The 66307-nt window shown below is 39.6% G+C and overlaps 1 protein-coding gene across 1 annotated transcript; it reads left to right on the forward strand.

Annotated features, from left to right (window-relative positions):
* The first annotated feature begins 6358 nt into the window (after positions 1-6358).
* Positions 6359-29877, forward strand: LOC118855981 (butyrophilin-like protein 9). The gene is made up of 9 exons (XM_036766030.1): positions 6359-6472; positions 11839-12186; positions 13342-13623; positions 18815-18943; positions 20150-20170; positions 24820-24840; positions 25036-25062; positions 26470-26496; positions 28480-29877. Exons 1-9 carry the CDS (start codon positions 6379-6381, stop codon positions 29109-29111), a joined length of 1581 nt encoding a protein of 526 aa, XP_036621925.1. The 5' UTR covers positions 6359-6378; the 3' UTR covers positions 29112-29877.
* The last annotated feature ends 36430 nt before the right edge of the window (positions 29878-66307 follow it).

Consider the following 66307-nt stretch of genomic DNA (forward strand, 5'->3'; position numbering starts at 1 on the left):
TTAATAATTAAAATAAAAATTTTCATTACATTTTTATTCTTTCATTTATTTTAATGCTAAAAGGACATCTCAATCAATTAGCTCAGAGCCCCCATTAACAAGTTGGATAGACCACTTTTCTCATAAGTATTTATTCATCTTTCTCTCCATATCAAACCCATTATACTCCTAGGATAAGATAAAATAAAGAAGGTTACTAGTTGTACTATTTACCAACAACAGAACAAAAATAAAACAAAGGTAAAATGCACTAGGTGAAGGCTAAGGTCCCTTCTAACTTTGAAATTCTGTGTTTCTGCGAGCTTTCAGGTTTCATGCTTTCACTATCTAAAAAGAAGAGACCTTGAAAGGAGGCTAAGCTGGAGAAAGACTATAAAAACACTGACTATAAAAACACTATTATATCTATTTTCATTGACCTTCTGACCCTGTTATTATATCTATTTTTCATTGATCTTCTGACCCTGTATTTCTCCATATTACACCCCAATACTATGTTGCATTGTATCTTTCTCTTTAGCCTCCCCAGAATGTTGCTAAAGATTTCTTTCTGGAAATACATAACTGGTGAAGGAATCTGGAAGCAGATTATCGTTGTTCAATAGTTTCAGTGGTGTCTGACTCTTCATGAGAGTTAGATTTTTTTTTCTAAAAGCTATGATAATGATGGGGTCCAGGCCCTGGGAACCCCCTCGAACCCCACCCTGAATCTTCCCACTTGATCAGGCTTTTCATGCCCAAATAACCTAGCCCTCTGTGGTCTGACTACCTTCAGAGTCCAGCCACTTCCCACCCTTGATCCTATCAAAATATCTATGATCCTTAAACTAGCCTAGTCCTCCATTGTTTCTTATCTCCAAATAGTCTTGGGCTATTTCCCATCCTTAATTCCATTCCTGGAGTCTGACCTCTAGTCACTCCAGTCCCATCAAGATCGTCCTTAGACTTCTCCTCAAGTCCTTCCCCAGACCCCTCCTCTAGTCACCCCAGACTACTTGGACAACTCTAGATCCCTCCCACAGTCTTTCTGTATATAAGTCTCATCCTGCTTCCATGAAGATGTTCACATTCCCCAAGAGGCTACCCAGTGCACAGAATCTTTAATAAACTTTGGGGTTTTTTGACTCAGGAAGGGTTGAGTCAAATTCAATCAGGCAGGGCCGACATGTCAGTATTTTAGGGTCCCAAGCACCCCTAAAATACTTCAACAAAGACATTGAGATCATTCGTCTTTTTCAAGAATAAAGGTCAAAAAACAACAACTTCAAAGGGTTGTTTTGAGATTTCCAAATGAGATCATGTATCTCTCTAAAAGACTGAAACCTTTAAAAGCACTATATGGTTAAAGCTGACTGGCAAGCTACTAAAGCTTAAAACTGTGCTAAGAATGTGTGTGTGTGTGTGTGTGTGTGTGTGTGTGTGTGTGAGAGAGAGAGAGAGAGAGAGAGAGAGAGACAGAGACAGAGAGAGACAGAGAGAGACAGAGAGACAGAGAGAAAGAGACACATCCAGAGGAGAGACAGAGTAAGGCAGAGAGATTATACCCCTGGCCTCAACAACCTGTTCTTGTGTTTCGTGCTACAATCTTGTTTCTCATATAGACGCTAACTTGTGTAATCTTGAACAATTTATTTCACTTCTCTGGACCTCATTTACTTCATCTATAAAATGAGGGAGGTTGAACTAGATAATTTATGATCTTAACATTTCCAACTCTAACACGCCACAATTTTCTGTAGCCTTGGGGCTGTAGAGAAGTAGATAAGAGAAAACAAAGGGAGTTGTCCAAAGTTATCCAGCTGGTTCAGATCCAGACCTGGGATTAGAAGCCCAGGCCTCCTCAAAACATCTTCTCTCTTGGCAGAATCTGGGTTATCTCCCCAAAATCAATGTTTCACGTTAACACTTGCAGGAGGGGGCAGCTAGTTGGTGCAATGAGTAGAGCACCAGCCCTGGAGTCAGGAGGACCTGAGTTCAAATTAAGCCTCAGACACGTGACACACTTACTAGCTTTGTGACCCTGGGCAAGTCACTTAACTCCAATTGCCCTGCCTTCCCGCCTCCAAAACACAAACAAACAAAGACACTTGCAAGATTCTCTACATACTGTATTTCTCCTCCTCTTCCTGATGGGACCACATTTCACTATTTTGACACAAAGGCACCGAAAAGAGAGGAAGGTAAGTAAAAAAAGACAATTAAGAAATTGTGGTAAAATAGTTAGACCACCCTGAGTCCCAACGTTGTCATTTCTGATTTATGTAATGTCATGTACTGTGAAAAGTCATAGATATGATTTTTAGCAATCACTTGCTAACGTACCCCTCTGAGCTTCAGGGTCTTCAGCTGTTAAACGAAGGCAGTAATACTTACCCCATCTAGATCACTTATAATGAAAGCGCTCTGTAAACCATTGTCCCTGTCATTGTCATTGGCTCCGGATCTTTCCAGATCCTTCTCCTGAGTCACACACTGAGATTAACATACTTAATGACATCAAAGTAAGAAAAGAGGTCAACATACCAGACTCCTTACTGCTAAAAGCTCCCATCCAGTTCAAATTCTATGATCCTTTCAATCACTTCCTGAAGTCTTTTTTTAAATTGTTAGCAATTATTTAGTATTTTATTTTCCACAATTACATGCCAGTTTTTAACATTCACTTTTAAAACTCAGAGTTCCAAATTCTCTTCTCTTCTTCCCTCCTCATCCCCCCTCATTGAGAAGGCAAGCAATTTGATATAGGTTATACCTGTGTAGTCTTGCAAAACATTTCCTTAATAGTCATGTTGTAAAAGAAAACATAGGCAAAAAAACCTTAAGAAAAATAAAGAAAGTTTAAAAAGTGTGCTTCAATCTGTATTCAGACACTATCAGTTCTTTCTCTGGGGATGGAGAGCATTCTTCATCATAAGTCCTGCAGAGCTGTCTTGGATCGCTGTATTGCTGAGAATAGCTAAGTCATTCACAGCTGATCCTCTTACTATAATGCTGTTACTTTGTACACAGTACATTTCACTTTGCATCAGCCCATGCAAGTCTTTCCAGGTTTTCTGAGAGCATCCTGCTCATCATTTCTTATAGTGCCATAGTATTCCATCATGATCGCATACCACAACTTGTTCAGCCATTCCCTGGTTGTTGAGCATCCCCTCAATTTCCAATTCTCTGTCACCAGAAAAGAGCTGCTGCAAAGATTTTTGTATATGTAGTTCCTTTTCCTTTTTGTTTTTTATCTCTTTTGAGATACAGACCTAGTTAGTAGTATAGCTAGTTCAAAGGATATTCATAGTTTTATAGCCTTTTGCGCATAGTTCCAAATTGCTCTGCAGCATGGTTGAATCAGTTCACAACTCCACCAACTGTGAATTAATGTCTCATTTTCCCCACATTCCCTCCAACATTTGTCATTTACCTTTTCTGTCCTATTAGCCAATCTAATGGGTATGAGGTAGTACCTCAGAATTGTTTTAATTTGCGTTCCTCCAATCAATAGTGAGTTAGAGCATTTTTTCATATGCCTATAGATAGCTTTGATTGCTTCATCTGAAAGCTGTTCATATCTTTTGCTCATTTATCAATTGGGTAATGGCTCTTATTTTTATAAATTTGACTTAGTTTTCTATATGTTTGAGAAATGAGGTCTTTATCTGAGAAACTTGTTTCACATTTCTTTTTACAGTTACTAACTGTATTTCCCTCCATCCTATTAACCTCACTTTGTTTATTCTATTCTCTCTCTCCTTTCACCCTGTCTCTCCTGAAAAGTGTTTTGTTTCTGACTACCCCCTACCCCAAACTGCCCTGCCTTATATCACCCCCCTTTTCATGCCCCCCTCATACTTTTCCTATAGGGTAAGATAGATTTCTATACCCAGTTAAATGTGTATGTAATTTCCTCTTTGAGTCAATTCACCTCCTTTCCCTTCCCCTACACTATAAAAGCTTTTGCTTGCCTCTTTTATGTGAGATAACTTATCCCATTCTACCTCTCCCTTTCCCTTTCTCCCAGGTCATTTCTCTTTCTCACACCTTATTTTATTTTTTACATATCATCCCTTCATATTCAACTCATACCTGTGCTCTCTGTCTATACTCCTTCTAACTGCCCTAATAATAAGAAAGTTCTTATGAGTTACAAGTATCATTTTCCCACGTAAACGGTTTAAACCTTAAGTCTATTATGATTTCCCTTTCTTTTTTATGCTTCCCTTGAGTCTCATATTTGAAAGTAAAATTTTCTATTCAGCTTTGCATAAAAAATTCTCTATTTCACTGAATTTCCATTTTTCCCCGGGGGATTACTTACTGGGTGGGTGATTCTTGGTTGCAATCCTACCTCCTTTGACCTCCAGAAAAGCCCTCCAAACCTTTAACATAGAGGCTGCTAAATCTTGTGTTATCCTGACTGTGACTCCATGATACCTGAATTGCTTCTTTCTAGCTGCTTGCAATATATGCTTGTTGACCTGGAAGCTCTGGAATTTGGCTGCAATATTCCTGGGAGTTTTCATTTTGTCATTTCTTTCAGGGAGTGACTGGTGGATTCTTTCAATTTATATTTTACCCTCTTGTTCTGGAATATGAGGGTTGTTTTCCTTGATAATTTCTTGAAAAATGATGTCTAGTCTCTTTTTTTGATCATGGCTTTCAGTAAGTCCAGTCATTTTTAAAGGCTCTCTCCTGGGTCTATTTCCACATCAGTTGTTTTTCCAGTGAAATATTTCACTTTGTCTTCTATTTTTTCATTCTTTTTGTTTTGTTTTATTGTTTCTTGAGTTCTCAGAGTCCTTAGCTTCCATTTTCTCAATTCTAATTTCTAAGGGATTTTTATTTTCAGTGAGCTTTTATATTTCTTTTTCCATTTGGCCAATTCTACTTTTTAAGAAGATTTTTTCAAAAAGAATTCATTGTGTTCTTTTTGTGCATAGAACTGTGTTTAGCGATAGGAATATGAAGAGAAAAGTATGATAGCCCCTACTCTCAAGGAGATACCATTATAATAGGGAAATATAATACATATGGAATGCTTCTCTTGAAAAGATCACTGAAAAGCCCCTTGAGGTGCAGTGGGCAAGGCAGATGGTAATTCATCTTCTTTAGTATGCTTTCCATCAATAAAACCACATATATTTCTGATGCTGAATCATTTGATGATGCCAATGACTCAGATGGTGAGTACTTTGTTTTTCCAAGACTTCAATAGTTGTGGCTGCTGAAAAGGTGGGCCTACAATACCCACAGAGGTAGTAGCCAAGGATGCATGTCCATATGGGTTGCTTTCCTGGATAATAGCTGAGGGGGGCCAAATGATCAAGGTTCTCTGTTATTCTTAGTGCTCTTGCCTTACATGTGTTTCAGCACTGAGTGAAAAAGAGAAATAAATCTATAACTGGCAAAAGGCTTATTGATTATCTATGTATTTAAATTACTCCATTCAATAACGAACATTTATTAAATTAAATTATTGATGTCCCTCTGACCATAAAGTTTAGATCAGCTTATATAAAACATTGACAGCTCTTTTTTATATAAAATCCAATAATGGTAAAGTTCTAACTAATTTCTCTATTCCAGAGTATGTATGAAGAATATGTTAATTAAATAGTTTTTCTTTCTCTATCATAGGATGATAAGCTATAATATTGGAAAGAACCTTGGAGTTCATCCAGTCCAACCCCCATATTTTATAGATGAGGAAACTGAGGCTCAAGGTCACACGTAGCTTGGGCAGCAAAGTTGAGTAACGGTTTTCCATCACAGTGTCTACCCTATCTGTAGTTCCCTCTGTGGAAGTATTTCCATGGTACTGCCCAGATATAAGCACACCAGGAGAAAGTCGTTTCAAGAAACCTGCATTGTTGCACAGCTTTGTTTCGATGCTTTGTCTGATGTTCCAGGTTAAAGGGAAGTAGGCAAGAGGTTGGACTGAGGCAAGAACAGGGTTGGGGGAAGTGAAGTCTCAGGAATTTTCCCTTAATTTGGAGAAATTGACTAAATTTTGAAAGGGGGACACTCCAGCCAGCTCGCATTGTATTCTATTCTTGGCTGGAACAATGAGAGCTTCCTGTGGAAATTCTCAGTTCACCTTAATTCCAGGGCTGTGCATGTTGGTCATAACAATGACAATAACTCACATTTCTATAGTGCAGTAAGGTTTACAAAGCACTTTCCTGAGGGTAGCCTTGAACAACAAAGGCTGGGGGAATTGAGGAGCTATGGTCAACTGTCAGGGCCACAGATGCTAATAAGGAACTTCAGGCCAAACAAAGTTGAAGCACTGAGTTTAAAGAAATTCAGAGGGCAGATCTAAAAGGAAACACACATCCTTATTCTCCCCTTTCTATATTCCAGGTGTCCTATCACTTTTGACCTGAGATGGTGGATGTCCCAGATAACCCCTATTCATCCCAGAGTTCCTCTCTATCCAGCTGTCTCCTCCTCCTTCTCTATCTCATGGAGCTGAATGCCGGTAAGATTTGTTAGTGTCACAAAACAATCTAAATGCCCCTCTTTCACCATTTTGTCATAGTTTCACAATTCACTCTTCTTCCATTTGCCTGTCCAGCAGCCCAAAGTTAGGATGGTATTCTGAACTGAAATTTAAAGAATGCCTCATTCACTGTACAGAAGTGTGGGAATCAGCAAGTCTCACTCAGGACATTTATATCAGCATTACAATCTATGACCATCCTTAACTAGCCCATATTAGGCAAAGAGTTGGCTAAATCATACATTTGGTTGATGTATTGGTTAAATCACACATTTATTCTATAATCTGCCCTTTCCATCAGTGCGAACATGGTTAGAAAGACATAGACCATTGAATCTAGAGCTGGAACAGACCTCAGACATCATCTATTCCAGGGGACAACAAACTTTGGTCTGAGAGTCAAATCTGATCCCCAGGTTTTACAAATATTATTTCATTGGATTCTCAGAACGGTCCTGAAGGGAAGGTCCTGTTATTGTTTCTATTTTTTACGGATGAGGAAACTGAAGCAAAGTTTAAGTGACTAGGATGTGTAACAGGATATAATGCATTGAGAAGACTCTGAGTTGGTTCAGCTGAGTAAAGCAAATGTGTATAGAGTTCCTTGTGGCTGTTTTGTACTCAGCCACCAGCCTGTTTTTATACGCACAACCTAAAATGGTTTCTACATTAGAATAAATGGTTAGGGATGGGGAGGAAGGGAAATGGATAGAGCCCCAGGCCTGGAGGCAGAAGGACTAATCTTTCTGAGTTCAAATCTGCTCTCAGACACTTACTAGCTGTGTGACCCTAGGCAGGTCATATAGCCCTGTTGGCCTCAGTTTCCTCATCTGATCTTCCATTGAGAAGGAAATGGAAAATCATTCCAGTATTTTTGCCAAGAAAACCCCAAATAGGGTCATGAAGAGTTGGATATGATTGAAAAATGACTTAAAGACAACAACAAAAAACCTTTTTTTACACAAATGTAAGACAAAGATTTGGCCCCTGGTCCATAATTGGTCAACTCCTGGTCTAGTCCAACTTCCCTCATAAGGAAACTGAGGCCCAGAGATAGAAATGATCTGTCTAAAGACATAAAGGAAGGAAATAATGGAGCTGGGATTTGAACTGAGGTCTTTTAACTCCTAAAACTGGTGTTCTTTTTACCGTGCCACATGGTCCCATTGTTGCCCAACTTTCCCTGATCAACAAATTCACACTAAAATTTTAATGATAAACAATCACTAGATAATTCTCCACTAAATTATGAATGATTTTGATCCCAGCAACTCATGCTACATCAGTGTGAAAGTATCCATATGCATGAAATGATAAATCTTTTCAAATTATTGTGTGAGACAACTCAAGTAATATTCAGAGACTTCTCAAGGGAGAAACAAAAAGGAGTCTTTATTTAGGGAGAAAGGGCAGTCTCCAATCAATAGATAATCAGTAGGGAGAGTTGGTGCCCAGAGGGCAGAACCCAGCTCTATACCCTAATGCAAACAACCCCCACCCACCACTGACCTTTACTCTCATTGGTGAAGTTCAGGCTCACAATCTAAATGCGGAAATCTACCCCAGGTACAAGGAACAAGGAAATGCTAATTAAGCCGATACCAACTCTTAAAAACACTTTTATCCTTATTGGGGTGAGGCTGGTGCTGAGGTGGGTCAGGCTGCTCTAAGTTTCGGATTCCTACAGGTCAGGTGATTTTTAGTAATTTGAAACTTAGGCCTAGCTGTCAATTAAAAGCCCTGAGCCATACTGAAAAGTCCTCACTTTTATTTATCCCACTCAACTTGCAGAAAGGCCAAGATTTAGACTTTATGAGAGGTCTTCACCATCCCAGTCATTATCAAATTACACTACTTTTAGCAAGAGAAGTGACATTATAAAAGAGGTTAAAGTTTAAGGCTAGTACTCCTCAAGCTGTACCATGAAAACAACCTTCTCCTTTCTTCCCTCAATTAAACACCTAACTGTATATGGCATTGTGCTTGGAGTTATACAGAACAAATTGTCTGACGTAAGCTTCCTAGGTGCTCAGTTTATGAAAGAAACACCATGATACAGAGAGATATATGGGATAGTTACCAACTGTTAAATATATACCACCTGGGAACATGCCAGACAAGCTACTCCAAGTTCGACATACTCTGTGGGTCCATACCTACTTACAGCCCTAGTTCACAAGCCTCTGATGTGTTTACTTTTCGCCAGTTAGCCAGAGGACGCAACTAGTTCAAAAATGAAATAGCGTAGTAAGAAACTAGAAACAGAACACGTCCCCCATAATGGCCCTGATGAGGGTTTGGGGTGAGAGGTGCTCGACACCCCAAAGTACAGAAACACCGGGTCCTGCCGAAAGAATTCGACTCAAGCCTTCTCAGCCAAGGGAAAAGAAAGTTTATTAAGAGTTAGCCACATAGGCCTGCCCCCAGAGATCCCATCCCTTGCGACGCCTGTAAGGAAAGCGGGCCAGACCAATCTGAGCTAGATTGGATCTGACCACCTTCATGGAGGCAAGATGGAGATTATATACACAAAGGTTGTGGGAGGGATTGAGGGGTGGTCTGGGGTGGCCAGAGGAGGGGTCTAGGGAAGGACTTAAGGAGGAGTCTAAGGAGGAGCCTGAAAGGACTGGGATCAGATCAGACTCCCGGGTGGGGGAAATAGCTGAAGGCTATATGGAAATGACAACCCATAAAGGGCTGGGGTAGCGAGCTAGGGTATAGATATTTTGATCAGGTTTAAGGATGGGAAACAGGATGAAGGGCGGGAGGTCGTTGGGAAGACAAGATTAAGGGTAGGAAACAGCTGGACAATAGAGGACTGGGCAAGGTAGGCATTTGGGCTTAATGGTTATAGCCTCAGGCCAAGGCCAGGTAGAGTGGGAAGATTCAAGGAGAGTTCAAGGGTTCAAGGGGTTCCCAGAGACTGTGCCCTCATCAGCCCTACTGCGTTCTTTCACAGAAACATTTTAGGGGTTTCTCTTTCAATAAAACACTAAGGACTATCTGAGTCTCTGAGACTCCCTTATTTTTCTCAACTCAGAGAAATTATTTTTGGTCATGTAAGCAAATGAACAGAAGGAGAAAAGCAAAGGAAGAAACCACCTTAGGTGGTTCAAGGCATGGCTATCCACCTCAATCATATGTTCAAAATTCTTACTTTTTATGTATATAGGGTGATATGAGAAAGGAATAAGCAATTCTATCACCCACTATGTGCCAGCCACTATGCTCAGTGCTTTACAAATACCCTGACAGGTAGGTGCTATTCCTATTGTTGTACCAGAAGCGAGCGAGACGCACCACAGAGTATAAGTTTTAAGTGGAGAATTTATTAGCTGGCGGCCATCGGGGTACAGCACCACAAATCAATGGCAAATGTGTTGGGGTGATGGCTTGGCTTATATAGGATATGGGGGTACAGAGTGGGGGGAAAACAGGAACAAAGGTCCTGGCTGATCAAAAGATTCAGTCAGGTTATCGTACTAGCGGGATAATCTCATTTATATTCCTTGGTGGAGTCACGGAGTCCCAGGGATATCTTCCAGGAAGGGTCTGTCAAGTTATCTCTCAGTGGGATGGTCCTATCTATTGAGATTCCTTGGTGGAGTCATGGAGTCCCAGAGGGTTTGCTAAATGCCAAAGATATCTGAGTCCATTCTTTCTGGGGGGGCTTGTCAGTAGCTAGGGGTTACTCAGGGGTTCCTAATTTTCCTTGCATTACACTATCTCCATTTTACAATTGAGGAAACTGAGGTAATTGGAGGTTAAGTGACTTGCCCAGGGTCACATAGCTAGTATCTGAGATCAAATTTGAACTCAAATCTTCCTGTTTCCAGTTCTGGCACTCTACCTACAGCACCACCAGCTGCCTAATCACATGTCTCAAGCTAAGAGACCTCACCTAATCTCTCGTTTTACAGATAAAACAATTGGGGCTCACGAATTTGCCCAACATCGCAGGTTAGTGTCAAAAGTGGATTTGATCCTAGACTCTCCTAACCCAAAGCCAATGCTTTTTTCATTTTACCAGGAATAGAGGTATGTGGTTAGCAATAAATTTTGAGCCACATACAAATAAAAAGTACTAAACACACTATGAAAAAAATTAGTTATACTATTGAATTCTGGGGTTCTGTTGGTTTTGGACAAAGAGGAATTAAGGAAGGTCATCAAGTCTCTTCTAGTGGTTCTGGGAAGGTTTCTCGAAGGAATAGAATATCAGGAGATGCAACATCTATTGAAGATTCCCAGTATGTTGAGTGATGATCTAAGTAATATTGGAGAATAGTAGAGAAATAGGAGACATGATCTTTGTGCTCATGGAACCTATATCCTACAGCATTTGGGAGGAGCATGCAACTGCCCTGTTCCCCAAGCCCCATGCGAAAAAAATGTAAATTAATTTGCAGCCTAATTCTGGCCACTTTTGCTTGATATTGGAGTGAAATGAGACTCTTGTGACTCATCAACAGTTAACAAAAGAAGTTTTACAATCATAGCAGAAAAGGAAGAGAAAGGAAAAAGTAATTGTGTGTCAGGCACTGCACTAAACAGGTTTTACAAATATTATTTCATTGGATTCTCAGAACGGTCCTGAAGGGAAGGTCCTGTTATTGTTTCTGTTTTTTACGGATGAGGAAACTGAAGCAAAGTTTAAGTGACTAGGATGTGTAACAGGATATAATGCATTGAGAAGACTCTGAGTTGGTTCAGCTGAGTAAAGCAAATGTGTATAGAGTTCCTTGTGGCTGTTTTGTACTCAGCCACCAGGAAGTGATGTTAATAATCTGAGCCATTAATCCCTCAAACCAATCAAGTCTCAAAAATGGTTCCAATGCCTTTTAAGGAAAAGCTAGCCTAACTTGTAGGAGGGAGGTGGCTATCGCTCCCATTAGAGGATGTTAAGTGCCAAGAGAACACAAATTAAATGAGTGATTGGTACAATTCATAGTGATATCTTCTTAGAGGTGGGATTTTAGTTGGGGCTGGGGAATGTCAAAATCTGAAAGAAATAGGTTGGTGAAGAGATGGAGAGGAGCATATTCTAGGCAGAGGAATGACCTGTGGAAAAACATGGAGGCAAGAATAGGCACATTATGTTCCAGGGACAGGAAAAGCAGATTGGCCTGACTGGAGAATAGGGAGAGTCTATGGGCATCTTAACAGATGAATCAAAAGGTAAAAACCTGGCAGAAAATTCTTGAAGGCTAGACTAAAGTCTTTGGATTAGATATGGTGAGAAACAGGGACATCTTGTAAGTTCTTAGGTAGATACATGATAGAAATGATATTTGAAGTTTTTGGTTTTTTTTTTAAGTACTTGCACGATGGCTTCTTTATTGCAGACGACGGATTGGTGATTGGTCATAGGGAACCAATTCTGGCCGTGGTGGGGCAGGAGGTGGAGTTTCTCTGCTACCTACCTTCCAGACTGGATGCAGAAGACATGGAGATACGTTTTTTCCGGAACAAAGTCTCTGAAATTGTCTTTATCTACCAAGATAGGCAGGACCTATTCAATAGACAAATGGTAGAGTACCGGGACCGGGTGCAATTAATAAAGGATTACATCCAGGAAGGAATGGTGGCACTGCGCCTCCTCCACATTATCCCTGCTGATGAGGGTCAATATGGATGCCTCTTTCAATCTAAGAACTTCTCCAACAACGCTACCTGGAAGTTGGAAGTTGCAGGTAGGTGATTAATTTTCCTTGAAGAAGGGGACAGAATGAGAGAAATTGCTTTGAAACTCTTTTGAAAGAGAGCTAGGTTGAGCAAGAAGATATTTAGTGCCATTAAATACAAAAATAGGATTCTAAAGAAATATAAGACATATCTTAAGTCTTAGGAAGGTTATTGTTGAGGTCAGATTTGGGAGAGTGGTTCAAGTGTGAAAGAATTCACTTAGACCTTCTCTGTAGTCATTGGACCTCAAGAATGTTGGGGTGCTCCCCAGAGTGATGAGGAAGAGATATGTGGGTTCTAGTCTCCTGAAAAAATTCACTTGGATAGTCTCTAAGTTAAAGAAAGGCATTTATGTCACCCAATAATGCACACATGTGTGCGCACATGTGCACACACATACACACAGCATGAGATAAAACAATTACAAAATAAAATGGATAGAAAAAGTGAACAAATTAATGAAAAATCAATTATTAAGGGCTACTCTGTGCCAGACATTGTGCTAAGTGCTCAGGAAACAAATACAAACCAGAAAAAGAGTCCTTACTCTCGAGGAGCTTATGTTCTATCAAAGAGGAAAATATATAGGACAGACCTGGGCAACTTGCAACAGGCCACTTATGGCCCTTGGGCCGCTTTCAGCAAGCCAAGGGTTTTCCTCTACATACAAAGTATGTTTTCCTCTACATTTTTTGAAGGATGCCCGAAATCTTTTGGCTGCAAGTGGCCCCCAGTGCTTGAGTTGGGCAGGCCTCACATAGGGGCATGATGGCTAGGAGGAGTGTTTGGGACAGAGAAGTTAGAAGCATGGTGTTTGGAGTAATAGGGTATAGCTTTTCCAGGAATGCTAATGTTTTGATTCTGGTTCTCAGAGCTAGAGGTAGAAAGGACAGGGGGGAGGAGGAAAGCGTGCATGAACGATATAGAATGGCATGAAGATGACTGGGAAGTAGCTTGGTGAGTCTGGCTCTGGGCAAAATGAGGTACAAAATGCTTGCCAGTCAGAGTCCCAGGATATGAGCTCGAGGCCGGAGGGCAGCTTGAAAATGACCAGGGAGCAACATAGTAGATCTGGGCAAATGCACTTGATAAACTAGCGCAAATTGACTATGTGATTGTTGAGAAAGGAGACGATTTTGCTTGGTTTTCCTTTGTTCCCCCAGGGCTGGGCTCAGATCCACACATCTACTTTGAAGGTTTTGAAGAAGGAGGCATCCAGTTGAGATGCAGCTCCAAAGGCTGGTATCCCAGACCAAAGGCAATATGGAAAGATTATCAAGGGCAAGAACTGCCCTCCCTATCAGAAGCTATAACCCAGGATACTCAGCGAATGTTCCACTTGGAAATGTCTGTGGTGGTCAAAGAGGGGTACCATAGCAATGTGGTTTGTTCCATCCAGAACACCCTCTTAGTGGAGGAGAAAGAGTTTACAATTCATATAGCAGGTCAGTGGAAGGAATTATCATTTTCTTCTTAATGGTTCTCATTTAATTAACAATAATTTTTCTTTTTTCTTTATTTAGTATTTTAATTTTCCCCAGTTACATGTAAAACAATTTTTAACATTCCTTTTTAAAACTTTGAATTCTGAATTCTCTCCTTTCTTCTCTCCCCATGCCCCAACCCTGCCTGTTGAGAAGGCAAACAATTCAATATAGGTTATACATGTATAGTCATGCGAAACATATCCATAATAGCAATGTCATGAAAGAAAACATAGCCAAAAAAACCTTCAAGAAAAATAAGGAAAGTTTGAAAAAAGTGTGCTTCAATCTATATTCAGACACCATCAGTTCCTTCTCTGGGGATGGAGAGCATCCTTCATCCTCAGTCCTTCAGAACTGTCTTGGACCGTTGTATTGCTGAGAATAGCTAAGTCATTCACATCATCTCACAAATAAATATTGCTGTTACTTTATACACAGTACATTTCACTTTGCATCAGCCCATGCAAGTCTTTCCAGGTTTTTCTCAGAGCATCCTGCTCATCATTTCTTATAGTACAGTAGTATTTCTTCACAATCACATACCACAATTTGTTCAGCCATTCCCCAACTGATGGACATCCTCTCAAATTCTAATTATTTTTTTTTAAATTCTAATTCTTTACCCCCAGAAAAAAGCTGACATAAATATTTTCATACATATAGGGCCTTTTCTTTTTTGGTTTTTATCTCTTTTGGGATATAGACCTAGTAGTGGTATTGCTAGTTCAAAGGATATTCATAGTTTCATAGCCCTTTGGGCATAGTTCCAAATTGCTCTGCAGAATGGTTGAATCAGTTCACAGCTCCACCAACAGTACATTAATATCTCATTTTTCCCACATTCCCTCCAACATTTGTCATTTCCTTTTTCTGTCCTATTAGCTAATCTAATAGGTGTGAGGTAGTACCTCAGAATTGTTTTAATTTGCATTTCTCCAATCAATAGTGAGTTAGAGCATTTTTTTCATATGGCTATAGATAGCTTTGATTACTTCATCTGAAAACTGTTCATGTCTTTTGCTCATTTATCAATTGGGTAATGGCTCTTATTTTTATAAATTTGACTCAGTTCTCTACATGTGTGAGAATTGAGGCCTTTATCAGAGAAACTTACTTCAAAATTTTTTCACAGTTACTATTGCTAACTATATCTCCCTCCATCCTATTCCCCTCACTGTTTATTCTATTCTCTCTCTCCTTTCACCCTGTCTCTCCTCAAAAGTGTTTTGCTTCTGACTACCCTCTCCCTCAATCTGCTCTCCCTTCTATCACACACCCCTCCCCACTTATCACCTTCCCCTCCTACTTTCCTGTAGGGCAAGTAAGATAGATTTCTATACCCAATTGAGTGTGCATGTTATTCCCTCTTTGAGCCAATTCTGATGAGAGTACGGTTCACTCACTCCCTCTCACCTGCTCCTTCTTCCCCTCCATTGCAAAAGCTTTTTCTTCCCTCTTGTACGTGGGATAATTTACCCCATTCTACCTCTCCCTTTCTCTTTCTCCCAGTACATCCGTCTCTCATCCTTTAATTTTTTTAGATATCATCCTTTTACATTTAACTCACACCTTCCTTCTAATGCCTTAATAACGAGAAAGGTCTTATAAGTTACAAATATCATCTTTCCATGTAGGAATATAAACAGTTTAAACTTATTAATTCCCTTGTGATTTCCCTGTCCTGTTTACCTTTTTATGCTTCTCTTGAGTGTTGCATTTGAAATTCAAATTTTCTATTCATCTCTGGTCTTTTCATCAGGAATGCTTGAAATTCCTCTGTCTTATTGAATGGCCATTTTTTCCCCTGAAAAATTATACCCAGTTTTGCTGGGTAAGTGATTCATGTTTGTAATTCTAGCTCCTCCACCCTCCAAAACATCATGTTCCAAGCCCTCCAATCCCTTAAGGGAAAAGTTGCTAAATCTTGTGGTATTCTTATTGTGGCTCCATGGTACTTGAATTGTTTCTTTGTGGCTGCTTGCAATATTTTCTACTTGACCTGGGAACTCTGGAATTTGGCTGTAATATTGCTGGGAGTTTTCATTCTGGGATCTCTTTCAGGAGGTAATTGGTGGATTCTTTAAATTTCTATTTTACCCTCTGGTTCTAGAACACGCTTGCACAACATATGGCCTGTGGGCCACTTGTGGTCTCCCAAAGGATTTCAGGAAGCTGTCACTTGACCAGCGGCTACAAACCATCCTCAGTATGACTGACGATGGTTGTTTGCCATGGGTCATGTGGCAGTTGTTCAAAATCCTTTGGCAGGTCATATGTTGTGCAGGCTTGTCATAGAGTATCAGGGAAGTTTTACTTGATAATTTCTTGAAAGATGATGTCTGGACTCTTTTTTTGATCATGACTTTCAGATAGCCCAATAATTTGTAAATTATCTCTCCTGGATCTATTTTCCAGGTCAGTTGTTTTTCCAGAGAGATATTTCACATTGTCTTCTTTTTTTTCATTCTTTTGGTTTTGTTTTATTGTTTCTTGATTTCTCATAAAGTCATTAGTTTCCGTTTGCTCCATTCTAATTTTTAAGGACTTACTTTCTTCAATGAGCTTTTGGACCTCCTTTTCCATTTGGCCAATTCTGCTTTTTAATTTCATTGGCTTTTTGAACCTCTTTTACCATTTGGCCTATTTTTTGGCCTGTTTTTTAAGGTATTATTTTCTTCAGTGTTTTCTTGGGTCTCCTTTGCTAAGCTGTTGACTTGTCTTTCATTATATTTTCTTGCATCACTTTCATTTCTCTTCCCAATTTTTCCTCTACCTCTCTGACTTGATTTTCAAAATTCTTTTTGAGCTTTTCCATGGCCTGACACCAATTTATATTTCTCTTGGAGGCTTTGGATGTAGGAGCTTTGATTTTGTTGTCTTCTTCTGAGTGTGTGTTTTGATCTTCCTTGTCACCATAGTGACTTTCAATAGTCAAAGTTTTTTTTTTTTCCATTGTTTGTTCATTTTCCAAGCCTATTGGTGGAGTTTTATCTCTGTTAAAGTAGGGCTCTTCTTCCAGGGTGGAGAGTGCATTGTCCCAAGCTTTAGCGGTTTTGTGCAGCTGTTTTTAGAGACACTTCTAGGCTCCTATAAATTTTCAGTTCTTTCAAGATGGTGTGATCTAAGGATAAGTGTTTACTCCTCTCCTGGCCCATCCTCTGGTCTATGAGCAAACAGCAGCACTCTTTTCGGCCCTGGAACTGTGAGGAGAGTCCCTGCTCTACTGTAGCCACAAGCTCTGCTGTGCTTGTGCTCTGCTTAGCTCCGGGACTGCCACCCAGGACTGTGACTGGGATCTAAATATGGTGAAAGCAACAGAGTACTGTCTCAGTGCTAGCACAAAGACCCCTGTAATCTCCTTCTAACCAATTGTTTGACCACCTTACTGTCTGTAGGCTGAGACCTCTGGAAGCAGCTGCTGTCACTGCCACTGCTGATTCAGTGGCTCCCAAGGCCTGCTCCTAGTTTGCTGAGGACAGGGCTGTGGTGGCACAGCCTGCGCTGAACTGTGCTCCTCTCCCACCCTGATGCATCAGACCTTTCTTGACAACCTTTCAAGTTGTCTTGAGCTGGAAATTTGTTTCACTCCATCTTTTTGTGGGTCCTGCTGCTCTAGATTTTGCTTAGAGTCATTTTTTTAAACGTATTTGGAGGGTTTGGGGGAGAGTTCAGGCGAGTCCTTGCCTTTACTCCTCCATCTTGACTCTGCCTCCTTAATAATAATTTTCTTCTCAATTATCATCATACTAAAGCTTTTATAGAATTAAATGTGCCTAAAACAATGAGTAAGGGTGTTTGATCACACCTTGGGAGAACATTCCCATTTGGCTCTTCCCCTTGAGCACACTCAGTCTCTATGACCTAGGAATACCTACGTATAAGCTCTCAATTACATATGTACCACTTGGGGGAGCTCGTGAGCAAATTTAGACATAGAATTCCAGAATTGCTGTGGTAGCATCGCTCAGTCAATCAAACGAGTACCTGAAAGGTCTGCTGTGAGAATTCCCACTTCTGCCTTTCCCCTTGGAGGTTAGTTTTTTAAATGCTAGGGGAAAGCCCTAAACTTCTCATTGAAGTCATGGTGATAGTTATTGTCCCGCATCATGTTTCTTTCTGTACTCAGTGTCTCCTTTACTTAAGGAGAGCTTTTTTTTTTTTTGGTAAGGCTTGTGAAAGTTAACACCGTACTCTCTTTCTCCACTCCCCTTTAGCTCCAGCCCCCAAACGATCATTGCCTGGCAAAGCTTGTCTCTCATCTCTGATATAAGAGCAATTCCTACTCCTACCTAACCCTATCTATATCTGTACATTAAGGCATTCACATTAAATAGACTGAGTTTTTGGTTGGACAGAAAATTTTTAATCACTTTTATTGGCTTAGGGCAGAAAGAAATAGCTGAGGGAAAGGATAAAGCTTCTAAACCCCAAGCTACCTTTTCAACAGCATATTAGGGTTTAATAGTGGCACAGAATATAAGAGTGAGGGTGATTCAGGCAGTAAACAGAAAGGAGCTCCCCCTGCTCCATGGATAGGAGGGAGGGCAGGGAAAGGGAGGGAAAGAAAGACAGTATGGCTTGGGAGTTTATATAGAATGCCTGGTCGTGATAGTACCTACCACACCAGATCTCCCACTTTTTACTATGGTTTCTCTATTGCAATTCTCATCAAACAATCATGGGGGTAATTTGACCTGATTCCTCTTCTAGTCCAGCATGGCTTCTTCTGCAGCTATTTGTGATGGCCTCCTCACACGTTCCTTCTTGCCACAAGCCCCTTTAAATTTAAGTTTGGGAGCAGACACCTAAACTTGAGAATGCTGGATAACTTACCCCACAGTAGGTAGATTCCCTCCCCCGTGTCTTGAATCTCTCTCTCTCTGTCTCTGTGGGCAAAGCCAAAGGCAGGTTATATTCCTTAGTAGGGCCAGAAATTTTGCAACCCCTTGCAAAATCTGCTGAGGTATACTTTACATTTGCAAATACACACACATATACACAAATATACATACATACATAAAAATGTACATATATACATAAATTTATATCACAATCTTCAAAATAAACATCAACATTTAAGGGATCAAAGATGACAGTGATGTCAATCTTATCTTAGTAATGATGACAAATCCTTTGCTGCATATTGCAGATGTATTTTTCCCAAACAACTCTGCCTGGAGAGGAGCATTCACTGGAACCTTCATGGGGCTAGCTACCATCCTGGTGCTCTTCATGATTCTGGCATTCTATTTCTTCCAGAAGCAACGGAGATCCAAAGGTAAAATGGCAATCCTAGCTTTGGCCTCACTCATAAAAAAATAAAGTGATGTGTATCAGAAGTGCCTACAATGTGCTATACAAAGAGGACAACATATGAAAACAAAGTATAGACAGTATTAGGAAAATGAATTCTCCTCTTGAGAGAAGATTTGACCAGTGTGCTTTGAGAAAGGCTGTCTGGGCTACAGTAAACCTGCTACTTGAAGTCAGAAAGAAGACAGATTACTTTTGGATATTTCAGTGCAAAAATATGTTGCTAACAAAAAAAATTGATCAATGTATTCTAATAAAATTTGTTTCTTTTGTAATTCTATGTATTTCAATTTTATACATTTAAAAACATTATTCTGGGAAGGGGTCCATAGACTTCACCAGAGTGTCCCGAGGGGTCCGTGACACACACAAAAAAGTTAAGAACCCCTCCTTAAAAAAAGAGCCTGTGAAGATCCAGAATACCTCTTTATGAAATCCTCCCTTTCTTCTTCCTAGAAAAACTGAAGAAAAAATCAGAGAAGGAAAAAAGCGAAGGGAGGCAATAAGGTTTTGGATAGCATCCTCTTAAATGAGGAAAAGGGGTGTTAGGTATCATCTAGTTCAAACCTCTCATTTCACAGATGAGAAGATGAGGCCTAGAGCAAGTTCATGTTCATATAGATAATTAGTGACACTTGGTACTAGGAAGAGATGACTATTAAAGCTACATGAGTGCTATGGGCAAAGGGCAAGGGTCAAAAATGAATTCAGCAGGCAAAGGCTATTGGGACTAAATTTGTTATTTCCCCTTTCCTTCTATTACTACTCTCACTAGAGTGAGTCTAGGATTTCCCAAAAAAGTAATGGAACATTTGCCCAAGACCATGAGATACACACAAACATGCACACAGAGACACCTACATGCAATCGTATTAAGACTCTCATCGGATTAAAAATATTAAATCCAGTTTTCCAATATTTTGTTTAAATCTGTAATTTCCTTCTTGCTTATATTTCTGTTAATTTTATCAGTATTTGTTAGATTATATCACTCGACTGACCTCTAGTTTGTTTACTTTGGTTTTCATGATTCCAGTGTAAGACAGTGAGCCTCAGTGGTCTTAAGTACAAAAATACCTAGATGGTGGCTTGACGGTACTGGGATTTCCCAAGGCTACTGTAAGGAGGTTGTCCTATTTTGCTAAAACATTTTTTTTCTATTCCTTTTCAGGAAAATTCACAGCTGAGCTTGGTAAGTTCTTTGCTTGTTGGACAATAAGTCAGAGAGAAAAGAATGAAATGGTTTTAGGCCCACTACTTGAAAGAAACAGGATGGCATTTTACTTCATTCTCCTATAATCATCCTATCGTTTAAAACATCATTGATAAATCAATTAAATAACAGGGGCAGTCTTACCAACAGGTATGTATCGTTTGAGGGATTGTGAACTCTAGGAAGTCTGGTCTTTTCCAAAATATCTGTCATTTAGATCCTACTAGCAGCTCAAATTCCATCTTTAGAAATTAATTCTTTTGTGTTGCTGTAGTGAGCATAACTAAGACAACTTTTCCTCTATCACCTCAAAAAAGGAAATGAAAATGTACCAAACAAATAAAGGAACAATAACCAAAAAGAAGGTTGGAAAAAATCTCAGAGGAAAAACCTTGCAGGAAAAACAACAAAGAAATAACAGGAGAAATAACAGAGCAAGCAAAAAAAAGAGAGCTAGATGCAATGAATAAATACTGTGGACAAAAGAAATCAAGGAGAAACTTACAGAAGAACAAAACTGTAGCAACAAAAGCTATTCCCTCAGAAGAGAGGCTAGAGACCTATCACATGGACCTCCAGCATGGTTCAGAAACTTAGAGAAATAAAGGAAGACCTGGCATCTATATGAATAAAAATAAGATCTTTGAACAAAAAATACAAGTGGACAAACAAGAGAATTGACACATTAGGGAAAAAAACGGGGCAAATTTGTAATAAAATAGTAGACTCTGCAGAGTAAAATGAATCATGTGGAATATGAAAATGTAAGGACGGCAGAACAAATAAATCAAATAAAAATAGCAAAATTAGAAGGGGAGCTCAGAGCATGAAAAACCAAAGTAACAGAGCTGGAGGTCAGTCTAGTGATATAATCTAACAAATACTGATAAAAATAACAAAAAGATACATAAGAAGAAAATTAGAGATTTTTTTTTAAATCAGGAAAACTGAATTTGATATTTTTAATCCAGTAAGAGTCTTAGTATGTTTGTGTGTGTGTTTCTCAGTTATTTGGAATTTTTACAAAACTTAGGGCATAAAAGCTGATAACTAAATTCAGATCCGCAGAAAAGCTATGTTTATCTTTTAAAGATCATAATTCAATAAAAATATATTCAAAAAAGGAAAATATGGACAAAAACATAGGTGCAAATGAGGATTAAGATGAGATCGTAAATAAGGAGCAAATCAAGGAACAAACAATAGGAAACAATGAAATCTGTATTTAAAAAGAATACTAACAGTCTGATAACAAAAAATTTGTGGGTTGATACTATAATAATTCTAAAAGGACACTCCATATGCCTAAACACACACACACACACACACACACACACACACAGGCTCAACAAATTTAGCATGTAATTACTATTTCCAAAACAATCGTAAAAAAGAGATCTTGAAAATCAAAGGAGAAATAAACAGAATTGTAAATATTATCCAAGTGAGCAAAACAAAAGAGCTGTTAAAAGTGCAAAAGAGGGGCAGCTAGGTGGTTCAGTTCATAAAGCACCCACCCAGGGGTGTGAGGACTCCAATTCAAATCTGGCCTCAGATACTTACTAACTGTGTGACCCTGGGCATACTTAACCCCATTGCCTCCAGACACACGCAAATAAAAAGTTTTTTAAAAAAATACAGAATACCAAATTATCAAAACCAAAGAGAAGAGAAATTTTGCAACAAATAGAAAAGAAACAAAGACAATTATCAGAAACTACTGTGCCTGATTATTGCCAACAAAAGTAAAAACTTAAATGAAATTAATTTAAGCAAAAAAAAAAGATATTCAAATTTACCCAAAAAACCACCTAGTCTTAGAAAGAGAACATGGGCGAGTCATACGTGAATAATTTCCATAGAACAAACTCCAGAGCTAGTCAGATTTACAAAAGAATTCTACCAAACATTTAAAGAAAAATAATCTCTGTTTTCCAAATATGATTAAAGCTCTCCCCAAAACTTTTTTCTATAAAAGAGGTAGGTAGGTGGCTAGAATACTGGACCCAGCATCAGGAAAACCTAATTTCAAATATGGCATCAGACCAGGGGCAAGTCCCTTAACCCACCCTACACTCAAAGGAGATGGATATCTGTAGAGCAATTCGCAAACCTTAAAGAGCTATGTAAATGCTAGCTATTATTGTTATTATATCCAAAATTTTGATTCCCACATCAGAGAAGATAAAAAGAAAATTATAAAACAGAGAAAGAAAATTATAAGTTAATACTCTAATGCATATTTATACAAAAATATATACTGACAAATAAAATAAAATACTGATAAAAGGTATGGTATTACATTCAAAAAAATATTCATTATGACCAACCTGGATTTTTACCAGGAATGCAAGAAATGCCAAAATTCTGTTAGAAAAGCAGCTATTATAATAAATCATATTGATAACAAAATACATAATCATATCAATAAAGGAAGAAAAAAGTCTGACAGAATAAAACACATTTATATTTTAAATAAAAACCACTTTCCGTAATACATTTAAAAAGTATTTCTCTAAAATAGAAATTTAGCATTATTTATAAAGAAATACCAGAAAATTTCCCAATAAAATCAGCAGTGAAACAAGAAGTTAATCCTCACCACTATTTTTGGCATTGTTCTAGCGGGCATGGACATAGCAAAAAACCAAACAAAAAAGGAACTTGAGACTAAACATGAGCAAAGAGGTGGCCAATTTATCTTTCTTTGGAGCTGATGATGATCTCTTTTCAAAGTATGAGAGAGGCTGGAAGGTGCCTCAGAAACCATCAAATCCAAACCCCTTATATTACAATTGAGGCCAAAGGAGGTTAAGAAAGCAACCCAAAACAACACAGCTAGTAAATATCAGAGGTGGAATTTGAGTCCTGGTCCTCTGACCCCAGAGCCAGTGATCTCTCCACTGTACTACTTTAAATGAATTTCTAGTAATCAACTAAACATCTAATAACTAAGATATGAGTGAATTACCAGACATAGGAAAGTGCTTCAGAGCAGCCTTTGCAGGTGGGAGGTAAGAGGAATGAAGGGCATGGGAGAATATAGAAATAAGAAAGACTAATTTTGCCAGTTTAGAACAATAACATTTTAGAGCTGGAGAGAGCTTTAGGGATAATCTAATCCCTTCATTTTATAGATGAGGAAGCAAGTAGAGTGATTTACTAAAGGTCAGATATCTAGTTAGTGGCAGAGCTGGGACTACAGCTTCTGTGTTCTGAGCGCCAGGGTGCTCTTGACACTATATCACATTTCTTGTTACTGTGGCAATAGCGAGTGGAAAGTGGAGCCAGCTCTAACCACTCTCCAGCCGATCGATTGTTAAATTTTCAGTGCGAACATTTATATCTCAGAAATTGACAACCACTACAAATCAAGGCTCGATTTATTGTTTTGTTGATTTTGTAGACTTAACAAAGTGATGAAGAAAGTGTTAATAATGTAGACTAAGCTTAAAAGTGTATTGTACACAGTTTTATTTTGTTTTTGCATTTTTTGGAGACTGGGTTGTTAAATATTGACCAGTAGACCCCTTCCTGCAATTCCAAGTCCCAAACCAATTGTGAAGTTTTTCTTTAATTTTTCTTTAAGTTTTTCTTTCTTTGGTGACTTCTTCCTTTTCCTCCTTCTGAACATTTTTTTCCTTCTTCTAAGAACTTTCTTTCCAACAAGTGTTAAGTGATTATCAAAATTTCCAGGAAGTATATTTAACGTCACTAAGACCACAGTAGGGCATCTAGGTGGTGCGGTGCTGGGTCTGGAAGACCCAAATTCAAAGCTGGCCTTAGACTCTTACCAGCTGTGTGATCCTGGGCAAGTCACTTAACCTTATTTGCCTCAGTTTCCTCATCTATAAAATGATCTGGAGAAGGAAATAGCAAACTACTCCAGTATCTTTGCCAAGAAAACCCTTAATGAGGAGATGACTGAAAATGACTAAACAAAGACTATGGTGTAGATTCATTTTTAATGGGATACCCTTCTCTATCTGCAGAGTTCTAGGAATGAATATGTAATGATGGAACTAAGAACTCTTCAGCACCTAGGTCAGGGAACAATTTTTAGCAAGCTCCTTTCATTGTGGGTGATTAATTCTGGCCTTCAAGCCTTGTTTAGTTCTGAGTTTGCACAGGTCCTGGTCAGAGAAAAAACCGAATTGCTAGCAGCACTTTTAAAATGAGCCTGATCTTTGGGGAACGAAGGTGATGTGAAAACAAAATATATCAATAAAAATTTCAATCAAAAACTAAAGTAGAAAACAAAACGAAACCCGACCCCTTGGGAAAAGCATGAATGCTCTTGACCAGTGTTTGGCTAGTTGCTTTACTCTTCAATAGGACTACTGTTTCCAGGTTGGGACTCCTGAAAATGGACTACAGAACAATTTAGACTTTTTCCCCTTTTAGGAGGAGGAGTGGAGGAAGAAAAGTGGGGAGAAACAGCAGTGGACAGCAGAAAAAGGAGGAGAAGAGATGGGAAAGGATAGTGGGCAAGGACTAGCAGTGCTTTAAGATCTTGGAAACTCTTTTCCTTGGCTTCGCCTCCTAAGAACATGCCTTTCTGGCTTTGGAAAGGTCCTCTTGTCCTAAGTAGCTTGGTGAATTAATGCATTTCTTGCTTTATTTTACAGGTAAACTTCAGACAGAAATTGGTGAGTATTCCCTCTCAAAACTATTTCATGCATTTGAATATGCTTCATTGTGTTTGGGGGTCAGCCAGTTTACATGCCTGTTTACATCTCCCAACCAGGAAACATCTCTGAGTGTGAGCAAAAGGAGACTGCTAGTGTGCATGGAGTGGCAATGAGTATACTTTTATTCTTACTTCTTTCCTTTGTTGTTTTCAGACTGGAGAAGGGCAGAAGGACAGGCTGGTAAGTGAATGATTCTCTCTCTCTCTCTCTCTCTCTCTCTCTCTCTCTCTCTCTCTCTCTCTCTCTCTCCCCTTCCCTCCTACTCGCCCTTCCCCCTCTCTCCCACTCCCTCCCTTTTCCTCTCTCCCTCCCTCTCTCCCTCCCTTCCTTCTAAACTTGACTCCAAACACTCTTCCCATCCCAAGCTTTCTCTGGTTAATGCATCCTATGCTGATAACGTTTTTACTCTATAGGAGTGCCACATATGTTCTCTATGTGAATTGATAGGGTCATAGGCTTAGAATTTGAAGAGACTGTAAAGATCATTTCATCTAACCCCCTTATTTCACATATGAAGCAATTGAAGCCCAGAGAGATGAGGTGGTTATACTACTTTGAATTAATTTGAATGTATTGCTCTGTAAACATTCTCAAAATATTTTCATTTGTATGGTTTTGTGTTTGCAACTAAACCATAAGCTTATGGAAAGCAAATTTGTCTTCTTTTTTCTTTTGCATTTCCTTACAGTGTCTATATCAAGGTTCTGTAGTCAGTGGCTACTCCAATGTTTCTCATTTATTCAACAGGAAAAAAATTGTTAAGTGCCTGTTATGTGCCAAGTACTTTGTCTTATGCAAAGATCTATGACATGACTTACACCTTCAAAGAATTTATAGTTCAGCAGGGGAAGTAATATTCACTCAAAAACCCCTTCATGAGGCATTGCATAATAATTGATTTGGCATAGCACTGGAAGGATTCAAGATTTTATTGCTGTGGAAACTCTTTATACTATAAAGATAGCAAACCTCACTTCATAGTTTTTGTGAATTACTGTACCCCCCCCCCAAAAAAAATATTGATAATTGAAAGACCAGTTTATGATGAAACTGGCTGAATTTTTATAGACTTGACCTTACTCATCAGACCAAGTTTATATCTTTCCAGTTTGGTGGGATCTTCCAGAATTTGTACTTTTAATTAGCATAGTCTTTGAAAACCTAGAGTCATCTCAAAAATATGATGAGGCTTGGGACTAGAACTTTAATGTAGGATAAGTGCCAGTCTAAGTGTGAAGTGAGTACAAAGAAGGAAGGACAAACATTGAAGTGTTATATAAATGCAGGTGGTGGTGGTGGTGGTGGTGATGTAGGAGATGGTATTAGAGTAGGACCATTAGAATGGGAAGGTGGTGACTGGAGGTAGAGGCAGGGGTTGGGAGTAGAGCACATCCATGTAGAAGATCACCTAGCTACCAATTCACTAAATTTTCCCCTTCCTAGGGATGTTCCTCAAATCCATCATCTTTCCCTGCTCATGCCTCATTGGATAATTTATTTTGTTTGGAGCTCAAGCACTTGAGCCTTTTCATTCCTATTCTCACCAGGGTTACTAGCTAATATTTCTCTTTCTTTCTCTGTTTTCAGAGTGGAGAGCAGCCAGAAGATATGCAGGTAACCAGAGAAGATGGACCACATTTTTATTTAGTATCGTCTTGGTGCCTACTTCATGATATATTAGACAACATATGTATGGCACCTTGCAGACCTGTGCGTGTGTGTGTGCGCGCACGCACATGCACGTGCATGCATATACGTATATATATATATAAGCAATGATGATGATGCCTACTATAGTACTCCATCACAACAAGGTGCTTGATGAATGCTGCTTGCTGATTGGCTGACCAGGATTAATAATAATAGCTGTCATAATAGTCCATACCAATAGGTACCAGGCACCATGCTATACAATTATTATCTCATTTAATCCTCACAGCAACTCTATGAAGTAGGTCCTATTATTTATCCCTACTTTACAGATAAATAAACTGATGCAGGCAGAGGCAAAGTAATTTGCCCAGGGTTTTACAGCTAGTAAGAGTCTGAGGTCAGATTTGAGCCCAGGTCTACCTAACTCCAGGCCCTGTTCTCTATTCACTGTGCCATCTAGCTGCAGTTAGCATGAACTTAATCTCAACTAAACAACGAAAGAAATATGGTAGCCAGATCTGTGACCAAGTATAGGTATGCAAGTATGCACATGTGCATGTACTTAGAATTGGAATGTACCAGAGAAATGAATAATCCAGTTCAACCTATCCCTGAATAGGAATACCCTTTATAATTCCCTTACTATCGATCAATCAACATATATTAAGCACCTAACACGTGGGCATTCTGCCTCCACTTGAAGACATTCGTTGACAGGGAGTGTACCATCTGTGTAGTTAGGCCCTTCTGCTTTTGGATGGCACTCAGTTTTAGGAAGTTTTATTTTAGCTTTATATCAAGTCAAATAAAATTCTCTGCAACTTCCATCTGTTGCTTCTCATTCTGCCTCCCGGGCTTAAGTGGAACAATTCTATTTCCTATCCTTCATGACAGCCTTTCTTTCATATATTTGAAGATGCCCTTCATGCTCCTTAATCTTCTCTCCTTCAGGTTGAGTGTGTGTGAGTGTGTGTGTGTGTGTGTGTGTGTGTGTACATATATATATATGTTTGTGTGTGTTACACACATACACACACACACACACACACTCTATATCCATATTTATTCACACTCCACAGTGTGAATTTTCTACTATGGTCTCTCATCTCAGATCATTTTCTTAGTTCAGCTCTTTTTTTAAAAGCATAGAACTTTAGCTCTGTGGCATTGTTCCGGGGCAAAGAAGTGTAACTCATTTAAATTCACACAAGGTTTTAGTGTGTATCATCTTAGTCCAACACCATCTCTTGGTTCTTGAACACACAGGCCCTTGAAATAAAGAGAGAGTAGGAGTCCCTGTTTGCCACCTTCAAAGAATCAAAATCAAGTTACAAATGTACTCCCAGCTTTAGGAGTTAGGAAATGAACAGGTGCTATTTTCACACAAGGAGACATACCTAGGAGTTTTTGCTTCTGGGGCAAGGGGAGTTGGGTCCAATTAAAGTGGTGAGGGGTTTTGCTGTCAGGTAGAGGAAGTGCACTTCCTGACATCAAGAAAATCTCAGTCTACACAGCTGAATCTGTGGTTATTCCTGGGGTGAAGGTAGAGGGTGGATGTGGGAAACTTACTTGGGATATGGTTTTCAGGAAAGAAGCAGCACACCTTGGGATTAGTCTGCTTCTGAGGGCAGGGCTGGGCAAGGGGGGGATCTAGGAAAGGGAGAGCAAATACAGCCTCAGAAAGGGCAGTTGGCACTCTCTAAATTGCCTGCCTTGAGCAATGTTGCCTTGGCCCTACCCTAGTTATAATTTTGCCTACATGTTACAAACAAGGAGAAAATGAGGCCCAAAGAAGGAAATAAGTTTACCCAAGGTTGCACAGTGAAATGAAAGGAGAACCAGAAACAGTAATTTAGAAATGCTGATTTAGTGCTTTTTAAAAAGTACATGATTTAAAAGTCCCCGCATCCCTCTCACAGACCAACCCTATTCCTTTCTATGCAGTGAATATAACTCTGGATTTGGCTACTGCTCATCCCAACCTTAAAGTCTCCGAAGATGGCAAGAGTGTTATCTATTGTAATACAAAGCAAGACCTGCCAGATGACCCTAAGAGATTTGAAGACCAGCTTTGTGTCCTCGGTCAGGAGGGTTTCATCTCAGGGAAGCACTATTGGGAGGTAGAGGTCGGGGAGAAAAGTAGATGGTTCTTGGGTGTGTGTTATGACTCAGTGGAACGCAAAGAGGAGGTAGAGCTATGCCCCGGGACTGGTTACTGGGTGATAGGGCTGTGGAATGGCTGTGAGTATTTTATTTTCAATCCTTATAGAGTATCTCTATCATTGAGAGTGCCCCCCAGGAGGGTAGGGGTCTTCTTGAACTATGAAGCTGGGCAGGTTTCTTTCTTCAATGTGACTGACAACTCCCACATATTCACCTTCACTGACAAATTCTCTGGGACTCTGCGCCCCTATTTTAGGCCCCGATCTCATGACGGAGGAGAACAGGTTATTCCTTTGACCATCTGCCCATTGCCCGACATGGGTGATGGAGTAGCTGCCAAGGATGATGATGATGATTGTGACACCTGGTTACAACCCTATGATTTATCAGACAGCACTGCACTTGAGTGGTAAGGATCCTTAAGACCTAGGCAGGGTACTTTCCCAAAATGTGCTATCTAAGCTTTGGGAAAAATCTCCATTTTCTAAGTCTTCCAGAAAGCAATAAAGCTTATGTAAGCACATAAATACTAGATAGTCAATTCAGAGTTATCTATTATGGTGGGAGACAAGAAGAGCACATATTAACTGGAGGGCATTATTCACCTCAATTTAGCTACCCAAAGGGGTACCACCTTCTTCTAACTCTGCCCCGCCCAAATCTTTTTAAGTAGAGTTGCTCATGGATAATTAGAACTTCTTCTATATCCTTGCTCCCCACCCACTCCCAGACATGCCCACCCTCCGGTGGTAAGTCATCACTGTGTTAAAATATCAGGAAACAAAATGGAAAGAAAAGGGAGGGGTATGGATGTTCATGTAACAATCATCCTCTGATCGAGATGAAAAATAAATGATGTATTTCTTAAATATTCTTAATGAACCAAAAAGGAATTGATCATTCATAAGCAACTAACTATCCTATAGGAATGAAATGATTATTACTTACACAATATATTGTGGATTTATTTGTAAAAGAATGTCTATTGCTAAATGCTTGGCAGTACAAAAGCTAAAAATAAGTAAAGGTATTTTTAAAACAAATTGACTTTGGGATTTATTCAACTAGCTGTTCTCATGTTCTTAGTGATCTCATGTGGAACATTTAATCATGTTTTGCTGTTTACATTATAATCAGATGAAATGCTAATGTCTGAATTAGGCTGATGTTCATTAAATAAAAGACTGCCATGGAAGTCAGAAAATAAAATTTTATTCTCTAGAATAATTTGCCTTGGTGTCACTTTGCTATCTCTCCTCATTGAGTTTCCGTAATACCTTTGGCAAAACCAATGCAGAATTGTTCCTTCAAAGAACAGAAAACCATCTAGAGCTTGTAGACAGATGATTTTGCTCAGCTTTTAGAGGATTCATCCTTTCCTTGGGATGCACCTTTGTGTCTTAAACATAAACAAAAAATGCAGCTGTCATATAGAAGCCAAAATGTAAATTGAAATAATCTTTTTAAAAGTATCCATGGGTTTCTTCCCTGGGGATTAGCTTTAATACTGTAACATAAAGGATGTATTTCCTATAATTCCACCCCACCCCCCACATGCACACCTCTTCCCCTGCAATGAGGCAAATTAGGTTTATTCCTGTCCAAAACCAGGGAATGATTCAATTCAGTCCAACAACATAAAATATTTGTGTTTCTCTTACTTGGCACACATATCATTTGATTCTGGTTTCTTTTGAGACTAAGAGTTCTAAGTGCAGTAACACACAGCAAAGGTCATCAGGTGTAATATTGTTCAGCGCCCCCTTGAGGAATACTGGAGCTTTAGGGAAAATTGCAAGCAACTGGTGCTGGATACTAAGGACACGATGGGTGTTAAAAGGAATTTAGTTATCACAACCTGTCCTGCTGATAGGGAGCAAGGAAACTGGAAAAGAATTTAGCAGAAACCACTCTTTACTGTACCGGCTGGGTGCAGTGGTAGGTTTGACTTCAAAAATATTTAAAAAGTCTAGGGCCATTAGGTATTCCCACAAAAGGGTAATAGCATTCCATGTGCTGATGCATCCTAGGTTATTTTATCTGTAAAATGAGAATGGGAATGTAACACCTGCCTGGGTAGATTTTCTTTTCTTCTATGTTTTCCTACACTATTTCAATCATGTAAACCAAAGGGATAGAAAGTGTATGGCTGAATAGCTGAATGGAAAAATAATTAATTGAAGTCATTCAATGTGAAACTACAAATGAACATTTAAAACCAGAAAGTTGGTTATTATGGGAGACATGCCAGAACACCGTGGACAGGCAGAAACTTCAGATATACCTGAGATGCAGCATGGACAGTAAATGTTCAGTTTGGACTTACCCAATAGTTCTATGAACGCGTATAATGATGATGATTGTGAAGACCTGTGAGTTCATTGGTATAGTGAATTTCCAGTGAGTCAATGCAGGATGGCAACTACTCTGCAACTTAAGGTCTTAGTTAAGTAATTTGTTCAGGAACGCAGACAATACAAGTCAAAGGCAAGACTTGAACCCACATCTTCCTGCATCCAAGGTTGGCCTTCTACATGCTACATTGTACTGCCTTTGTGTATGGTTAGTCCGATCCCTTCATTTCAGAGATGAGGGACTTGAGAAGTTTAATGACTAGTTCAAAGTCACTTAGGAATATCAAGGGAGACTTCATGAAAGAAGTAGCTGCTAGGCTAGGCCTTAAAAGAAGAAAAGAATTTCAATGGTTGGGGATGAGGAAGTTACAGACGTGGAACCCTTTCCTAGAGAGATGAGAATAGTAACTTAAGAGAACATGGTGTAATCTAATGGGAAAACTTGAGGTAAAAGTGCTGTTACTTCTGTCCATTCCAGTGGATTTATGCCAAGAGGGCAGGCTAATCATGGGAAACATAAAAAATAAATAGAAATAAAAACCAATCATGAAAAACCTAAAACCGGGAGCAATATAAAAGACCTTTTTAGAAAGAGTTTCCATATTCTTCATCACCAAATCTTTAAAAGGAGCCCAGTTTCCTCCATTGTGAAATAAGGACTTTGGTATAGGTGATCTCTACATTTTTTTCCAAATCTAAAATTCAATGATTCAATGAAAAAGATTTTTCTCTGTTCTCCTCAGGACTGAAGGAAAGTATCCCCAGCCGCATTGTAAAGACCATCATGCAATCTAAGGCAGAGCCTTGGAGTTTTACACTGGATATGTAGGTTAGATTTCTTCTCTAGAAAAAAGCCAGGCATTTGTCTTTGTTTCTGTTTTTCTGTTGTATCTTAAACCTCCCTGGGAGGGTAAGGTTCTAATATCCTTTTACAGAAGACCTAAGATTCTTCAAAAAAAAAAAAAGTTTCATTGTGCCCTGAGATAAAAACAAAAGGAAAAGGCATGGTTCCTGCTTTCACAGTACTTGCCTAATGGAATAGATTAGGCAGATGTGCCAGAACTTAAAGGGATAGGTGCCCAGTTACAGCATCACTTGCTTCGAATTGGCGCTGAGGACAAATGGCTGGAATAGCAATGTGAGTGCAGTACCTGTGTAGGCTGCCTGGTGTCACTCTGAACTCTACCTCTTCCAGTGCATGAGTGAGACTAGGAGTCTGGGGATTACACATCCACAGTCCCTTTCTAGTCTCTCTGCAAGAGAACAGAGATCCCTTTCAGAGACTTCAGAATCTTACATAATCTAAGAGTATGATTTAATCCTAGAAAAAAATTCATAATCCTTCTGGATGCTTTGCCCCCCCCATCCCCCATTCCCACTCAACCTCTTCCCCAACTTCAATAACCTGGAAGGATCACTCACATATAAGAATTGAAACACCTCTATTGAATTAAATTGAAAGTGAGTACAACATTACATCCCAAGACACTTGAATGAGGCACAGCTGTTTACACTAGTCTGAACTTTTTAGTTTTTATGGGTCTCTTTTTGTGCTTTGTCTCTTGTTTTTTGAACTGATAGTGAACACCCAAGACTGTTATACCAAACAGCACCTTGGTGTAACAGCCACAAGAAGAAAGTGGCCATTGGCTCTCTGCTATACCATTCACCCTCTCACACTTGTGGTCAGTGAGAATTATCTGCCTTGAACTCTATAGGGATGCATTCCCTCCCTGATTCATGCACCAGGGAAAGGTGAAACCAGTACTAAGCGTTCTGAGGTTGAGTGTACAAAGACAGGATTTCAAAGGACAAATGGGCTAGGAAGGAAGGAAATTAGCATTTATTAAGTGCATACTGTGTGCCGGGCACTGCGGTAAGTGCTTTACAAACATTTCATTTGGTCCTCATTACAACACTCTAACATAGTTATTATCCTCATTCTACAGTCAAAGGAACTCAGGTAAACAGAGGTGAGGTGACTTGCTCAGAGTCACACAGCTAGTAAGTATCTGAGGCTGGATTTGAATTCAGGTCTTCCTGTATCCAGGTCCAGGGATCCTTCTGATGGGGTGCTTGTGCTTGGACCCTAATTCTAACATCACATTTCTCCTTAGCCTCTGCTTGGGTGCTTGTGCCTGGACCCCAGTTCCAAAATCACATCCAGTTCCAAAGTCACATCTCTCCTGAGTCTCAAAACACTTTCCCTAGCAGTTTCTCTCTAGCAAAACAGGACAGCATGCCCTAGCAAAACACTTATCTCTCTTCCTGATGCAGTGGACAGCTGCACCTATAGAATTTACTAGTTTGGACTCCCTGTGTGCATACTGAACTGGCCATGTACTGGGTCATAAAGATATTTACTATTCATTGACCTATCATGTGCATGCTACATATGTATACTCCTGTAAGTTCATTTTGTCTAACAAGACAATGATAGCAGCCTGGATGTTTCCAGTCAGCCCTGATCAGTAGTTGACTTAGTGATGTTTCAAGGCAAAAACCACACCCTCAGGTAGCCCCACCTTGGGCTATTTCCCAGTGAACTCTGGGTAAGATACCTGTGCAGTAGATACAAAAAGTCCATGTTCCTTTGAACTGACCACCCCTTAACCACTCCCTCATCCCACCCCAAAACACCTAATTGACATGTTTCACCCCCAAATCTCATATTCAAACTTTCCCTGTAGCCCTGTAAGGTTGCAGGTTCCCTAAGAACTCTTGCCCGCTGAAAAGCATAATAAATCTTTGCCACCTTGACTTGAAGAATGCTTGAGATTGTGAATTCATTCCAGACTGCCCTGACCCTCTCCAGCACTTGGGTCCTCGAGGGGTACCCCCCCAATGACCCTGTCTGGGAACTCCAGTCTTGGGGTTCCTGGACCTCATCTCCCTCAACCCTCAACATTTCCTTTGTGCCACCTAGCTGCCTTTGTAACCCAAATTCTATGAAAATGAACTAGAAAGTCTCTCCCCCGCCCAATTCAATAACATTCTCCAAGCAAAAGAGAGACATTCTCTACTTTTATACAATTTATTTTAATGCCTTTTTCAGTACTAATACATTTGGAAATAATAATTTAGTGATTTTTAATAATTTTTTCAGTATTAATTTATATCTAGATTTCCCCCCATACTTTGATATCTTTCTCTCCCCTATAGATCTTGTATATTTATCCCTCCACACACTAATAATGGTGTCTCTTTTAATTTTTTGAATCCTTATATAAGGAGGAGGAAGGGTTGCCCTGTACCCTAAGCATGCCCAGATAGCCCAATATAGAGATACTTTGCTTCCCTACGGTAAGCGAATGTCTCCTCCCTTGACTGTCTGTGTAGCTGAAACAAGATATGTCTTTAAAAACTGCTGAGCTAGGAGAGTCTCTCTCTTTCTTGCCCACTCTTTCCCTCTGTGTCCCAAGGATGAAGATCACAGTTCACCTGCAGCACTGGTACCATGATCTGAACTGATGAAAAAGGAAGGACTTCTTTCCCCTGCTCTCCCTCTCTTTTACCCCTACTCAGAGAAATGAGCCTGGGGATATTTGTTTCTATCTGGTGTCATTGTGTCATTTGTCCTTCTCAGCTTTCAGGTGCTAGTGATGATCCTCAAAGGAGGTCAAGCCATGGTGATCTTGGAGCTAGGATTCCAGGAAGGATAGTGAAGTCAGCCAACCCAGAAGGGAAGCCCTGAGAAGCCATGGATTTATCTAGTGGCCCAACCCCCTAGAGGTATCTTGAACTTGGAAATGGGACTATGGGAACTAGAATTGAGGGCAAATTAAAGAAGGATTCCTGTTGTGGAAGCACATTAAACAACTTTTTACATCTCTCTAAAAATATTTCAAGTTACTATTTTTTAGCCTAAAACCCTTTTCAGATCTTTCCGTTTAGAAAAGTGGGAAGAACCAAGGCTAAGGCCTTCCTTTGAAATGGAATAAGTGGTGACCAAACTTAACTCTTGCCTGAAAGGAATGGTTGCTTTCCTATACCCTGAAGTGAGTGTTGTCATGACCTACAGAGGGACAGAGTCTTCTCTTTTGAAATTCAAAGGTAAGATACTGATCACAGAAAGGTAACCATTACCAGAGTGGTAACCATTCTGGAATGTCGTTGCCAAGCTGTATTTCAACATATCTGAATATGTTGACTGATATAGTTTTTTCCTTGTTCAAGAGTAATATAAACATTATCCCACATTGTCTCTGGGCAAAGAGTCATATCAGAGGGCGTGGGGGACTCTGCCAGTTTGGACATCTCTCCCTCCAAGCTTTAAATGTCTTGGATATAGGTCAATGTTAAATTCAATAAAATTATTTCTGGCAGGTTTGAGTCTAATCGTAGAGTACATTATTAGCATTATTTTTTCCTTTGGCACGATAGATGGTGAAGTCTTCCAGATGTCACCATTTATAGATGACATTGTGCCAATTGCATCAAATCCCAGAAGACTGAGAGTTTGACCTAACCATCATATCAAAAAGGATAAAGTAGGTGAAGAAGTTCTGCTGCCCAGCTTACAACATGTATTTAGGTGGATAGCCTATAGAGAATGTCTATTAGAACATATATATCTGGAATGAAGATGGACCATGGACAGAGTTGAACTGGAGGAGGAAAGTAAGTTGGATTGATTTCAGGAAATTGCAAAGCTGCTTTAACAACTCCAATCTTCCTTTGTAAGCAAAGGACCACCTTTTTTAATTCCAATGTTCAACAAGTGCTGCTATATAGTAAGAAGCATGGAATACAACAGTTTCCAAATAATTAAAAATGAATATCACAGAAAGGGCAATGGAGAGATACAAGGTGAATATATGTGGGTTGCCAACAGTAACCGATGAGGAACTCTCAAGAAGAGGAGCAAACGAAATGATCAAGGAATTGTGTGGTAGAAAGAGAAAACAGGCAGGTCATGTCTGAAGGGGGATGAGAGGTAGACTGCCAGAGTGCCTCACTGACATTGTTTCAATGCCAGGAAAAATCAAGGAAGGCCTTCAGCAATTTTAGTGGACCCTCTGTGGTTGAAGTTATGAGACTATGGTTTTATAAATCACACAGGATGGCCACACATGGATGGGTTGTGAGCTGCATAATTGGAAAGAACTTCCAAGCCAATTAGATCATAGTTTTATTTGAATATTATAAAGCTTTTACTTTAACCAATGTTTGTGTAGATAGCAAGGTAAAGAATGTAGTTTTTTTCTTTTCCTTTACAGTATTTTATTTTATTTTTATTTTCAGTTCCAAATTTTCTCCCTCCCTTTACTCCTTCCCAAAGCCAGTGAGAAGGCAAGAAATATGATACCCATTCTACATAAGAAATCATGCAACATGTATTTCTACATTAGCCACATTTTCCTCCCCACCTCCAAAAAAAACCCCTAGAAAAATAAAGAAAAAATATGCTTTAATCTTCAATCTGACTAACTGAAGGTACACTCACCCTGTTTTAGACGAGGCAACTTTGGGTTCCATGCGTTCATTCCAAGTTTGGTATACCCTTTCAATTTCCTCAATAAGCAGTGTCAGTTGTCTGAATTTAGCAGACACCCTTAACAGCACCTACCTCCACTTTAAAAAACCAAACAAAATGTGTAATGGGTCCCTTTAGCTTATAGAAGGAAAAATGCCCTTTGTGAGACCGTAAAACCGGGAATGTAAGCATTTTAGGTTAGGCTCAAACCTAATGATAAACCTCATGATAATGTTGTAGAAGGGAGAGGTTGCAGAGGTAGGTCAAAATGTGTTCATAGGTTCAAAGCTGCAAAGAATCTTGAAGATTTACTTAGCCTTAACTTCATTTTACAGATGAGGAAACTGAGGCAAACAATTGGATATGAGAGTGCAGGGAGAGTTAGGGAATGCTACTAAGAAAAATATAAATGTATCCAAGCCAAAAATGGGAGCAGAAAAATAAAAATATTGGCTCCCTATTGTCGGATACTTTGGTGTGGAGGAAAAATAGAGAAAATATGAAAGGTTGAGAACACCTTTTATGAAATAATTGGTTAAAAATTATCTGTAAAATAAACAATCCCCTAGGCAAACACAGTATTTCTGATTGGAAGTCATGGTAGATTTGCATTGTTGTTAACCATGCTGTCAGTGTTTTTTATTAACCACTTGAGTTTTTTTTTTCTTGTTTCCTTCTTTTAAAATTTTTTAATTTATTTTATTCTGAATTTAAGAAATAAAATAAGCATTTCCATAACATAGTAGAATAAAAAAAGATGATTGCAATGAAACTGCAAATCTATTATGTACAACTAGCTATTCTTTTTAAACATACAATAAAGTTATGTAACTTTCTTTCCCCCCACTTTTTTTTCTACACCCAACCCCACACTAGAAATGGCTACCATTAGATGCACATATGCATATAGATGTAAAATCATTCTATACATATTCTATTTATCAGTTCTTTCTCTGGATGCAGATAGCATCTTCATAGGTCCTTTGTGGTTAGTTTGGGTATTAATAACACTCAAAATGACTTAGTAGCTCAAAGTCATTCTTAAAACAATATTGCTCTTACTGTATACAGTGTTCTCTTAGCTCCGCTTATTTCACTCGTCATTATTTCATGCAAGTGTATTGATGTTTTTCTAAGACCATCAACCTCATCATTTCTTATAGCACAGTAGTATTCCGCTACATACCTATACCACAACTTGTTCAGCCATTCCCCAATTGATGGGCATCCCTACAATCTCCAGTTCTTTTCTACCACAAAGACAGCTGCTATAAATATTTTAAAATATATAGTTTCGATTGGAGCCAAGATGGTGGCTGAAAAGCAGGGACTAGTGTGAACTCCCTGCCCAGTCCCTCCAAAAACCTATAAAAAATGGCTCTGAACCAATTCTAGAACTGCAGAACTCAGAAAATAGCAGAGAGAAGCAGGGCTCCAGCCCAGGACAGCCTGGATGGTCTCTGGGTGAGGTCTATCCTGCACGGAGCTGGGAGTGGAGCAGAGCAGAGCCCAGCATGGGAAGCACGGACCAACTAGACCAAGAGCCAGGCGGAGTGTGCCCTAGCACCCTGAATCAGTGAGCTGCAGCAGTTACCAGACTTCTCAACCCACAAACACCAAAGACAACAGAGAAGGTTAGCGGGAAAAGTGGCAGGAGTGGAAGGAGTTCCCAGTTCGGCTACTGTCCTGGGGGCAGTGGAGGTGGGGCAGCTACAGAACTACAGCTGCAGTTGCTTATGGCCCCAGGCCCACCTGGTGGGAGGAATTAAGTGGCAGATCAGAGCAGGAGTGCAGAGCCCAATAAAGATCTAAGTCCAGTCTGGGTTGGGGGTTCTTGGGGAAGGAGGAGTGCTGGTGTGGCAGAACTGGCACATCCCCCCAAGCTTGGAACATAGAACTCTTTAGTCTACAAGCAGTTATACCCCGATGAAAAACTCAAGGGTCAAGTTAGTTGGTTGGGAATATGGCCAGGCAGCGAAAATGCACCCAGATTCAGTCTCAGACTTTGGATTCTTTCTTTGGTGACAAAGAAGACCAAAACATACAGACAGAAGAAGTCAACAAAGTTAAAGAGCCTACATCAAAAGCCTCCAAGAAAAACATGAACTGGTCTCAGGCCATGGAAGAGGTTAAAAAGAATTTGGAAAAGCAAGTTAGAGAAGTAGAGGAAAAATTGGGAAGAGAAATGAGAAGGATGCGAGAAAACTATGAAAAACAAGTCAATGACTTGCTAAAGGAGACCTAAAAGAATGCTGAAAAATACACTGAAGAAAACAACACCTTAAAAAATAGACTAACTCAAATGGCAAAAGAGCTCCAAAAAGCCAATGAGGAGAAGAATGCCTTGAAAGGCAGAATTAGCCAAATGGAAAAGGAGGTCCAAAAGACCACTGAAGAAAATACTACCTTAAAAATTCGATTGGAGCAAGTGGAAGCTAGTGACTTGATGAGAAATCAAGATATTATCAAACAGAATCAAAGGAATGAAAAAATGGAAGACAATGTCAAATATCTCATTGGAAAAACCACTGACCTAGAAAATAGATCCAGGAGAGATAATTTAAAAATTATTGGACTACCTGAAAGCCATGATCAAAAAAAGAGCCTAGATATCATCTTTCAAGAAATTATCAAGGAGAACTGCCCTGATATTCTAGAGCCACAGGGCAAAATAGAAATTAAAAGAATCCACAGATCGCCTCCTCAAATAGATCCCCAAAAGAAATCTCCTAGGAATATTGTCACCAAATTCCAGAGCTCCCAGATCAAGGAGAAAATATTGCAAGCAGTCAGAAAGAAACATTTTGAGTATTGTGGAAACACAATCAGAATAATCCAAGATCTGGCAGCTTCTACATTAAGAGATTGAAGGGCTTGGAATACGATATTCTGGAGGTCAATGGAGCTAGGATTAAAACCAAGAATCACCTATCCAGCAAAACTGAGTATCACGCTCCAAGGCAAAATATGGATTTTCAATAAAATAGAGGACTTTCAAGCTTTCTCAGTGAAAAGACCAGAGCTGAATAGAAAATTTGACTTTCAAACACAAGAATCAAGAGAAGCATGAAAAGGTAATCAAGAAACGGAAATTGCAAGGGACTTACTAAAGTTGAACTGTTTTGTTTACATTCTTACATGGAAAGATGATGTGTATGATTCATGAGACCTCAGTATTAGGGTAGCTGAGGGGAAGATGCACATTATATATTTATATATACACACACACACACATATATATATGTTTGTGTATATATATGTGTATATATGTTTATGTATATATGTATATATGAGTGTGTATGTATGTATATATGTATGTGTGTGTCTATATATATAGAGAGAGAGAGATTGGGCACAGGGTAAGTTGAAGATGAAGGGATGACATCTAAAAGAAATAAAATCAAATTAAGGGATGAGAGAGGAATATATTGAGAGAGGGAGATAGGGAGAGATAGAATGGGGTAAATTATCTCGCATAAAAGTGGCAAGAAAAAGCAGATCTGTAGGAAGAGAAGAGAAGTCAGGTGAGGGGGAATGAGTGAATCTTGCTCTCATCAGATTTGACCTGAGGAGGGAATACCATACATACTCAATTGGGTAACTTACCCCACAGGAAAAAAGGAGGAAGAAGATAAAAAAAGGGATAGAGGGGCAGATGGGGGTGGAGGTAATCAAAAACAAACACTTTCGAAAGGGGACAGGGTCAAGGGAGAAAATTCAATAAAGGGGGATGGGTTAGGAAGGAGCAAAATATAGTGAGTCTTTCACAACATGAGTATTGTGGAAGGGTTATACATAATGATATGCATGCAGCCTATGTTGAATTGCTTGACTTCTTAGGGAGGGTGGGTGGGAAGGGAAGAGGGGAGAGAATTTGGAACTCAAAGTTTTCGAAACAGATGTTCAAAAACAAAAAAAAAAAGTTTTTGCATGCAACTAGAAAATAAGATACACAGGCAGTGGGGTGTAGAAATTTATCTTGCCCTATAAGAAAGAAAGGGAAAACGGGATGGGAGGGGAGTGGGGTGACAGAAGGGAGGGCTGACTGGGGAACAGGGCAACCAGAATATACGCCATCTTGGAGTGGGGGGGAGAGTAGTAATGGGGAGAAAATTTGTAATTCAAACTCTTGTGAAAATCAATGCTGAAAACTGAATATACTAAATTTAAAAAAATGTGAAAAAAAGAGTAGAGATGTTTGTCTTGATTGCAGAATATTACTAGGTTTCAAACAGAAATATCCATTCAAATGTATTATTTCATGTGGAGTGGGAGGGGGTTACTGTTGTAAGGGTCCATATTCAGGGAAGCAACTCTTATATTAGAATGAAAATAATTGACCATATCTTTGAAATTTGTCAGCTTCATAATTCAAAATAGTAATAGCATATGATGATTATTTTTATTGTTGCTATTTTATCATTGTTATCTCTTGATGTGATCAGATAGAAAAAGTCTGAAGACAGGTTGCTCTCTTGCTATTTAAAAAATAAATATGTTCTAATAACTATTACCCAGAAAAAATATACATATAGTTTCTTGTCCTTTTCTCCAATTATCTTTTGAAACAGACCTAGTAGTGGTATTGCTGGGTCAAAGGGCATAGGCAGTTCCATAACTTGGGCATAATTCCAGATTGCTCTCCAGAACAATTAGATCAGCTCATAGTGAATTAGTGTCCCAATTTTTCCACATCCCTTCCAATATTTGTCACTTTCTCCTTCAATCATTTTAGCCAATCTGATAGGTACAAAATGATATTCCAAGATTGTTAGATCAACTCTCATCATGTAGGCAGAGCAACTTATCACGGCTGCTGCAGGAAATGATTCTTACTTTGTAAAACCTTGTGGTGCATCTGAGATTGCCGTTGTATTCCAAGTCTTTTCAAGGAAATTTAAAGTTTAACACAAAATTAAACAAGACATGAGGAATGAGAATTATCCTTGAAAATAGAGGAAAGGTGAGGTCATTCTATATGAGCAGAACATTGTATAGATTGTCTAACTATATTGGCTGTTTTTCCTTTACTGTTTTTCATTGTTTTCAGCTCCAGGGGAGTGGGATTAGAGTACATCCAGAGTACATCCAGATATAACTGGGATATTTAAAAAGTTCCATAAAAACTTTTTCCCCCATAAAGGCATTTGCCAACAGATAAGCGGTCAAATAATACCAATAGGAGGTTTTTTTTAAAAAAGGAGCAAAATATCAACCACAAGATGAAAGAATGAGTAGAACGATGGAGAGATCACTGGTTGCAAAGTCCACTTAGATCACACTTCTGATACTGCCTATGTGACTTTAGGCAATTCACTAGATTTATGATCCTATAACACCAACAACATATGAAATGTAAGGTAAGACAATTCTAAGGTTTCATTTCATACCTATTAGACTGGCAAAGACAACGAAAGAGGGAAATAGTAAATGTTCAGGGGCTAATGGCGAGATGGAGACACCATACACTGTTGGAGTTGTAAATTGTTTCAACCAGTTTTGGAAAATAGCTTGGAACTATATTAGAAAAGTTATTAAATTGTTACTCTTTAATACAGTGATATCAGCACTGGGCATACATCCCAAAGAAATCAAAGACAGAGAGGAAGTACCTATATGTACAAAAATATTTATAGTGGCACTTTTTGTGGTAGAGCTAGAGAAGGAAATGGCCAATCACGCCAGTGTCTTTGCCAAGAAGACCCCAAATGGAGTCACAAAGAATCAGATACAACTGAAAACAGTTGAACAAACCTTGTTGTGGTGGTGGTGGTGATGGGGAGAGAGGAGGGTTGGGGAGAAACCATGGGAACCCCAGGTCTGTTTTGTTGCCTCTTTAGGAAAAATTAACCTAATTCATTGTGGGGTTGGGAGTGAGGAGTAGGGAAGAGAGGAAGCATGGGAAAATTAGTCCCATCACATATTACCCTATGGTTACAAAGTCCTAAGAACCTTCCACCATTTAATGCTTTCAGATTACTAGATAATCGTCTGGCATGGGCATCGCTAAAAGGAAAAAGAGAGAAAGGAGAAAAAAGTGAACAACCTCTTCTTCCCCTTTCCCTCTCCCTCCCCCAAAAAGGAATCACCATAATGAGAAAAGAAGTGGAAAAAAAATGTGAAGAAGAACAAAACCTAGAGATTCGAGATTTTTTTTTTAAAGTTGATATTGAGGCTCTCCTGGTAGTGCCACCTACTCAGTATTCCTTGTCCAAACCACCAAAACTTCCCAGATTCTGGGGATCCCATCAGAAGAATGATAACAAATCTTTGCCCCTTTAAAGGCCTCTGCTGAAATGTTTCCCTCCCATAGTTATTTAAGATCGGTTCACCTCTTCCATGTCACTAGAAAGCAAGGCCTCCCAACAGTTCCATTCCAAGATCCCTCTAAAACCATCTATAGGAAGGCGTTATCTAAATCATCTCATGGGAAAAGAGACTTGACAATTTACAGGGACATCTCTCTCACATTTAAGATTGAGCCAACCCAGGCACTTTGGGTGTTAGTGCCTTTCATGAACAGTCTTGGACTCTGCTAAAAATTCTCTAGTTCAAGTCCCAATACCCTCCCTCCTCTGCTATTGAAATAGTCTCCTAGCAATAATTACCTGGCTTCCACCTATGAGTACCTGGCTCCTGAGGAATGTTGTTTTCCCAACTTGCTGTGTTTCTGTCTATTTCTATGAATCTGGACTTCAATCAGCCATTGATCTAGCAACAAATGGGCATCCTGGCAAGTCCTCTAAGTAGGCTGAACTGTGGGTTACATAGTTAGCCTTGAGGGACGAGGCAAATAAAATTTTTATCTATACTGATCCTTGGGCACTGGCTATGGGTGTAGCAGAATGGTCTGAAGCCTAGAAAGAGTGTAACTGGACACTCAAGGACTTTCACCTTTGAGATTAAGATGAATGGAAATTGTGATGGATATTTCCTACTGCATATAGTTATTTGAGAGCATGGCAGTACCCATGAAAGATATCATACAACCTCAGCTAAAATCAATAAGCAATTTGATGCCCTTAGGAGAACAGCAGAAGTTGGGGAATTGATTCATCACCACTCTGGACATGGGAACTATGATGACATGTTGCAATGGGAGGAGACTATACGATTCACCCTAACAAAAGATGAGGCAGCTGCTTTTACTCAACTATGTTCATCATGTCACTTAGAACTCCCTCCTCTGAAAAATCAACATGGCTTGATCCTGCATGGTTCCCTCCTGCCTCCAACTAGAACATTGATTATATTGGCCCTTTGGAATCATTTCAAGGCAAGAGGCTTGCCTGTGCTGCAGTTGATACCTATTCTTCACTTTATAGCACTGTGGCACCAATCAAATCTGCCACTACAGTGGCAACCATCAAAGCTCTCATAGAACATTTCCTTACTGCATCATTGTCTTTGATCAGGGTCTCTGCCCCTCTTTACCTGAGAGGAAGTGTGAGATGGGGTCCACTAAGGTAGCATTTATACCCCATTCACAATTTTAGATTCTGTAATAAGACAGCAACAGAGTCTCATTGTCACTCCTATAGCCAATAGATGTTATTGATTTGAACAAGGTCACATAGGTAGCACATGTCTGAGGAAGGATTCGAGCTCAGGATTTCTTGACTCCGACTCTAACAGTGTCCACTCGTCCGCCTAATTGTCACTATCACTTTGGTCTGGATTATATGTCTGGTAGATAAGACATGTAAAATCTTGTCAATGGGCTAGCAAAGAAAAATTTCAACCAAAAAATTTTGAACTACAGCAACAATACCAACTATTTCCAATTAACCCCTTCGCTCAAGCAAATTATTATTCCAAGCACTAGGAGCAAGATAATGAAGAATTACTTTGGGCTCAAATGAGCTGTCTGAAGCTGAGGAAGAAGTAGGGTAAAGTTATAATTGTTCTACTGGAGGGGTAAAATGGCAACATACAGATATTGGCTGATGAAGTCAACCTCAGCCTAGATTTTCTTTTTCTAAATTGCCTGGCCATTTATAGTATGGCCTTGGATTGTACTTCTGAAAAATCCCCTTGCATAAGCTTCATGTACGCTCTAAAACAGAGTGTCAAAGTTTGTTTATTGCCCAAATTTTCCATTTAACTTTTTTTACTCTCCTGTACCATCGTCCTGGTACAGGCTGACATTCACTCAAGGAAAACTTTCTCAGGACTTCTATTTCTAGAAAATGTTCACATCAATGAGAAGGGAGAAGGGACTAATTTTAATCAAAAATATCCATTGATATAAGTTTAACAATTATAAAGATAAGATCATTTTAATAGGCTACAGCAGTTTGATTTGGATTTCTTGGAACGGCCTTCAAATTCATCATTTAAATTCAGCATAAACAGTCTCACATTTTGATTACACTCCAAATGTTCCTACTTCTTGAAGAACTTTACTGTTTTCAAACTATGAAAGAATTTAAATTTCCAATGCCTACTATACTATTTACCAAACTCAAATTAACCCTTTGAGAAACCAGAGTATATATATCTGCGTTCTTAACTGGAAGAGCATTCTATCTTCCAAACAAAAGTCTCTGCTGTTTAAAGATTTTGGCTTGTGTAATCATACCAAATATTATTCCAAAAATCAACATCACTTACATACTATAATTTCCAGTCACATGCAAAAAATATAACTCACGTTAAAGTTGTAAGCTTAAAATGTAAATATTCATTGCCTGTCAAATAACATTAATCCAGTTGAATGCATCTCTGAATCATCTACATGCAAAAACTATTTCATTCATCTAACGATTTTGGCATTCTGTATTAGTTAGATTCAGAAACCAGAATACAGTATTTATCACTGTTGCACAGCTACAAAAGGTGTAACACCAAGTTTTTATGTGAATAATGATTGTCCTCCATTAATTTATCAAGCCCAAAATAAATCCAAATTTCTAATTGCTCCATTGTAAAGGATGCTACATAATTCTAGCTACTTTTCAACATCACAAGAATACAAGAATCAGTGATGTTGAGCTTGGAAATATGGAGAAATCTTATAACAAACTTCCTGAGGATGAAACAAGCATTTCTACAAAAGGCATTCATGAATTTACAGGCTTGGTAATCTTGCTTTTTTCCTCTTATCTCAAAGAAGCCTAAAAACTTCTTTAAACTACATTCTACAGTCCTATCTGTAATGTAATGTCCTTCTCTACACTCACTTTCTCTCACTTCTCAATTCTTTGTCATCCTTTCAAGCAATTGTACCATCTGGTCAAATCCATTCAAGAAAATGTTCTCCAATTAAGTCCTTAAATACGTCTAACTTTTTAATTTTTTCTGTCTTTTTTTTTTTTAGTGTCATTATTTGACAGACATTCCCTGCATTATCCGAGTCTCAAATATTCATCTCAATGATTCTTTCCCAGGGAGAGGTTCATCCCCTACTGCAGACAATTTTAGCTAAAAAACAAAACAAAACAAAACAAAAACGCCTGCCTTAGACATAAAATACAAAATAATATGTGTAGGGATTCCTGAAGGGTGATTCTCCCTCATTTTAAAGAGTACCTAAATTCAGATTTCTGGGGTTATATTGGACTCTAGAATGTCCCCCAGGGTTGATGTATTTCCAATTGCTTTGCCCCATTATAATTCCACAGAGCTAAACCCAACACGAGTACCAAGCCCAACAGACATATCTGTAGCCCACCACACTGCACCAAATTATATATCCTTTAACATGGAAGAGTGATGCTTATTTTCCAGGTGTCAGCTGTGTTATCCATCTACTTGATTTTTCTTAACACACACAATTCCACAGAAGCCAATGTTTGTCCTTTTTTCTTAGTCTTTCAAATATTTTATTCTGTCCTAAATGTTCATCAGTTACTTATTTGGCTTCTGTTATCATTTGTTTGTTTTGCAATTTCATTTTTGTTAAATCTTCCTCCTTGTTCTACTTCATTTAGTCTGTTATTAGATGCTTCCCTTGATGTTTTCATTCCATGGATATTCTTTTGCAACTTCCATAATTTCATTATTCTTTTCTCTTTTAGGCAGGCAGAGGAAGCTAGGTGGCACAGTGCTGGACCTGAAGACAGGAAGATCTGAGTGAAAAACTGACATAGTCAGACACTAACTAGCTGTGGGACTTTGGACAAATCGCTTCACCTCTGTTTACCTCAGTTTCCCCAACTTAAAAATGAAGGAAATAATAGCATTTACCTGCTAGGGTTGTTGTAAAGATCAAATGTGATAATATTTGTAAAATGCTCAGCACAATGTCTGGAACATCATGGACACTAAATAAACGCTTATTTCCTTCCTTCTTTAAATTTGTTTATGTTTTATTTTTCTGAAAAAAAAACAGCAACAAAGTGAACATTTTAATATACATGAAAAATTGTGTATGAAATGGTGACTCACTACATGTGGCTTAATTTTTGTTTTTGCTTAAAATATGTTATTGTGTATGTCATGAAGCTTTGCCTTGTGAATGCCTGGATCGTCTAACAGAGGGGCACACAAATGGGACATGCCAAACACCTGCTTTGGGAGAAGATATTCTGCACTCCCCTACTATGTGGAAGAGAATAAATTTTTTCCATTGAGTGTGAAGTTGGAATAAGTTGTGTCTTTAAAGTTGCCAAACTGAGGCTCTCTCACTTTCTTTCTAGTTGTTTCCAAAGTGGGTTAGAGTTCCATTTCTCCATTTAAGGAGTACACCCAGGGCATTCGCCTCATCATTTCCCATCTGGCTGATCTTCCAGATTCCATGATCTCCAGAAACTCACCGTTCTGCAAGATGAAATCAACTCTGTAACTCCCACCTCATCAGGTCATTTCCTACCCTGCAGTAGGATTCGATTACTCCCCACCCTTACTCTTCCCTCCTTCCTCCCTTCCCCCTCCCCTTTCAGCTATTTGTTGTTTTCTTCCTTTCCAGAGGTTCCCAAAGTGGGTCATACTGACCCCTGGGAGGCACTGGAACAATGTGGGGGGAGGGGGGAGAGGTAGCCTTGGGTGCAATTAGGGGGCTTTGAAGAAAAACAAGGGGGCAGTGGAAGCATAAGGAAAGAAGAGAAGATGAGAACATTTTGAAAAACTGTTCGTACGTGTTTCATCTGTTGTGTAACAGAGCTAAAGTTGTAGTGATTACATTATTTTCCAAATAAGCACACAAAATGCAAGTTATAACAGATCAGTGGTTGAGTCCAAGACAGGTCTTTAACAAAATTGGCAAGTGAGCTTGTAGCCATTGTCAGGAAGACCAGCATGCACTGGGGCAAATATATGTGTGTGTAATGACTTGTTTACAACATGGTAATATACAGTTACATGATGCAATATTCCATCATCAAAGTTTTAGTGCAGGAAAAAACCCACAAATTTACAATAAATTATTAAATTTAAGATGCGTCATTTAAAAAAATTTTATGTTTTGAAATGATGCAAATTTTTTTTTAAATGTTAAAGGGTTAAAGAAAGTAGTTTTCAAGGGGGGGGCTGAATAATTTTTTTTTGAAAAGGGGGTAGTAGGCCAAATAAATTTGGGAACATCTGCTTTAGAATATTAGCTCCTTGAGGGCAGGGACTGCCTAATGCCTTCTTTGTATCCCCAGTGCTTAGCACAGTGCTTGTCACATAGTAGGCTTTTAATGTTTACTGCCTGATTCTGAATCTGTTCACTCAAAGCACTAGTACGGTGAACTGAGCCAGATGACAGGAAGGACTACCTTCCTCTTCCCCTCTCCTCCCCTTTAGCCACTGTGTCCCTGAGAAATAGGCTTGTGGTTTTGTTCTGTTTCTCCTTTTCAGCTCTAGGCACAGACCTGGAACCTAAGTCATGACCTTGGTAATATTGGAGGCAGAAGTTCCTGCCACCTCGAAAGGGAAGCCCGAAGAAGCCAAAATCTGAGACTTCACTCCAAGGAAGCTGAGCTACACTGTGCACCTAATCCCTCTTCCCTCCCCAGAGACTAAAGTGGTGGAAGGAGTGGGGAAAGGGGGTGATTATGCTTCCATGAATTGGGAACGGTGGAATGTTGTTTAATTGTTCTTGCTATTGCTTACAAGTACATGCATTATAAAAACTAATCTGGCTGTTAAATGGAACCAAGTATAGGGGTCCCTAAAATTGATGTAGGCTAGCACCAATGGTAGAGACTAAACACCATCTATCCTGCTGCTGCCCGGCCTCAAGGTTACCTGAGAACCCTGGCGTCTGGCCTTCAGGAAAGGGGGTAGGCATGAGTAAGGTTAGGGTAACATATACTAAACTCAGTATGTTACTACCAAACAGTGGCCTTCTAGTCTTCATTTCACTTTGAACTTCTTTTTCTCTTCTGGATGTTGTAAATTCTACATTGACTCTTTTTTCATTCATTCTCTCATTTTTGTTTTCTTTTTGGCATTGTTATTATAACATCCCTCTCTTCCTAACTTTTTCCACCTCCCCACCCAAATTCCCCCAACCAAAAAAACCCCAAAGCCTCCTTTGTAACAAGTTAACATAGTCAAGCAAAGCAAATCCACATATTGGCCATGTCCAAAGATGCTTGTCTCTCTTTTAGGAGGTAGGAAGCATGCATCACCAATGGTCTTTGCAGGGCTTCTTAAACTTTTTCCACTAGCAACTCCTACAGCACTTCTCACACTATGGGGCAGAGACTCGAAGTTTAAGAAGTGCTATGGAGGTAAGGGCATCAAAATCAAATAGAAATGGGGGCAAGTAAAGCACACATAAGGATCCCTGTGGCCAACATATTGTTCTTGCTTATATGAAGATACGTGTTTATATATTTCTTTTTTGATGAATACATCAAGACATTAAAATCATATAGGAACTACGTTTTAATCTGGTTTGGGCCACTGGCCACATGTTTGATACCTCTACTCTAGAGGAGCTGTTGGTCATTGCATTGGTCAGAGTTCTTATGTCTTTCAAAGTTTGTTTATTTGTTTACAAAGCTGTAGTCATTTCATAAAATGTCCTTTTGATTCTGTTCACATAATTCCTCATCATTTAATACAACTCTTCCCAAGTTCCTCTAAAATCAACTCTTTCATCATTTCCAATACATTCCTATATCATGATTTATGATATTTATGATTTATTTATCAGCCATCCCCAATTGATGCTTATTTCTTCGGTTTTCAATTCTTTGCTATAGCAAAAAGAGCTACTATCAATATTTGTACTTATAGATCCTTTTCCTCTTTTTTGATATCTTTGAGATATACACTTAATAGTGGTATCACTGAGTAAGAGGCCAAGCAGAATTTAGTGACATTTGGATATAATTCCAAAACACTATCCAGAATGGATGTACCAATCCATAGCTCCATCAACAATGCCTTCATATGCCTGTCCTCCCACAACCCCTTATACTCACAAGCTTTACGCTTCCCACCAAATACTATTTATGTTAAAGATCATCATGAATAGCAACCACAAGTAAATACATCTATCCAAGCAAAGCAGCAAACAGAAATTGGAGATATTGTACAGATTACAGTGTATCAAAAATACACAAGAATAAATAAGATTTTCATCTATGACTGAGATAAATTCTTGACTCAAAGGAAGAGAGAGAGAACAATCTTACCAGGGGAAGTCTATTGATTATGGTCTCTAGAGCAGAAGCCCTAAAAGCCAAGGAATGTGGGGCTAGATCTGACACATATCTGCAGCTCTGAGGGCTACAGTCCAACATTGAAAAGACTCTGTTTCTGTCTATCTCAACTGTCTTCCAGGAGCTCTTCTTTCCATGTGTCTTCAAAGCCTTGGCAACAAATATGTCTCTTATGCAAGTTTACAACATTACTTCAGTAGTCTCCTCATTAGTCAGGATTCAAATCTCCCTCTTCATAAGTAGTATGAAGCATAGCTTTGTGTAAAACCATCCTAGGTTTGGGTGAAAATAGGATTACATTTGGTTGTTGGTAGTTTGATTTTCTTCTTTTGAGAATGGCCTGTTTATATCCTTTCACTATATATTGGGGAATGGGTCTTGTTCTTATATATTTGAGTATTCTTTGTATTATTTAGTCATCAGAACTTTACTAGAGAAACTTGCTACAAAGATTTTTCCCAGTTAACTGTATTCTTTCTGATTTTAGCTGCACTGATTTTGTTTGTGCAAAAGCTTTTTAATTTTGTATAATTAAAATTATTCATTTTATCTCTTTTTGATATTTTACCCTATGCATAGTTTTAAAAGGCATAGCCTTTTATGTTCTCATCTAATTTGCTTATGATTGAAACCAGGGTCATCTTTCCATTTGAAGTGTATTGTAGTATATGGTGTGAGATGTTCTAAATTTAATTTCTTCCTAAATAGCGAGTCCTTGTTCCAGTATTGGTATATCGGAGTTATATGGAGTTTCTATACTTGATTATTTGTGGGTCATGTGTTCCTAATCTGCCCCACTGATCAATTTTTCTACTTTTTAACCAGTACCAAATAGTTTTGACGAATAGCACTTTGTAATGTAGCTTGAACTCTGGTCCTGCTAGACCCCTTCTTCCCACTTTTTTTTTCATTATTTCTCTCAAGATTCTTGATCTTTTGTTCTTCAAGGTTTATTTTGTTGCTGTTGTTTTTCCTACTGCTATAAAGTAACCCTTTGATAGTTTGATTGTTATGACACTGAGTAAGTAAATTTATTTAGTATTATCATTTTTATTATATTAACACAGCCCAGCCATGATAAATTCATCTCTTTATTGAAGTATGCCTTTATTCCTGGAACAAGTGTTTTATATTTGTATTCATATAATTCTTACATAGTTCTTGACATGTGAGCTCTCCAATATTTTACACATTTTGTAATTATTTCAAATGGAATTTGTTGATAATATGCAGGAAAGCCAAAGATATATGTGGATTTATTTTACGTTGTACTTTGCTGATGTAGTTTCAATTAACTTTTGGTTGCATTCCCAGAGTTCTCTAAGTACACTATCATATTACTTACAGAAAAAGTAAAAATATTGCTAATTCTTTGCTTATGCTTATTCCCTCAATTTCACCACCTTGTCTTGGTGGGTTTTGTTTAACTTTGGTGGCTTTCCACTTCACTCTGGGCCTCTTATCATCTAGAAGATATTTCTGATCCCCAGGCATCCCGGTCTATGTAGATCAAACAAGTTTTCCAAGGTGCATGTGTCCCTGCCTTAACATATCCTGGGAATATGACAGATCTCTGAAAAGACTCCTTAGAAATATATAAAAGTAAATGGACCAAAAATAAAGGGTTAGTGTCAGATAACTGATAAACTATTAGTGATATTTTAGATGTTGAAATGTAAGTAATTACAAAGTATTTTGATTTTCTTGTGTAAAATTAAGTTCAGAAAGGCTTATCACTAAATTAGAAGCAAAATGTTTATTTTTCAGCCATGAATTCTCTCAAAGACATTTTGGTTAAATCATAAAGGTTTCGTGATGTTTGTACAAAGAGAATGTACCCATATCTAAGTTTAAGTTATTGAAGATTTAAAAAAAATTAAGTTTAAATGATTCTTTATCTTAAATTCTACCATTCCCGACTACTGATCTTGGAGTCAGAAATTATACCTCGAAAGGTTACCAGCTATCTGACCCGTAGCAAGTCTAAGCTTGCAAGTCTAAGCAAGTCTAGGCCGTAGGTCTTATTTACTATGTCAATAGATGGGTTGTTCTGTATCAATGGACAGAGTTCCTACATAAGTAGTTTCCTATGCTGATGAAATCATAGAAACTTCACTTATTCATGTAAAAAAGCCTTAAAATAATTTGTTGTTATAACTAAATATGATGCAATGGATACTAGCGCTTCAGTCCTCCAGTGGAATTGTGATCCCATTGATTTGAAAATTCCCCCCAATGATGTCAATCATAAGCTGGATGGCTTATACCTACTCATTTCGTGCAACACTTGTCCATGTCCTCCCATTAATTTGCTACGAAGTCCATGAAAATGCCAGGGGCCTTTCTCTTCTTTTCCTAAGATAAAAAAGATGCTAATGGAACATTCAGGCTGCTCATAATTTATTCCTGTTCTCACCATATGACCAGCCTATTTTACCGTCTGTCCCTATGTTTCCTTACCATTTATATCGTTTCTTCTCCTTAACTTTATTTATAGCATATTGAAGCCTGTTTGTGCCCAACATGCACTTCTGCATTGGCCTTTGCATGATCCTTTACTTCATTCCTCCAGATACTGAAGTTTTTCTTGACTCACAGCCATACATCACCCAAAGAATATGGCATTAAAAGGCAGACCTTTGTTTCAGGGAGAAGCTTGGATCATTAAAAGAACTTTACAATTACCCAAAGGGAATCTAATCCGCTCTCTTCCTCTGGTACTGAATATAACTCATTTGCAAAATTTTACAGAAAATGGTGATAGAAAATCCTAAGCAGCACTGCCTCACAAAACAGTGAGAAGCAGTGAAAGGAAAAAAGAACTTTTACAAAAGCATGACGGGAGACTGAATGAGATGAAGTCACCACGTACGTTTAAGTACAAAACTGGGACAACAGCAAACAGAAGAAAAATGAAAAGAATTTATGACAAATTCTTTTCACCATCAAGGACGGTCAAGTTGCAATAGTTGGATTCTAACGTCAGTGTCGCAGATGTGTAACTGGAAGATGTGGAAATAATGCTAAAGAAAGAAAAGATGGGAAAGGAGTTGGACTGGGGTAGGTAAACAAAGATGAGGTCTGGATACAACACAGTTGTGAGAATATTGAAGCATTGTTTGTCAAGGTAAATGGAGAGGAAAATGGAAAAAAAAATTAAGCCCCCCCATCCTTAGTCATTTCTAAACATCATCAACTTTTTTATCTACATAAAAATTTTTACCAGTGTGATCTCTACATGCATCAGGGCATTCTTGATGAGGCTGTTCGAAGGGAACAGGCAACAGATACCAGAGAGAAAAAACAAAATCTCCTGGGTGTTCTTGAAAAAATTCTAATTGTATATTTTCCTGTTTTTATTACATTTTATTGCATTTCCATTCTGATAGCAAATATATTTGATAATAAATACATTGTAGTTCATTATGATTAATGGAAGCAGTTTGCTAAAATGGATAGAGAGTTGGCCTTATAGAAACACTGGGGGTGCAAGTCGTTTAACTGATTGTTCTCTCTAAAACAATGTTTCAAAGTAGATGCTAACCTACATTGGTGAAGGGAGCAGCTCCCTGTAGCAATTGTGTGGTTCTCCCCCTACTCAAAATAAAGATTTCTCAGGACTGTTAGTCCAACAAGGAGATGATTAACTTCCTCGAGGAAGGGCTGTCCCTCCATGGAGCAAGGCAGGCATGCAAAGCGGGAGAGCACTGGCTTTGTCCCTTCATACAGTTTTTAAAGCAAAAAAACCCACAATTTCACAAACCCCACCAATCCCTGACCACAGGGCTTACGATCTTACGATCAATCTTAGCAATCTACTTTGATGGGTGCTAGTTTCAGGAAGGCATATGTGCATTTCAAGCGAAGCAGGATGTGCCTAAGACGTGTGACTTTGTCAGTTACAAGTTGAGGCTTTTATCAAGTCAACATTCCCCTTCAGACTTAATCATGAGGAGCCTGCACTATCATGAACCCCCCTCACCCCCAACACACACACACAATGAAATCATTAATCAAGACCCTATCCATTTTCTGAATAATAATGCCGGTTGAGAATTAATCATTTTTAATTATCTGAAAAAAACTATAGATATTGTGGTAATATTTTACAGATTAACATTTTAACATTGAGCAAATATTTATTATGGCGACAATCACACCATCAGTATTTTAATGTGTTCAAACTGTGTTGCCTCTTCCCAGTTCTTTCTCCATTTGTCGAGCATCTTCACCCTACTTGTTAAATAAGCACTTATTAAGCACCTAGCATTAGGGATACAAAAAGAGGCAGAAGGCTGACCCCGCCCTCAGGGAATTTACAATCTAATGGACCAAGGGTACACTTTCACTTTTCGGTCCCAGGATTTGGGACCGAATCCACTGCCCCGTCGGCCTAAACGTAGCTGACGATGCTCTTCCGTGGCAAGCTAACGGGTTCACGTGGGCCGGAGGACTTCGAATCTCCCGCGCAGACACATCAGAGCGATGAGGCCTCCCCGCGGCCCCCACCCCGGGGCCAGGCAGCGGCTGCACATGCGCTTCAGAGAACCCGAAGCCTTGCCGAGGGAGGTGAGGAGTAGTCCTCCGGTTCTCCTAGAGAGTAACGGGAAGTGTCACGGGGAGAGGCGGCGGGTAGGGAAAGTGTGAGGCGGTGGGCCACACTTCCGGTCTGGGCTTCCTCGGTTCCTCCGCAGGCCTGGCTTCCGAGGAGTGCTCCCGGTCCTGTGCCCGCGCAGGGGACGCCGCGGGATCGGTGACTCTCCTCTCCCTTCGTTGAGGATCGGGGATCCGTCACGCAGCCGGGGGCAGAGCAGCGGGAGGAACTACAGCCAGGAAGGCCTGTGCCGGCCGGCCGGCCCGCTCTCTGAGCCCCGGACCCGGGAGGGGCGGAGCGGAAAGGGGCGGGGCCATCCGCTTCTGGCTCCATCCCTGCCGCGTTTCCTCCACCTGTTGGCTCTTAGGAGGTGAGTCCGTACGACCCCGGCGGAAGGATCAAGAACGTAGCGGCATCGCGTCTTCTCGTCCCCTCCCCTCCCATAAAATAACGAATCCACTTTAAATAAATGTTACCTAGAATGTGTATATTACATATAACGAGAGATGAAGCATGCAGAGAAAAAACTATCAAAGAATATTAACCGTGAACTGGTAGGAAATGAGAGAAATGATTATTAATAACCGATGATTTGGGGAGATCCAGAGTCGCCCCCCACCTCCATTTTTCTAGTCCTGATTTTAAAAAGTGCAGTCTCTTGAAAGATTTTACTGATAATGAGATTGGACTTTCTTGTTCAGACCCCACGCTGGTGGAGTAGCCATTTGTGTCCCTCTCAGGCTTGGGTGGAGCATAAATTCTCTGAATAGATTGCTTAAGTTTGAGGGGATAGGGGGAGGACTTAGAAATGGATGACGTAATCCAAGTTCAGGTCTAGCCCAACATTGTAATATTCATTCTCATTCTTCGTTAACCAAAGTTGATTGCCACTCCTCCTCCAAAAGCGCATAGAAGCTATAAGCCTTGATGGTCTTTGAGAGAGATGGGCAAATGACCATCCCTTTATTAAAATGCTGGCATTATTAATGATTAAATTACCTAGAAATTATGTCTCTGGAACCTTTTTAAACCTCACAGGGAGAAAGCAAGAGGTTATCCGTGTTTCCCTTCCCCCTCACTTTAAAAAATTTTATTTTAGGCTTAAATACTAAAACTTAAATATATAACAGAGAAACAGAAAAGAAACATAAACTTAAATATCGAAACAAATGCAAAATAAGAAAAGAAAAAAGCGTGGCATGTGCATAGCAGAACATAAGAGAGAAATCAGAATATGTAACAATAAATTTCCGTTTCTGGAAAGTCTTTTTTTTTTTTTTACTGGTTTCAAATTCTTTTTTTTTATTTTTTTTTATTTTTAGTTTACAACACACGGTTCTATTGTAATTTTGAGTTCCAGATTTTCTCCCCTCCCTCCCTAAGACATCATGGAATCTCATATAACTACCACGTATAACTTAACATTAAATTAATTTATATACTAGTCAAGTTGTGGAGAAGAATTATGACCAATGGAATGAGTCATGAGAAAGAAGAAACAAAACAAAACAAAAAACCCAAAAACAAAAGAGAAGAAAAAAAGGCGAGCATGAAGTGTGCCTCAATCTGCATTCAAACCTCTTAGTTCTCTCTCTGGATGTAGATAGCATTCCCCATCGTGAGTCCTTTGGAGTTGTACTTGCACCTTGTGTTGCTGAGAAGAGCGAAGTCTGTCAGGGTTGGTCCTCACGGGATCCATATATCTGTGGTTGTGTACAATGTTCTCCTGCCTCTGCTCCGCTCACTCAGCATTATGTCATGTAGGTTTTTCCAGGTTGTTATGAAGTCTGTATCATCCCCATTTCTTATGGCACAATAGTATTCTATTACCTTCATATGCCACAGCTTGTTCAGCCATTCCCCAATTGATGGGCATCCCTTTGATTTCCAATTCTTGGCTACCACAAAAAGAGCCGCTATAAATATTTTTGTACATATGGGTCCCTTTCCCTCTTGTGTGATTTCTTTGGGATACCCTGGAAAGTCTTAAATAAATACTACATGTTGTGTTGAGCATTCCATTTTTTTTCGCTTCCTTGTAAGTTTTTTTTTTGTTCTCTGCTGTGTACTTTTTACTTTGTTCTTTTTTCCCCCTTCCTCCCTACCCAGAAGGCTACAGCTTAGCATGGATATATTTATATATATATATACGTACATATATATACATACATACATACATACATACATAGACATATACTTTCCCTGACAAACTCTACTCCTGATCTTTGTTTTTATGTTTGTGCATATCCCTTATTTCCTATTCTTCCTGACACCTCTACTTTACTTTTACCTGATACCTTGCCCTTCTATTACTTAACCTACCCGACCCTCCAGGGATCCCTCCCTCATCCTCCCATTCTCATGAATCTAAACAAACTTCTATACCCCCTTTAACCTATCCTCACCCTCTCCTCTAGAGATCCCTCCGTTATCTCCCGGCTTCCCATGTCCTACCCCACTTCTTTCTTCAGAGGAGGTCACAGAGGCCTTGGAGATGTTGAACGAACCACTTGGAAGTGGCAAAACAAGAGATTTAAATCTGACGCTTTTCTCTGCAACCAAAGCTTATGTTGTACCACACCGTCCCCTTTCCCTTTGAATTGTTCCTTATAACAATTAGCTAGTCCTCTTTAGTTTGATGCCCAGATGTGATGAATCACCAGTTAGTTCCCAAATCTTGTTTTGACCTTCACAATGTCTCTGGCATAAGTCCCCTTTTCCAGTCACACAACCACCACCCTAGTCCTGGGCCTTATCTTCTCTTACTTGTGTTATTACAGCAGCTTCCTTATTTAAAGCCTCGGTGTCTCAAGTCTTTTCCCCGAATATTCCAATCCGTTCTTGAAGCTGCCAAAATGATTTGCCTAAAGCACAGGTTTAACCGTATGACCCTACCTACTCAAATTCTATCCTAGAAACAAATATAAACTCTTGGGCATTTAAAACACCACAGTTGGACCCCTTCCTTCTTTTCCAATCTTTCCAGTCCACTCTAGCCCGACCATAGTGATCTTGTTCCTTACACATGAAACACTTGTATCCAAAAGACATTGGTTTGTTTGGTTTTTTTCTTGGGGAGAAGCTGGTTTTAATTCTTTCCTTCAGTTTAAAAAAAAATCTATATATATTATATGTGTATGTGTGTATACACACACACTTATAATATGTATGTGTGTATGTATATATACATATATATTTCCTCCCTTGTCTCATTCAATATGTTTTCCTTTTCCTTCTCCCTTTTGGCCTTTTCTTAAATCCTGCCCTTCTCATTTCTTTCTCATATCCTTACTCTTCCAGTCAATTCAATTCATTTTAAGAAACATTTATTAATTACCTAGTACATGTCAGGCACTTTTAGGTGCTATAGCTATGAAGGCCAAAAAAAAAAAAAGCACCAGCCTTTAAACATTTTATTTTACTGGGAGAAACAGTAGGTACCCAGAAAAGTAAATATAAAACATGGACAGTGGGAGGAAGGTGTGGCTAATAACTGGGGAAACAGGAAAGGCCTCTTATAGGGGGTGACAGGTTGACTGAATCTGGAAGGGAGCTAAGGGTTTGAAGGAGCATAGATAAGTAAGAACAGTTAGGAGGTAATAACATGTGCAAAGCAGGAGGGATATGGGGAACAGCAAGTAAAGTGTGCCACATGCAATAAGCAGCTTGGAGAGAGAGTCTGGGGTCACACTGCTTAAAGTTTCAAATGCCAAACAGAGTATGGGTTCTTAATCTGGGGTTCATGAACTTTTTAAAAAAATAATTTTTTTCCTTTATATTTTGTTTCCTGCATTTAAAAACATTGCTCAGAGAGAGGGTCTATAGGCTTTACCAGACAGCCAGAGGAGTCCATGGTACAAAAAAGGTTAAGAACTCCTGTCCTACAGGCAGTATGGAGGAAGGAAGGAAAAATCAGTTTTTAAAAAGCACCTATTATGTGCCAGGCACTTACGTACTTAACAAATTTTATCTCATTTGATCCTCACAGCAACCCTGGGGTGGGGGGCAGGCTCTATTATGATCTCTATTTTACAGTTGAGGAAACAGACAAACAGGGTCACACAGCTCCTAAGTGTCTGAACACGGATTTGAACTCAAATCCTCCTGACTCCTGGCCTAGTACCACCTAGCTGTCTGTGTGGAGCTACTTAGATTTCTTGAACGGGGCAATCACCTGGTCAGATTACAGCTTAGGAATAACATTCCACAAAATGTGCGGAGGGTGGATTACGGAGGGGAGAGGCAGGCTGGCTACGGATGACCAATCAGGAGGTTATTTCAGCAGGCTACACAAGAGGTAATGGAGGGCTGAACTCCAGTAGTTACCGTGTAAATGGAGAGGAGACAGATGTGAGGGATGTTGGGGAGGTAAAATTGATAAGAGCTGGCAATTGATTAAGTATGGGCAATCAGTGAAGATAGTGACTGGAATATGGCTCCTGGATAGCAAAACTAAGTGATTGAACCTAGTTTAAAAAAAAAAATTTTTTTTTAAAGAATGAGTAGATTTGAAAGTGTTTGTAGAAAGCAAGGGGAAAGCCAGTAGATAAGTAGTTTTACAATTAGGGAGAAAGAAGGGAAGGGAGAAGTTCAAGGGCACAAATAGAAGAGTTGTCATTGCCAAGGAGAAGGCCATCTTTTGCAAAGGAGGACAAAATAAGGATGGTGTTGAGGAGATTTGAGGTATAAAAAGGAGGAGAAGAGGATGCTGGATGGCCCTTAGTTTTTCGATGAAGTACAAAATACAAAGCAAGGTCTTCTGTGAGGTTGGTTGTATTTGTCTTTCGTTCTGGAAGAGGATCTCAGGGAAATGATGACATGACTTGCAGTTGACTTTGATTTGTGTGAGGGAGGGCTCTGCCACCAGCCTCACTTTCTCCTCCAGAACCATTTGGGTCCAGTGACCTGATATTCACCAGGATGACTGGAGATGGCCCAGGATGCATTGGGAGACCTCTGAGAGGGTGGCGGGAGAGGCAATATGGGAAGCTTGAGGAGGGAAGAGAAGGTTTGGTCTGTGGAGAGAAGTAAAGGGATTACCTTGCTCCCATGAGGGCCCAGTTGAGATTAGATTATATAAATTTGTAATGGACCTAGTAGGCTAGAATGGGGGATATTTTGCAGTGGCATTCAGCAGCATTTGAATGGAAGTGGAGAAGGCTGATAGCTGTGTTTTGGAAAGGGGTAAGCAGCAATAAGACAAGGGACTCAAAGGCAAATGACCACGTAAAGTTGGATTGGTTAGTAACCAGAGCATGGAAGGAGCTTTAGAAACCATGTAGGCTATCTCATTTTACAGGGGAGGAAACTGAAGCTTAAGTCATTTTATAGTTTCCATTTGTTGGAGATGGTTATATTTTTTCTTTGTCTTCATCTCTGCTTTTTTTTTTCTTAAGCTTAGATAATTTACATTACCCAAAAACCCAAAGTGGAATTTCCATGTCTGAGCTCTGCAAGAGCATCCCACTCCCAGGAAGGTTGCTTATAATGGCCAGGAAGCTCAGAGCTGTTATTGATCCATCTCATCGATTAACTCCCAAAGAAACAAAATGGGGCTTTTGGTCAGCACACCTCTCATAACATGAGCTTGTTACCATGCTCTGAGATGTTCAGGTCCCCCAAAGAGCAGTTCCTGACCATTCTGCCCCAGGAAATCCAGAACTGGATCCGGGTATGTGTTGTGGAGAGCCGAGAAATATTGGGGAGGGGGTGGCACAGAGAAGAAGAAAATGTTCAAGAGAAGAGGGAAAATGTGAGAGGAAGCATACTAAATAGAGACATCAAATAAAGGGCTTATGATCTAGCTAATAGGGAGAAGAAAGTGGGAAGGAAAAGCCTAGGTTGTTCCTTCTATTGCCCTTTTCTTATGGTGTTATATTAGGAAGGCAGAATTTATGATTTCAAAGACAATCTCACATGTGCCTAAAAGATCCGGAACCTCAGGATATAAGGAATTCTCTAGGCAGAAGGCAGGAGAACTAAAGCATGTATTTACACTCCACAATAACAAGCCCACAAACCAGCGTCCCCATTTTGATATTTTCATCAAAAGCTTCCAGGCCCAATAAGTCCGCCTTACGAGGGTAACCAGGAGGCCACAGAGAAGCGAGATGGTATAAGGCAAAATCGTATACATGCTTCCCCTCTACGGTAAGAAGATTACCCACTAGCCTCCAGTCAGCTCTGCTACCGGCAGCTCAGCTTCGGCTGTAGGCGTCTCTGGCTCCAACCGGAAAAGGAAAGGAGGATCTTCAAGCTGTCCTCTCCCCTCTTATAGAGTTTTTGACATCATCAAGCGCCGCCTGAATGACCAGGGCCGATTGGTTCTTGACTTGGCCCCTCCCCCTAGCGTAGACCACGTTAACACACCTCCCCTCAGCTAGCCCCACGACTCATCACACAGGAAGCTCTCCGATCCCTGGCATGGTCGCTGGGTCTCTTGCCCCGGAAGAGCAAGCCCCAGCGTCCAGGGAAGCTCAACGAGGCAAGCTGAGTCATTCAAAGACAACAAAGTCCATTCTGGCTACAGGTGTGTTATAGGATTAACATCTGGTGACTATTATCCAAGTGAAGCTTCAGATCAGGCTGACACACTCTTTAAAAATCAGCTGATTTGTCATTTTAAGTAATCTTGTATCTCTTGCAGTGAGGATTTACAGGAATCCTGTATGTCTTTTCTTATGTTTGGGCATATTTTTTTTACTGTTTCCATTATATCATGAAATCCTGATTACTCTTCTCACCTTATGTCTTTGGGAGATGATTATATTAGTTTTACTTTTTGAAGTTTGGCTCTTCTTTTCCCAGTGAGCCTTTTTTCAACCCATCCTCTGCCCATGGTTACATTCTTTATCTCCAGGTCCTCAGCCACCCATAAGAAGTTACCTCAAAGGAAAGGATCATGGGAGCAGCCCAGGAATCACTCAGCATCCATCTATGGCCAGTGCCACCTCAGCTCCTTCAGGAAAGTGGTGAGGAATGGGAAATCATTATAGAAGAGGCAATTGGTTTCAGGTTATTTGTGGGGACCAATGACAAACTATAGAGAAAGCAGGTTTGTTAGAGCACTTAGAGTGCTGGACTTGGAGTCAGCCTGATTAGCTATGAGCCATTGGATAAGCCATATAACCTCTCTGAGCCTCAGTTTCCTCATAGGTAAAATAGGGAAATTGATTATTATCTCAATCAAAAGCAGTTATTAAGCCACTACTGTGTGCCAAGCCCTGTGGTTAGCATTGAGGATACAAAGACAGAAAGGAAGCCATCGCTGCCCTCAAGGAACTTGTATTCTATCTACATTCTACCTCTTAGAGTTGCTATGAGGCTGAAACAAGGTGATGTTTATAAAATATTTAAAAACTGTTAAAGTGCTTTATAAATAGCTGCTATTATAACATTGACCCTATTTTAGATCAGATAGTGCAGGGAAAAGGGATGGGAGTGAGATAATGGGCTAAAATTGCATGAGAGAAATCACTAAAATGGATCAACATTTATCAGGTAATCATTAGGTGCCTGGCTCTGTGCTTTGAATCACAGAATGTTAGCTCTAGAAAGGATCTTAGCCATCATGTAGTCCATTCCCCAACTTTTATAGATGAAGAGATAGGCCCAAAGGGTCAGTGACTTGCTTCAAATCACACAACTGGGGTTTTCTGACTCTCAAATTTAATTCTGTTCTACCACACAGAATGTAGAGAATGTCCCTACATTCAGCTGGTATAACTGGAGGACACTGGGGGAGACAGTCCTTAAAATGGAAGGGGGAGTATTAAGAATAGGTTGGATAAGAAAAGCTTTATGGAAGATCCTAAATGCCAGGCCGAGGAGTTTAGACTTGATGCAATTAGGACCTTTAAAGGAGGCAGCAGGGAGTTGTAGGTTCTTGATCCAAACTTGATGAGAATGGTGTCCAAGGACAGTGCGTTATTAGTCGTGTTAAAAGGGGAAAGAGTAGAAGCAGGGAGGCCAGATGTGAAGTTCTCACAATATTCTGGGCATGAGATGATAAGCACATTGAGAATGGAGAATCAATCCTGAACCCTAGAAACAGTTCAGAGTATTAATTAGTAGGACTTGTGACAAATTTGTCTTCATCCTCTGTTGGCTCGCTTTACTATGCTTTCAATCATATATAAGTCTCTTCTATCTAAATACTTTCACCTGATGAGTTCACTTTGTTGCCTCCATCCACTCTTTTTTACCTTCCTTTCTCTGCCACATCTCTGTCCACACCTGCTGTCTCCATTTTCTTGCTTTATACAGGTTTTATATACTTTCTTACTTTATAGAAGCTCTCCTTTACCTCAGGCATATTTCCTTTTGCTTTTCCGCTGTAATGCAGCCTTTTTGAAGGTCACAGATCATCTCCTAATGTCCAAATTCACTGGCCTTTTCTCAATCTTCATTCTTTCTGATCTCTTTATAGCATTTGACATTTTTTTGGAACTCCTTCTCTGCTATTTAGCTTCCAGTAGTACTCTACTACTCTGTTCTTTTCTTTCCTGTTTAACTACTCCTTCACTTGGGTCCTATTTCCCCTACACATAAGCCATTTCTAGCACTGTTTTTATCATTTTTATATATTTTCTTACATAGCCTATATCTTCTAATATATTTTCATCATCAAGAGAGCTGATATAGGCCCATGGTTTCAGTCATTTCCTCTATGTTGATGACTCCCAAAGCCATATTATATATCTCTTAAATTCTCACCTGAACCACAGTCCTGCAATCTCAGCTGTATGCTGGACATTTCTAGCCAGCTGCTTTGACAGAATGTTCAGCTTCATACGTCTGTTGGAATTCAGCAGTCTTTCAAAGTTCCTGGGGCTCTCCTAATTCCTCTGGGATCAAAACAACAAAGCTTCAGATCCCAACCTAGCCTATGATGGCCTTCCTTGGTCAGAGTGACTCCTGTGGGTTCATGTGATTATCATCATCATTGTCAACAGTAGCTAACATTTATGTAGCACTTACTATGTACCAGGCACTGTGCTAAGTGCTTTAAAGTTATTGTGTCATTCGGTCCTCACAACAACCCAGGGAGGCAGGTGCTATTCTCATCCCCATTTTACAGGTGAGGAGACTGAGGCAAACGGACATAAAGTGACTTGCCCAGGGTCACGCAGCTAGTAAGTGTCCGAGGATACACTTGAACTAGGAAGTCTTCCTGACTTCCAGCTCAGCACTCTTTCCGTCGCACCACCTAGTTGCCCCTGCCCCAGTTACTCAGTTTCAGGCTCTAGCCCAGGTCTTTGGGCTGAATCTAGGGCCCAGTTACAGGGTCACTCTTGGTCTGTCCTACCTTTCCAGGTCCACAACTGAAATCTTTTTAGTCTCTGCTTGGATACACAATCCTGCTCAGGGATCAGAGTACCCCAGCTGCTGGCTCCCCCTACTCCTGCTCCTTCCCTCTATATAATCATAGGCCCCACTTAGTTCTTGTTCCATAGCCCTATTTGGGCCTTCCTAGTTGAACCTCTGCCATGGGCCCATGGGCCCCTGGTGCTGACCAAAATCACTCCACCGTGTCTTCTCTTTGGATTTCCCAGTCACTGCTCAAGCTGGGGCTCTTCTTCAGTCTTTGTCACAGTAGTTGGACTTTCTTTTATTCCCATCTTTGTCAGTCTGTTTCTTCATTGGATCTTCCATTGAATGACATATTCCATAGTCCTCTCGCCATCCCAGTCACCCTTTTCTGGGGTAGTTTGTGTTATGATAATTAGGGTGGGACTTTTTTACTGTTCTTCTCTCTTGGAATACTAAGGCCCTCAAATGCCTTTGATGAGTCTTGCCTTTCAAACGTAATGGCAAGCAAAGTGGACTTTTTGTGTCTTTGTTTTGAAGTGCTTCTCAGCACTAAGGAATCTTTGAATTGGAAGTCTTTTTATAGGCCTATACAGATAAAAACACTGAATTCATCTTACACAGTGAACCACTCTTAACCAGTCCATATATGTAAGTTACTAACCTGGGCAGAAATGGACTGGAGAGGTGAAAGATGCTCAAGCCAAGATCTAGACTGGGATAAAAAATCCAAGCTTACCTTTTCAGAAATCTGCCAACTAAACCAGTGACTCAGTAATAGATATCCTTTTGTCTGGGTTATACCTTTACTAATTTATTAATACTAATACACTAGTATCAGAATTTACATACTAATTGCTCTTAATGTTTGAGTTTTGTGATTTGACCTCGCACTATAACCTTATTCCTGTTAACCTGACATTTACTCAGACAGATGGCCCTAAACCTATTGTTGTGACAGATTCAACAATTTATTGGTGGTTTAGAGGTCCCATTTGGTGAAAGGGAGAGGCTTACATAGAGCTGGTTTCATTCTTGACTTTTTTCTCCTTTAGTTCCACCTGTTTCCCATGGGCTTGTCGTTGCCTATAAGGGGAGTCCAGGAAACCAGAATGCAGCTGATACATCCTTGCCCATCCAGATCCAGGTGAGCAGTGTCCTGAGATTTTTATCATTGCCACTTATTATTATGTAATTAAAACCTTCATCTGGGAATTTTGCTAAACAGCTACTTTTGTCTCCTCCAATCTAGTTGCTGTATCCCCAGGTTCTCTTTCCTCAAAAACTAAAATCATCTTTTTAGATGACGGGCTCCTTACAAATTATTCCTAAGTTTATAACCCTTCCCTCTATTTCTGTTTTCCCAAAATAAACACTGAGGTTGACCTTTTCAAATCTCTCCTCTCAGCACCCTACCCTTAGGTAGAATGTAGTGTTGACATGGGGGCAGCTGGGTGGCACACTGGATAGAGCCCCACCCTGTAGTCAGAAGGAACTGAGTTCAAATTTGGCCTCAGACATTTAGTAGCTGTGTGAACCTGGGCATGTCACTTAACCCTGTTTACCTCAGTTCTTCATCTGTAAAATGAGCTGGAGGAGAAAATGGCAAACCACTCCATTATCTTTGCCAGGAAAACCCTAAATGGCATCACAGAGAGTCAGGCACAACTGAAATGACTCAACACAAATACCAACATACTCAAGAATGTGTCATTTCAGGAGCTGGTGATATTTGAAGATGTGGCTATTTACTTCACCTTAAAGGAATGGAAGCTTCTTATTCCCACTCAGAGGATTCTCTACAGGAATGTGATGCTGGAGAACTATGGAAATGTGGTCTCAGTGGGTAAGGCCTCAGGCCTCTTCAGTTCTCCACTTACCTTTGTGAGTTTCTTGATTGCATTATTTGCCAATGACTCTGGGGTTTCCAATGACAGCCACTTGAGAATGGCTCAACCAATCATAGTCCTCCTCCTCTACACTCTCAGGGCCTGTCAGGGAGTTTGTTTTGTTTCCAGTGATTTCCCCAATTCTGTGGGACTTGTCCCTGGTGAAACTAGGTGGCTTCAAATATCATTACAGTCCCCATTCTTCCACCTCTTTATCAAGGAACTTGACCGTGCTCCCTCGGGCCTGAGACTACATTCTAACTAACTTCTGGGTCACTTAACGCACCATCTCATGCCTTTTCTTTCCCAACAAGCAGGATTCCCATTTTCCAAACCTGCTCTGATCTCTCACCTAGAGCAAGGGGAAGAGCCCTTTGTTCAGTATCTCC

The sequence above is a fragment of the Trichosurus vulpecula genome, chromosome 7, assembly GCF_011100635.1.
Source record: "Trichosurus vulpecula isolate mTriVul1 chromosome 7, mTriVul1.pri, whole genome shotgun sequence".
NCBI lineage: Eukaryota > Metazoa > Chordata > Mammalia > Diprotodontia > Phalangeridae > Trichosurus > Trichosurus vulpecula.

Bases quoted from the DNA above. Each gene is read 5' to 3' on its own strand.
- LOC118855981 (XM_036766030.1), top strand. From the start codon at position 6,379: ATGGTGGATGTCCCAGATAACCCCTATTCATCCCAGAGTTCCTCTCTA. The intron at 13,624-18,814 runs GTCAGTGGAAGG...TGCATATTGCAG, and splicing joins GTTTACAATTCATATAGCAG to ATGTATTTTTCCCAAACAAC. The intron at 24,841-25,035 runs GTGAGTATTCCC...TGTTGTTTTCAG, and splicing joins TAAACTTCAGACAGAAATTG to ACTGGAGAAGGGCAGAAGGA.